General features: G+C 41.5%; 2 protein-coding genes across 4 annotated transcripts; both read right to left on the bottom strand.

Moving 5' to 3' along the window:
- Window positions 1–4,962: 4,962 nt before the first annotated feature.
- On the bottom strand, window positions 4,963–32,817 carry npm1b (nucleophosmin 1b). The gene is made up of 11 exons (XM_036551946.1): window positions 32,705–32,817; window positions 30,983–31,065; window positions 28,439–28,558; window positions 24,049–24,142; window positions 22,304–22,407; window positions 20,865–20,929; window positions 20,265–20,358; window positions 17,888–17,983; window positions 11,346–11,450; window positions 8,425–8,499; window positions 4,963–6,629 (listed from the first exon to the last, which is right to left on the bottom strand). Exons 1-11 carry the CDS (start codon window positions 32,742–32,744, stop codon window positions 6,576–6,578), a joined length of 930 nt encoding a protein of 309 aa, XP_036407839.1. The 5' UTR covers window positions 32,745–32,817; the 3' UTR covers window positions 4,963–6,575.
- A 13,285-nt stretch (window positions 32,818–46,102) lies between these two features.
- On the bottom strand, window positions 46,103–64,705 carry tlx2 (T cell leukemia homeobox 2). Of its 3 annotated transcripts, XM_036551320.1 has the most exons (5): window positions 63,639–64,705; window positions 52,544–52,759; window positions 51,040–51,277; window positions 47,517–47,697; window positions 46,103–46,805 (listed from the first exon to the last, which is right to left on the bottom strand). In XM_036551320.1, exons 1-5 carry the CDS (start codon window positions 64,129–64,131, stop codon window positions 46,794–46,796), a joined length of 1,140 nt encoding a protein of 379 aa, XP_036407213.1. In that variant the 5' UTR covers window positions 64,132–64,705; the 3' UTR covers window positions 46,103–46,793. The 3 variants fall into 3 exon arrangements, with proteins under 3 accessions (XP_036407213.1, XP_036407212.1, XP_036407214.1); XM_036551319.1 differs by lacking the exon at window positions 46,103–46,805 and having other exon boundaries at window positions 47,299–47,697; XM_036551321.1 differs by lacking the exons at window positions 46,103–46,805; window positions 52,544–52,759 and having other exon boundaries at window positions 47,299–47,697.
- Between the last annotated feature and the right edge of the window lie 7,384 nt (window positions 64,706–72,089).

Consider the following 72,089-nt stretch of genomic DNA (forward strand, 5'->3'; position numbering starts at 1 on the left):
TGCCTCAAGATGCTATTAAACAGATTCCGTCTCTCTCTCTCTTCGCCCAGACACACACACACACCCACACACACACAAACAGGCACACACACACAGACATACACAGGCATATGAACACACACACATATACACACTCTGACCTTGGAAACTGTGACTTATTTGAGCAGGCTTCCTTAAAGAGCATTTGTAATTACCTTGTACTTTGTGAACTGAATCTGAAACAGGCTTAAAATCTTGAGGAATTTTTTTTTTAAGAAAAGGTAACGTGTGTTACCTGCGAAACATTTCCCAACAGTGACATGTTGCCTTCCTCCGTGTATAATATAAACATACCAGCATGATCACTTTCTTCCCCCTCAGGCAAACTCATTGTTCCAGATCCATTTTGTAAGCTTTCCGCAAAATGCTTGAAATGTTTCCTCGATTTTTGGGATTTGGCTGTAGCTAGGCGATGCGCTTTTGTGTCTCTGGAACATTGTATGGCATTTATCCCGCTGTCAATCATCTCTTCCCACACTGACTGACTGATAAACTGCCTCTTGTTTTCCAGCAGCGAGAGACAGATTTAAACAGCACTGATGGTGGTTCTGTGCATTGAGGAAAAAATCCAGTTAAAGTTTTGATTGGACATCTGTGAAGCTGCATTTGTAAGTGCCTCTGACGTGCCATGTGCTCAAGATGTCCAACTAAACACTTTCCCTTGGGGGGCTTTTTCAAGTACCTCTATAGAAAACTTCAAGTGAATTATAAGATCAGATTTGTGTGTGTCAAACCATAATTGGTAAGTAAGCTCTCCAGAGTGCTTCAATGTAGCGTCCTTTCAGGGCAGACCTGCTGTACAGCAGCTACTGAGAGCACTATTATGGCAACATTGTGCAGATAGCTTCAAATGTCGTTCACCAGAGTGAAATGCCAAGCAGTTGGCAGCACTGCTGACGGTGGCAACACCCAACACACCCAAGGCAGCCAACACACAATGTCCTCTCCACATCGCCTTAACGTTGTGGCATGGTTGCCGCGGATGTTGCATGAGTATTGCTTGAGAATTCTCACATATTGAGTAAGCTGTACGGTGTACCGTTCCTGCCAAACTGTAGCTCTGTTCAGGTGGAGGGAAATGTTGCATAACCCCCCGCCCCCCGAGTGGAAAAAAAAGAATATCTAAAGTATGTGGCTAATATAGTGATTACATTTTCAAGGGGATAGGATTGGAATTTATGGGGAACAAAGACAGGAGTTCCACGAGGGAACGAGGAGTCGTAAGTATTTTCAAGATGTGTCCTGCTGAGATACCAGAGGCCTGCGCGATGTTCTCTCCCATGGGGGTGGGGTGGGCGCAAAGTGAGCAAAGCTGACAGAAATACAGCTGAGGACTGTCTGTTATAAATCTCTTGTCAGGAATACGTCTGAAATATCCAGACATATTTTTGACATCTTAAAAGAGTGTGAGTGTGAATGGTTGCAATAATATAATATTTCTTTTATAATGTAATTTCTTGTTGCCAGATTTAGAGAGTGTGCCATTCATTATGATTTTTACACATAAAAGGTGCATGCTTTTGTATTTCTTTAGAAAAAAAAACTAACACACACATTTTATGTATTATGTGTACTAAGGGAGAAAAAGGTGGAAATGAAACCTTTTAGTAGAATTTGAAGTCTCTCTTCACCTGAACTATCACAGGGACCTAACATGTTGCAGCAGGGAGATGCCACTGGGTAACAACAAACCAGTATGAACAAAATGTGACAAAAGTACATGAAAATGGTGGCTGAAATTAACTGGTCAGCGTGGTCCCCTCTCAGTTCCGTGACAACCCAGGATGGTGACGGAGCAAGACGACCAGTTACACAAAATGTCTCCATGCAGTAAAAATGAGCCAGTTCTGCTGAGGATGTAGCCGTGTAGCAGTCTGCTGAGGGGGTCTCTCTGCTGTACCCTTGGACAAGGTGCTTAACCCACAATTGCCTCAGTAAATACCCAGCTGTATAAATGGATAACAATGTAAAAGCCTGTAATTGATGTAAGTCGCTCTGGATAAGAGCGTCTGCTAAATGGCAATAATGTAATGTAATGTATGAAGATGCAACTCAAAGCTCTTACTACAGCAGCTATACCAAGCCCCTGGAGCAAAGCTGGGGCCCTCTGGCCCCCAAACACAACGGTCAAAACTCTTCCCTGGATAAGGCAATTTGTCCTGTAATTATTGTCAGCAATTACAATTACTGTCAGTAATTATATACTGAGTCATGGTTCGCTTCCAGGTGGAGGATATATGCACACCACACACAGTCATATTTCTATTTGTCTGAGTATGATGCCTTGTTCATCACAAGCAATTAATTCATAATAAGCCAGTGTAGATTTCCTTTACATAAGTGTTGGCCATTACTGCCACCATGTGGTGACAGCATGTACTCTAGGCCAGCTTGAAAAAAAACAATCCTTACATTGAAGAATTTCCATGCTCAGTCCGTCAATAATACACTTTGTTTTACTCCCACACCACAAATCAGCTGGGACATCACTTCAATTAAATAATAGGCAACTGTCACCTGTTCCTGTTTGTATATATTTTCTAACTGTTAAGACCATTTTGAATCATACATTTTGCATGATAAGTCTACATTTCACGAAAGGACGTTGGCGTCATATTTGAACAACACACCATCGTGATTGAATCTATTTTTGTTCGTCTGCCTCCTTCTCTCTACCTCTACAAGTACCCCTCGGCTCTACTCTGGGTCTGCTCATTTTCTTGCTGCACCTATCTGGGTTCACTCCTTGAACCCATTGTCTTGGAATTCAGCGTCTTCTCCGAAATCCCCCAACACATTCCCCCTTCGTAAAGGAAACCTTTCCACATCTCATCTCTTACATTTCCACGTTTTTCCAGTCCTGGTCTATTTGCTTGCCAGTCTCTTTAGTCTTGCTTTAAACTCATTTAATGTTTATTTACCCACAATGGAGAACAAGCCTTCATTTAGTATCTCATATCCACTGAGCCTTTTGGGTCACCTGACTCCAGACTACTTCTTGAAAGACATTTCCTTTTTGAAACAAATATCCGCTGACTCAACCTTGCAGCTGCCTCTTAAATATTCCTAATCTTTTGCACTAATAACTAGTTACTATGAGAAAGTCATGTAAACACTTAAGTATTACTCTGACAAATCACTGTTAAACTGTCACCTTACTAGGTTTTCTTTTTTGACAATGTTCTTTTTGCTACTCGGATATGCAAAATTCACTCTGGACTACAATGTATGCCAAATAAAGAAGTGCTACACTGCCTACATTCTCTCCTCATTGCTTTTCTCATGCTACTGTGCTAGCTGTTCTCTACCTCATCGACAGTCAGATACATCCTTCAGTGTCTTTCTTCATTCCTTCAGCTGTAAACCTTCTTCCTCTTCAACATCCACAGTGGTGGACAGCCAACAGCAGAATTACAACTTCATATTAGCATATTACTAAATGCCACCACAGAATCTCCCCTGCTTGTCCCACTCACACCTCATTCAGTGGCCCTATGTTACCTGCCTCCATAACTCTGATAACCATGCAGTTTTTTGCCCAAGCTGCCACTCATTTTGAGCACTTGCTTATTTCCTACCTCTAACTGAATGCGTTTGTCTGAAACTGCATTTGGTAAACAACTACTAATTGTGCCAATACTGAGTGAGAAACTGTATCTGGAATCATGGAACTCAACTGCATCTTAAAATAGTTACAAGTTACAAACTAAAATATGGGGATTCTGATCAAACATCAAAAACACATTTCATTCTCCTGTGAATGGATGGCGAGTCCCACTGTTGCCATCAGCTCAACAAACACATACATACATGCATATAATGGTGATATATGGTACAACAGAGGCGGTTATAGGTCAAGTAAAGGAATATGAGTTATGACTAAAGTACACACACAAAATTAAACTGCCAAGGTGTGAATACTTGCATCAGATTTTTTTTGTATGTGTAACTCATAATTGCTTTATATAATTTATGGCCATAATCTTGGCCTCCATTAGGATCCATCATACTGTAGCCTGAAAGAAGCTTTTCTGAGCAAATGGAGGTGCTTGATGAGTGAAAAAGGTGCCAAAGCGGCATGAGTGTTACGTGCGAGTGCCGTGCTTTTTGAGGTGTCACATTTCTCGATGTGAGCTGCCGCTTTGTCCGCGATGCACGGTTGTAAGAGGGGGAAATGATGCAACAGCTGGAAAATAAAATGACAAATGCACTCAGGTTTGATTCAGGTTCTTTTAATCAGAGAACCAGGAAAGGAAACAAAATCAGGACGGAAATGTTCAACCTAAACACCCGGATTCAGTCAACCATGTATGTCAGTGAACAAGTAAGAAAGGGAACCAGTGCCATCAAGGGAGTCTTCAAGCCTCCCCATGGATAACGGTGTGTTTTTTTTCAAAGTAGAGCTGGAACCAGGCTGGCTCATTAAACCCCAGTGGAAAACAGTGGAAAACAGGTCACAGGGGAAGGCTTATGCGGTTCACAGTCTGATTCACACTAGTCAGGCCCTCAAAGATCCCACGGATTCAACTTATACCTAGTGGTACCTTGCTTCTGTAAGTGTGTGAAGAGACCTGGAGGGAATAAGGTTCCCTCTCATGGACCATGACAGCTTTGATGTCACATTTATTTTATAGGCCTTACCTGAGCTGATTCGACCATCAATTACATTTCTGGTAAGCTCTTAAGCCATGTTAGTGTATTACATGCGCATTTGCTACCACTGATGTGAATGCGCATAATACAGGGAATGACAGTCCTAATCACAGTGATGCCCTTCCCTTTCCAGTTCTACACTTGCAATAAAGTGAAACATAAATCTGTGCAAAGCAAGGTCTGAATGCATGCTGCCCAAAGTTATGACTGCATCTGACCAATCAGGCAAAGACAGGAAAGAATCAGTAGTTTTTAAAGGAACAATTTCTATTTTTTTTTTTTTAAGTAAAAGCAACAAAATATGAGCTACCTTTTGCATGTCCACAAGGTGCACAACACTGAAGTTACTTTTCCCATTACAATTTTGCACAAACAAAAATATTAACACAGAAAAGAAGTAAAAAAGTTAAAATAAATGAGGAACATAACTGTAACATAATGAAGCAAAAGTTTAAAACAAAGACCATGGTTTTGGCTTCTCTGAGTGGCAAAGCAAACTGGAGATCAATTACTCTCAGATCACACTGATTAATACACACATCTCTTCAACTTAAAGTCAAAGGACACCTCTCAGACTCAACAAAATTACTTTCGATCCACTGATATGTAGCCCAGTGCTTATCCATTTAATATTCAAGGACATGTTTGATTTTGGTGTGTTTCTTTTGAAATGAACTGTCACACGTCCCCTAGGTAAATGGTGATCAAAGCTTCAAGGGCCACAGTTTCAGTTTTAACGTGAACATCTGCCACCGTGCTGTCATCAGAAAAGAATTACTTTCAAACCACCACGACAAGCCTCGGGCAATGGACAAATATCTACACTCATCCCTGTTTCAGTGTTAAAGCTGCCATTGCAGAACACACAGTACCTCACAGACTAGATACAACCAAGCCTACACGTGCCGACAAATGACACAGGCAGACGTCACTGAAGCAGTGGCTGAAAGGACTGACAGCAGCGATGATTCAGACCTGCTCAGGGCTGGCAAGGACTGATCACTGTGGCCATTGATGTTTCAATCAAAACCATAGCAAAATAAACTGCTGCCTGCTGTGACTGATTATGGTGCTGTAGTATTTTATGACATCAGTTTAGGGTAGGGTGCCACTGGCAATCAATTTAGAGTTTTTCAACATGAACACAAATTAAATTATTTGCATTTTTAAAGAATTACTGAATTCATGTCATGAATGATCAGCTGACTTAATAAGCAAGTAAAGGTCATGATTCAGACGGACTTCCAGAAGTACACTGCGCAATATTAACACAGGAGCTATACTATGCATCCTCCCCTGGGTTGTAATTATCCTTGCATTTTTCTATGGCTATGTCACAAAGTAACATGCCCATTATCACTGTGCATTACAGTTACATCAGCTATGCCCTGGACTTGAACTCAAACCTTAAATCTAAAAATCTCAAACTAGATTCCTACCTGATTTCCACTGCGTTTTAAAATCTTTTAAACAGTATAAAATAACTGGAACCAACAGTGGCTATGTTTCGCCAACATGAACCATTGGTGAAGGTATGGAAAAGAATATTCTCTCCTTACAAATCAACTAACTTCTCTCAGTGTGTAGAATTTATGAAGACTTGAACATGAACTAGACCCATTTCTTTTAAATTGGTCAAACATCTTTTTCTCCTCACATCGACTCTAAACAGTCGTCTCTAGCGCCTGACGGAAACACAGCCAAAGGAGGACTCAAGGGGAAAACCAACACAAGAATCATTAACGGTGTTCATCCAGAACCTAGCAAGGCTGGATCCAATCTTCCATCATCGTACATCTCAGAGGGACGTAGCAGAGCGCACATACAGAATAAAAAATGAAAAAGAGATAAAACGATCTCTCCACTGTAAGCATAGCAGCATGTTACTTCTTCTCCGATTTCAATGTCTGTACAAAGGTCCAAAGTTCTTTGATTACCTGAAAGAGAGGGGTGGAGAGGAGAAGAGAGAGAAGAGAGCCGTTTTGCAGCTATGAAACATTATTTGAGGGGTTTATAGCAGGGCATCCCCCCACGCTGCCAGAGGAGCTGCAGACAGGCTCGGGGCGCGGGCTCGGAGCGCATGACTAGCGCCGCACCTCATCAGGGGTCTGATGTGCACCTGATGTGTGTCCCTGCACCCCCACTGGCAGCGCGATTGTACCCTACACCTGCATTCTCACTAGATGACTACATGCGATGACATCACCTGTCATAGCGCACACTCGGTGAGATACGGGTTAAAGGCAGAGGCATCTGTTTGGGCTTTTCTTTGTTAAATCCTCTGCCCACTTCAGAATTACACTCATTAACTAAAGTACATATTAATTACCACAGAAAGGCTCAGCTGTAGCTTGTCAATATACTAGTTTATAAAGGGTCCCTTGGCTAAGGCCATGATTTCTTTGCAAATACAGGTGGAATATAGCCATATATAGGGTCTATTTTTTTCCCCTTCAATCAGTGATTGTGCAAAAGTCACTGAAACCACCCTGTTTTATAGGAGGGAACGTAACTTCCTCAACACAGAACTACATTTCTTTAAGGTCCAAGCCTGGAGTTCACAGCAACATAGCTCCTTTCAACAGATTTGCCTGGTGTCAACCCCTCTGTGTAAATAATGCATAGCTATTCTCAAAGCAAGGGTGTTTTGCATCATTATTATGATGTAATTCAGGGAAATCTTATCTGGCTTTGACACTCATCTCATTATAGTGGCTGAGAGGTTCCAGCGCAGTAGCAGCGCTTTCTATCGTGTCAGCCTTCCCTTCAACCTTCAGAAACCCCGTCCAACTGGCACATGACCTTGAACCCGCGAGAGGGAGCCTGGTACGGTCCACATACCACCAGTCGCTTCATTAGGCTGCAGAAGACATGCCTGCCAGTAAATCAGCGAGGAAGAGTTTGCCTTGGCAGCCTCACTCCCATTCCAGCCACGGAGGGAACCCAGGACCCTGAAATCCTTCTTATTTCACAGGAAATTTGACCCTTCACTTCGGCAGACCTTTCATAAGAGCGAGCAGCGGCCTTCTCATGACAAATCAGGTGTAATACTGGGACTGCGATCCGGGCAAGGGACCAATTAGGAAACTGCCCCCATTCCACGCCCTTACCCCGACTCACTTGGGAAGCGCATGTTTTATATATCTTCCATGTATACATGTGGGTATTTCCTCCAGGGATTTAAATACTTTGCTTAAGGGTATAGCAGAAATGCCCTGCCCTGTCAAACTAGCAAACTTCAGGTTGCAAGCCCAGTTTCAAAATCACTAAGACACACTGTGGTTGTACTTCTGCAGAGCTCCGCCCACTTCCCTGCAAATGAGAGTCTAAGCTGTCTCTGACTGACCCTGAGCTACATCCCCCCCTCCCCCCCTTATAAACAGGTGTGAGCGAGGTCAAAGTAAATTTCAGTGTTGTGAAAATATTGTAGCAGAAGAACTGATCGTACAAACAGGGGCCGAATGTAAAGAAAGCGATCTACCCCAGCCTTTCATTTGGCCTTCTTCGTCAAACAACAAACATTTATTTTGGCCAGCTGCTTTGTAAATATTTGCTCTGAGCGCGAACTCGTGCTGGCATCTGCGGGGTAAAATGGTGCTCTGCTGGAAACAGCACGCAGAGACAAGCGGACACAGTCTGCCTCTCCGCGGAGCGCCCACGCGGTGAATTGCTCCCGAGCGCAGTCCGCGAGATGCGCCGCCAACGCCGAGGAGCGCGCTGGCCAATACTTACGTTTTTGTCCGTGATCCTGAAAGAATTCCTGGCAAAGTTCTCAAACTTCTGCTCGGTTTTTGGAAGAGGTGCTCTCTAGGGGGAGAGAGGAGAATCAGGCAGTTATAAGTCGAGGTTCCCTCTGACACTGACAGCTAATGCACATGGTCACTTTGAGTAGGCAAAAATATGCCGTTGGTTCCTTTTATTTGCTTGACACTTAAATGTAGCATACTGGGCTCTGAGGAAGCTGGGGGGAAAAAAAACGACTGGACCACTTCAGGCAAAACTCATCTCCATTGTTATAGACACACTGTTGATCATTTGAAGAGGATATAGAAATGTAAATCATATTCACACTGAAATAATAATACCTTTCCAATGCCTTCCTCCAGGAAGCTTTTGTGACGGCCTTTAGTCTTTAAGCACACTGAACGGGAGGCCAGCAATAAACCACAATCCAGCCAAATAGATGTTCTGACAATGTTGCTATAGCAACAAAGCCAAAACAAATGACTCTGGTCACAAATGCGTGCACCTCAATCCACATGACATCAGAATCACTAAGCCACTGAGAGATTTCAAGAGATGGATCCACTTGGGTGAGCCTGTAGACCTTTCTGTAGTTGTCCATCATGCGTCTATCATTATGGTTTCTTCCGAGACTCACATTAGATAAGAGTATTCCTAAAGGTCAGCTCATTACCTGCATTTTCAAAGACAAGCTGTGTAAATGATCAGGCGGTAATGTACTATGGCATCCACGGCACTAGTTATCAGGTAATTGTTTAATGTCAAATTCAAATAGATAGAGAAACAAGATTTGCACTGGGGAAAATGCCCATAGGCATGTTTTGGCCTATTTAAGTATTAAGGGTCATTTCAAAAGCAAACCTTTACATCCCTGAAGCCTACTGTACCTGTGTGTTTTGAATGACACAATCACACATTTGCTTAAGAGATGGCTTTATCCAGTGAAACGTACACATCTTTTAATTTAAATATATTATCTACTTACAGCTGGATATTTACTGAAGCAACTGGGTTTAAGTATCTTGCCCAACGGTACAACAGCAGTGAGCTACCCATGAATGGCACCATTTGGATTATGAGCCCTGCTCGTTCCCACTACACCACCCTGTTTCCTACCACAATTGCACTGCTACAGCTAGGCTGATTGCGCTGTGGTTCCCCTCAAAAGCCGCGCATGGTTTGCTTTTGAATGCAATACTTCCCAGGCCCGCTGAACAGGAAAGCTATCAGTTACAGTTACAGTTATTCATTTAGCAGATGCTTCTATCCAAAGCGACTTACAGTACATTGGAGGTGTACATTTCGTTATTATGTGTGTTCCCTGGGAATCAAACCCACAACCTTGGCGTCTCTAGTGCCATGCTCTACCAACTGAGCCACAGGAACGCGTACCAATCAGTGGTCTCACATGGCGCCACAGCCGCCTGGTCCCCCCAGGACTGCGCTCACTGCGTTTGGCCTAGCGGTGAGGGAAATCTCAAGCGAGATATTATTGACAATCCGTCCCACCTCTTCTGCCGTCCGGAAGCACTGTCTCTCTTGCTTTCAGAGTAACATATACACGTAACAACTAAACGATAACTACGCACTACGAGTCCTGCTAGTTGTCCAGCTGAGTGCGGATACACGCCTACTGTGTGCTGATTGAGCGGGGGAGCGGCCCGTTGCTTCCGATTGCTCAATCTTTATGCTTTATGCATTATCTCAGTTCAGTTGTCACTATGTATTGTCCAGAGCTGATGGGTGAAGCTACGGGACAGGCTGGCAGAACACAGGTCACTGACTGATCGTACTGCACTAAATCACCTCAGGCAGACATTCCTAAACTGGCACTGCACCCTATACTTGCTAAGAGTATCCTTTCCATCTTTCGGTAGGTCAGATTGCTGTACTGTACTTTACTGGTCATTCATTCTAAATAAGACTCTGCGAGTTGGGGAAAATATGACATCCTATGTCCTGTCTTCACCCTTCAGATTTGACAGATGTCCAAGGAAGAGAACGATAACCCACTCAAGGTCTGCAAAATTAAAGTAGAGGCAGAACTGGGTGTGTTTGCCAAAACTGGCGATTACCACTGGGCATGCTGCCCTTCCCTCATTCAGGACAACAATTAAGCTTCTCCAAGAAGAGTGAACTGGCAGGAGACCAGCAGACACTTGACACAAAGTTGAGGACCTTGCAGGTCCTCCAGTGGAACTGACTGCTGGAACAGGTCTATGCAGGTCGTTTGGTGAAGCTGACTGGTGGAACAGCATGGGCGTGGCCTGTCAGCATGTTCCTAAAAGTTTGGTGCTGACTGAGTTGATGTCCAGACAAAGTCTCTCTAGTGGCGCCAAAAATATTGGCATGTACGTTTGTCATTGTTACTTAATCGTGACCAAATCACTGTTGGATCAGAGGTGCAACCTTTCCAGCGTTCCTTGGTGTACCGCCACCTGGCTTGGGGAAAAAAAAACTAAGAAAAATGACTGCTGAGTTTCTAAAGGACTTATCATCCATCTCAAGACTACTGCCAGAAAATTTAGGTAAATGGTGGCCTTCAAGACACCAGTAACTAAAAAATTTAAAACAAAATACTTTTTTCAAAGCCAAGCGCTTGCAGTTGTTAGTTAGTCTAGAGGGTGACATGTGTCCTTTGTAAACTCATTGTTGGTTATGTAACAGAAACCACAGAAAATTAAGACATTTTTTAGGTCTATTGGGGGGGGGCTAACACAAATGAAAGAGGCCCAATCATTGCATTACCATAATACACTTCTGATGCGTATTTCACACAGCCAAAACACTATGAAAGCATTCTGTGAGCGCATTGGCAAAAGCCAATTTTGGTTGCTCCAGGGCTTTTCCTTTAGGGCATGGGGTTTTTCCCACTATGGTGGCAGTCGATGACACGTTTGGTTCCTCACCTCTTTGGCAACTGTTGATAGTTTACTCTTGACCTCAGCCACTGAGAATGTTTTGGGGGACGTACCAGCTCCAGACTTGTCTTTGCCTCCTCCTGGTGTCTGTGTCTGCAAACATCCCAAAAAACAAACAAACAAAAAAAACATTTATATGCAGCCACTACATGAGCTCATACAACATGGCTTTCACTGAACGGGAAGGAAGTGAAGAAGGAAAAGAAGGATGGTGATTGCTAAAATGGTAAAGATGAGTGCACAGGCACTAGAACATCACACTTCAGCTTGTGAGTAAATCTTTGCATTCCAGTTTAGACCGCAGCCAAGTACATGGTCAAACCACCAATTTGCTGTTCAAAGCATGACATTTCACAAATAAATCAAAGGCATTACAGAGTGGTTATACTATAAAAAACCTCCAGGAATTCAGAAACGTATTCTATTTCTATTCACTGATCTAACCATGGCAATTTCAAGTGCAACTATACTTATTTAAATAATCATCAGTAATTTATTCAGTCATTTAAAATGAGTATGTAATTGGGATATGAATAAAAAATATGTTGTTTAGGGCAAAATTTCAGAATTTACCCCAAGTGCAGTGTTTATTCAGATGTACCAAGCACACATAAAGCTGGTGGTCTTTGCAGCCCTGATATGTAAATGTATAGTGCACCCCCCCCCCCCCCCCCACCACCACCCACAACCCTTGAGCAGTCTTGGTGTTCTTATAATGGAGAATTCCTGGACTGAAAGAGGCAGATGTACATGTTGGCTTCATCTGGTCAGACCTTATAGAACTATAGAGTCTTCCAGTGATGTCAGGTGAACAGTGATCTGGCTATATGCATATTGGGGGATATTTCCCATCACCATCTGAAGCTGGCCCAGGAAACAACCGCCACATTCGCACTGACCTACTTCGTGCAAACGTTCCAACTGGCCGGGTCTGAGCAGTGGACTGAAGGGGGATAAAAGCCGGGGACACCAATTACTCTCCCACTCACTCCTCTTCTTCTTCACAAATGCGTCAGGGTACAAATTATCCTTTTACTGCTTCCAAGCAGGAGCGGGCAGGCCCTGGCTTAGCGCTGAGCGGAGGAGGGCAGGACTGCAGCCCCCGAGGCGAGAAAAGCTAACGCCTTACACAGCTCATGTCTGGGAGCGCAGCTACAGAATTTACAAAAGAGGACACCTCACCATAAATAAAGCAGCTGCCAATCTCACACGATCAGGACACGTAATTTGTAAACATCATAAACTAGGAGCTAATCATTTATCTTTCCTGCTCATTAACCTAACCCCCATCCACAAGTTCTTAACTAAAGGCTGCTGTAAAACCTGGTTTTATAACAACGTCACACACACAAACACACACAAGCTTGCACACACAAGAGCGCAGAGTAGCCTGTAACTCAGAAGGTGACCTGTTCCCACTCGCAGATGGGTTTGGAATCCACTGTGATTGCAGGGTTTCATCAGCGGCCCAAGCGGCTCTTTCAACTGGGAGATGGAGAATGAACTAAGAGACTTCAAAAAGCATTTCCCTCGAGACTTTTTAACCCCATAGAGCGAACCACACTTCAAAACATTCAGTCTGAGGCCCATGCTTACCTCACACACAACCATCCTCTTCCTACACAAGGAACACACATGCGCGCTTACACAGCCTTGCCCTATGTATGTCAGGAGCGCACACACATGAACACACACACCGTTCCTCTGCATACATGAGGAACGCACATGTAAACACGCACCCCTTCCTCTGTGACAAAGCTGTTCTATTCCTGTGCCCAGTTTGGAGAGGGTCAGCTGTGTTTGCTCCATCCAATTCCCTACAGGTAGGATTGGACTTTCCACCAAACGTGTCCAGACCTCAAAATATTTTGGCACCAAACAGTGAGCCATCAGATTAAATGCAAAAATAACCAACATAATTAAAGGCAAATAAATCAGGCTAATGAAGTGGTGAGAAGCGGAGCGAGTCGAGTCAGTTGTGGCTCCCTACAAAGAACTGTTTGACGCCTCTCACGTGGGAAGACAGGGACGGGGCGGAGTCAAATTTCAGACCAGAGAAATGAGGAGAGATGGACGAAATCTGGTGTTCCCTCAGGTTGACAGCTGGGGAGGTTCACAGGTTCAGTCGGGTACAGGTGCAGGCGTCAAGCAATTCAGAGGAAGAGAGACCTAATACTTAAAGCTGTGAGATTTATTGAATGGGGAACACAGAGGTGGTTATCAGCATTCTGGCTAATATCACTGCCTGCAAATTGCATACCCCTACGACAACACAGACAGCTTGTTTGTAATAAGTACCATCTCATTGGCACTGTGCAGTGGTAAGCCACCTTCACATGCTGCTGTGTAGCAGGGCAGCAGTGTAGCACAGCAGAAAGGAGCAGGACTCATAGCTCATCAAAAGGTTGCTGGTACGATTCCCCGCTGGGCACTGCTGCTGTACCCTTGGGCAAGGCGCCTAACTCAGAATTGCCTCAGTAAATATCCAGCTGTATAAACAGATAACATGTAAGAATGGTAACCTATGTAAGTCACTCTGGATAAGAGCATCTGTTCACTGACAATAATAAAATGCTGGTTCAGCCAATCAGAGGCGAACGAAAAACCTGAAAAGCAGAAGTGGAAAAGTAAAAAAAAAAAAACAGACTGCAAACAACTTCACTCCTGTGTTTTGTTCTCTGTTCTTTTTCTTCCCTGTACAGAATGCGAAAATCTTTTCTTTCCTCTTTAGAAACCAATGTTTGCCAGATCAAAAGGCATCAAATTAGAGGATGTGCGCACACACACGCTTCTACCAAGGGAAGAATGGAAGAGGAAAAAAAAAAAAAAAAAAAAAAAAACACAGACACAAGCCACTGGCCCCTTGCCAGAGATGTTCATCCTGCGTGTTTAGCACCACAGAGCGCCTTTTAGTCCAAACGGACAGCTGTGGAACCAAAACAGCCCAGAGACAGACACTGGGGAGAGTCTCCTTTTTAATCTGCGCCACATGCTGATTACAGATACCAAGCGACCTGTGACTCATTCACTAGCATGCTATCATTTAATGCAATTACCCGTGGAAGACAGTGCCACCTCCACTCGCCACTGTTTCTAACTGCAGGTAGGATCGATACACACCACTTATGTAACACACGAATCACCATGTCCAACTAGCTACGTATGATGTCAAAAACACTACTGCACAAACATGACACCAATAAAAAGTGGTCTGTATTCTGACGAACATACAGAAGAAATCATCACTTATACAAACAAGACTAAAACCTCCTGTAATGAGGATGTAACTTGACAAATATGGTTAGGAAGTCAAACCAGACTCGTCAGTAGTAATTACTAGTCACTTTCAAAATGACCGTGCTACCCTCATCAAAGTGTCGGTCGTTAAGTCCAACACAGATGTAATTGGACGGTAATTAATCAATTCTCATCAACTTCAAATTATGACACTGTAATGGACCCCAGGTGTGTCAGCAGCTGCATTTGATAGGTTTACAGCCTTGCCATCTCCCCTGTTGTGGAGGAGGTATCATTATGCCCTCCGCCTCCTGTCTCCCTCTTTCTGTTATTCAGCTGATCACTGTAGTCATCAAATGGAGTTTCCAGGGAAAACTATGGCGTTTCTCTGGGAAACTAGCGGAAGTTCACCTCAGAATGAGTTTTGCTTCTACGCGGCACACAGTGAGCAAGTGGACATGCCAAGGAAGATTAACAGACCCTTTTGTCCATCTGATCAAAAACTTTCCCTGGGGTTTTAATTGTCTCACAGGACCATTCTAAAAGCCTTTTAAAAATGTGCGACTTTGTGCTGCTCATACAAATTCCAACAGAGGTCTCCTTCCCACAGGGGAAATGGCACAGGAGGAATACCCATGTGCTCTAGGCTTCCCACAATGCCTTGCACTAAGGGTTCTCCTCTCAGCTTGAGCTTAGCATGTAACCTGTTCCTACAGCAAATGTGGAAATGCAGTAATGAGTGTGAATGTGATTGAGGTGAGTGAGATGTGCTGGTGGGGGTGGCGTCGGGCCTGGGCCTGTGGGAGGCTCAGCACTGAATGAGCCGTTAATCCCCGCCCCCACCCCCGGTGTTTGCAGCCCCGCGGTTACACCTCGGCACGGTCATTACAGAATCGGACGCCCTGAACACTGCCCCGAGGACCTCCTCTCCGTTCAATTAGCAGGCAAAAAAACCCTACTCTCGCTTTTAATGACGTGCTTTCTCACGCCACTAAATTAAGTCCTGTGAAGCGTCGCAACGTGGGGGCGTCGCCAGGTGATTAGCTGCTCCTGGGCGCAGAGGGGGAAGTCAGGGATTTTGAAGGGAACGCTGAGGCTATGTCACTATCAAAGGAGGCCTGTAATCCTAAAAGCCCGGAACAGTTATGGGGTGGGGTGGGGGGGGAGGGCCGTGGTGGTTCAAGCCAGGCCTAGAGGGAAAAGGGCACAGCGGTCAGATGTGTTTGTTTAGTTCAAGCCATGGGTTATTTCAGTGGCTACTGTCCAGCAGGTCTTCCTTCCACCCAGGTAGTTAACCACCGATTTAAGCTAATTGCTGCCAATTGAACCCCCCACACCCCCGCAGTTTTAACAGTGCTGCTCGAGTGCTGGTTGGTCGCTTGAGGAGAGCAAACCAGCTGGACCTCCAAAGACTGTTGTTAAGACAAGGCTGTTTGGGGAATGACTGCACTTTCCAGCATTTCCAGCACTCTCCGGTAAAGAAGAGAACAAAAACACTATGGGCAGTGTGGCGTAGCAGTAAGGAGCAGGGCTTGTAACCAAAAGGTTGCTGGTTCGATTCCCCACTGGGGCACAACTGTTGTGCCCTTGGGCAAGGCCCACAATTACGTCTGTAAACATCCAGCTGTATAAATGGATAAAATTGTAACCTAAGCTGGGTAGTTCTGGATAAGAGTGTCTGCTACATGAATGTAATGTCTCCTCACTCACAATTCATGTGTTAGGCAATATTAATGAGAAAATGCGTCAGTTAAATTAAATATCTTGCTGCCCTACATCTACCTCTGGCTAAGTGTAAGCTGGAGGCCAGGATGGTAACCCCCCCCCCCCCCCCCCCCCCTCTAACCCTGTGCACCCATCACAGCATGCCCATCATAAACCATTTTGTCCTGGAAAAATCCTGTTGTGGACAGCTAGGGAAAAGGCAGCCCACCACATTACAGCTGTGCACCAACATACAGCGCCGGCGTTCACAAATCAGAACTGCACAAACAAGCTATTTCCACAGAGCGCACAGCAACTCCACTTCAAACTGCCTGGCAGAGGACGCTTATTTCCAGAACAGTTTGTTCTGAAAGCCAGACACCCAATGAAATCCTCAAATTGGATGTTTGGGAATGTCAGACACTTTTACAGTCAGCTGGGCTCTGGCTCTTTTTAGGCATCATTGTATTTAAGTTTGTGTCCGTCAAGCAATTACTCAGTCATTAGCATACTTGTGCGTCAACCTGCCAAAGAAACCCAAAGGTATGTTTCTATTTGAGTGGCGTGTATCTAGTACATAATGAATCTGACCAAAATGGGTTCAAGTTACAGCTAGCGACTGATGCGATCAAAAAGTTACGGAGACAAACATGCTCAAGTTAAACCTATTCGGAGGAAAACAAACAAAACACACAAACAAACAAACAAACTAACAGTCAGCTGGTTATTTTTAGCGCAGCTCCTATAAAGAGTGGTGCAGGTTTCCAGAGCGCTAACAAGGTGATGATTGGGATTTATGAGCGAGGGTGCTGGAGTGACCCACGGTGACATCTGCGGGTTCTCTCCTCCGGCCCCCGCCGGGCCCCGCCGGGCCCCGCCAGGCCCCGCCGGCCGCTGCTTGTTGCTCTTACACAGTGTGGGAACAGGCGATGCGCTCTGGCCGCTGCAGCACCAACAAATTAAGATTCTTTGCTGAATTGTGAGTCCATTGCATTTTAATTCTGTTTTCTGGCTCATTTTCCCAGCCGCTGTGGAACGTGTCTGAATGAAAACCCATCACGATAAATTGACTTTGAGTCAGTAATTGATTCACTGCGTCGTTGCAAAGCAGTTGTGTTTTCTTAAACTGTGGGGTGTGTAAGTATTTTTTAAACATATAATAATGGTATATTTTAAACATATAATATTGGTATAAACAATAAAAGTCTAAACATCACATCGAAATCAAGATCCATGAAAGTTGAACACATAGGCTGACAGGCATTACCCCGTCATGACACTGATGTTACACTGACAGCTTCCCACAGTATCGTGTTGCCCATTGTAACTGAGCCAACACAACAGGCATCTATTTGGATAGAGCTAGCCTACACCAACATGCGAACACAGAAGGACAGGACTAGAACACCTCTGGTCACACCAAACATGCCTGCAATCGAATCTGTGGCACAAATGGGCAAGTGCCTCTAAGACAGACGACCAAAAGGTATTTCAGGGGAGAAGATGGAGCCACACACGTTCGGGAGGGACTATGCTGCACCAAATCCGGTCGCCTTCTTTTCTCCAAGGCCTGTGCCAAAAAGGCCTACCTTAGCCTGGGGCTTTCCTGCTGAGCCGCCCGATTTCCCCGGCGATCCATTCTGCCATGACGAGCTTTTGGGCTTCTTCCCCGGGGTCTCCACGCTCTGTGAGGGGAAACACAGGAAGCACACCATTGCGGTCACATGCAATCCTATATCACAAGCTCACTTAAGAATTACGTGACACAGCGGGTTTTAGAGGAGCAGTCTACAGCTTCTGCACTTCAGAATCCAGTTCAGTCACGCTCAGAGAACATGGCAATATGCACTGTATTCTGAAAAGATTTAAAAGTTCCTCTGGATGATAGCATCTACTAAATGGCTAAATTTAAATGTAATTCAGAATCCAAAACTCTAACTTTTTTTTGGTATATGAACTTGGATGGGAATCATAAGTACACTTTATATCTCATATTTTATCATTTTTATCATTTCACTGCCAGAGATTCACCTTCATCAGTATCATAGACATGATTTCCAAACCAAAAGTTACAAAGACAGGCAAGCAAACTGTGTGTGACATTTAGGATTAGAGTGAGACAGTAGCGTCAGATCTACGCATCCACACAGTGTTTTCTCTCATTGCCGAGACTGGGATACAGGGAGTGGGGCAATCTCTCAGAGGACTCGAATATTTCTGCTGTGCAGACTCCCTTTCATGGGGTGAAAAAAATTGTGTAAACATGTTTTCAAGTGGAAAAAGATGTTTGACGTGTCCTCTACGCCCCGTTTGGGTCTCTGGCGAAAACGGCTTGGAATTCGCCGAGGTGTCAAAAGGTATGGAGCTGGACCCAGCGGAGCAGACCCGAGCTCAGGTGAGGCACTGAGCACGCTCTGTGACCCGAGTCTGGCACCAGCAGCATTGCTTTTTGGAAGCAGAACCAGAACCAGTAGCAGGCTCCCGGTTTCTGTCAGACCTGGCACAAGCCCCTGGGCCTGTCACCCCACCCTCACCAACTCTACCCCACTCAGGACAATGGTGTGAGAATTAGGTGTGGGGGAGTACAGAATAATTCAACTTGTGACAGAAGCACTCAGCTGCTATTTCTCCCCAGAGCAAGAATCAACGCTCAAAAAAGCAGGTAAGCGAGTTAGCCTGCTTTGATCTCTAGCTGGCACAGGTCCACTAACACACACGTGAACACACACACATGCACACATGCTCACACAGGCACATGCACAGGAGATACAGGGGTGTACAAAAAATATTCAGGGAATGGCAGGGAAAGACAGAAAATGAAGAGAGGGGAGAGAGATAGAGAGAGCACACACAAGGGACAAAAAGAGAGAGTAGAGGGAAGCGGTAAGACAGAGAAAGGAGGAATGTAAGAAAAGAGAGGACTGGAAAAAAGAACCGAAAGACAAAGTGATGGTAGCGAGAGGAGAGAATGGGAATTTGTAGTCGTGTTTTTGAACACTGTGCGGCAGCTTTGCTAACGTGTTTCTCACTTTGCACAGGGCTGGTGAAACAGCCATCTTAGACGGAGATTACAAAGGAGAAGTCCCGTCATTACACTCCAACACCCTGTGTTTTAAACGCACCCAAACCAGATGCGTGAGCAGAGGAAAAAAATGAACGAGTCACACCATCCCAAATACACAACTCCACATTTAAGGCTACAGAATGAGACTGTACAGTTGGGTCAAACACCTAACACCTTGTTTGATCCTGTACTACCATCTTTGCATTGTGTCCTTTGTAATGGAAGACAAGTTAAAAAGAGAAAAGGCAGGCATTTCTGCAATTCAGGAGTTTCCATTCAATTCTGGGCATAATAAATTTGCTCATTAAAGAAGTGACCCCTGTGATCATCAGCTGACAGTTCAGTAACACTGACATCCTCATGTGGACATTTTAAGATTTGTATAGATTCAAAAGCTAATTCTTGACAACCATCTCCTCACAGACACCAGGAAAGAGTCACTGACTCAATCGGTCTCACGGGCATGTTGACCACATAATATCACTGATCAACAAAATGTAAAGACAGGCAATGTCAGTTACCGCATTCGACTCCTGTGCTTCACTCTGTACTGAACCCTGAACAGAAGTTCTCCCAACCAACCAATGACACCTACTGGACATTCTGTGTATCTCTCCCAAATAAACCACTCGCCCTAAATCCAGTTTAAGCCTAAACAACAGAAAAGCAATAACCATTTCCATACACTTAATTATTCGTAATAACTCTTTCAGCCACTGCTACCAAAAACAAAAACTCTCGGCCCAGTTCAACCTTAATTCTATCATCTTGTGATGTCTCTGATGCCATTATCTATCATACTACTGGCAACAACTACACAACAGCTCATTTCTAAAGTAATATATGTTGATATCAAACCAACCACTGAACGAGTCCAGCAAAGAGGCAGAAATGGAACTCACCTTTTTTGGAGTTTTCACTGTTGCGTTTTTTTGCGTCTTCCCAGCGTCTTCATCCTCGTCCTCATCCTCATCGTCATCGTCGTCATCATCATCGCTGAGAAAAGAGTAGAAAAGTCCTAGTAATTTAGGAAGCCTACCTTAAAAACACTGTGACACACAATAGTTTTGAGTGCAGGAGCAGCTGCTTCCCATTCCTTATCATTAAATGTAACTGTCTTCTTGGCCACTGCAGCTGACAGCGTGAGAGTTCTCTGCATGTCTACTGTCCTGCTCAGGCATCTCTACACTGCTGTGGCAGGAATCCAGCAGCATCTCATGGATCCCTCTGCAAACTGCATACGCAATTCTAGCATTGGAAGCCGTGTTAAACTCACAGTCGTAATAGTAACTGCAGCTGAACTGCTGCAGGAGACAAATTCCTACCCTCATAGGGCAGAAATCACTGAGGATACACTCACTAAGGCTGACAAATTCGTCACCTCTGACATCATGTTATGCATCATCCACTGCTACAGGCTGCCAATGATCATGTGATCATCTGATACAAATTTCATGAAGAGCTTAAGTGAGGAGGTAAAATGACAAAAAAAAAGCTCGTACTCGTCGTCGTCATCCTCGTCGTTATCGTCATCATCCTCATCCTCCGACTTCACCATTTTCAGTTTCTTCTGCACGAGGACAGAGACATGATTGAAAAGACAGCAGTAGAACATGTATAAAATTAAGTCCCTCCCTGTCCACCTCAGCTGATGTGTGAGCCTTCCGTTCCAAAATGGCCGCCCTGCAGAACCAAGCTGGGCGATACCTACTGGAGGTGGTGGAGGCGAGTCGCCCTAACTGCAACAACCTCCCACATCCATGAACGGTCCACACGGTCCTTAGCCTTTGTGATTACTACTAGCAATACTGCGGGCCTGTGGGAAATTAGATTGGACACCTAGAGGTCCTGGGTTCAAACTGAGTGTCCCAGTGCTTTTTTACCCCTTAGCAAGGAGCAGCAGTGACCATTAAGCACAGGCTGCCGATCAGATGTGCTAGTGAATAAGTGAGGAGAGAAGAAAGCTGGTCTTCACAAATAAGCTGGTAAAGAATACATTTTAAATGGGACTTCCACAGTGGCACAATTTCAGAATTTTACTTGTCTACAATTAGGCGACAGTGGCTCAGGAGGTAGAGCTGTCGACTGGGGATTGGAAGGTCCCTGGTTTGAATCTGGCTCATCCTGGCAGAGTGTCGAAGTGTCCTTGAGCAAGACACTGAACCCCCAACAGCTCCCAGTGGCCAGTTGGTAAGCCTGTATAGCAGCCTCTGCCAATGGTAGGTAGATGTGAGGCATATAACTGTAAAGTGCTTTGAGTACTCAAATGAGTAGAAAAGCGCTATATAAATGCAGTCCAATTACAATTTTACATACTATAATTCACAAGCGTATGGCTCCATTAACTAGATCTAAAAAATGCACTCCAACATTAAATCTGAGTATTAAATTTGAACCTTGTGTTTAAGCTTTGTGGGGTTTCTGTGGGGTGAACAAGGGTGCAGCAATCATCAAAATGGGAAAATGTAAGTAAAAAAATGAGCATGCAAAATAATCTGGTTAAAACTTTTACTGAAAATTCTCTGGGCTTAGATTGCATCTGGTCCCCACTACTACATAAAATATATAATAAATATGTTAACGCAATCAATTGCAGCATGTGTTTGTGTAATACTTGCTTTACCAACAGAATCCTACAACTGTTGCTTCACTTCTCACTCCTGATGAGCTGCGCCTCAACCACTGATCTGGGATCCAATAACCAAAACCCTAACCCATAACCAACCATTTTGAGCCAAAGGATGACACTGATTCAAGGTTAGTGTTTAGATGCACATTCTATGTGCACCATCAAAAAAGGTTTTAGACCAGGTTGGAAAGGTCCAGCATGGGATATGTGGGGGAACCACCAACCAACACCATCAGCGTGCTTTTACCCAGGATAGTGAGGGCAGCCACAAAACAGCTGACCCTGAATCAGGATGGAGAGCTCAGAACATACCAGTACGGGAGCCTTCCCTGCAGTGGAGTTTGACGGCCTCTTCACTGGAGACGTGTTGTTCTCTTCCTCCTCCTCCTCAGCCTCATCATCAGAGTCCTTCACGCCTGCAGACCCCGGAGAAGAGACGCTGCGTCATGCTCTAAGAGGAATGGGGTTGGGGGGAACCGCACCAGCCACATGTGGAACGCAGATGCTTGCCTCAGACCCCATGGCCAACCATCGCAAACTCCACACTTCAGCTACGCCTCGCTCACACACCCTTGAGGAAAAGTATCTGAAACCCCACAACCATGTTTTTGAACATTTCCAGAAAAATGTCTCTTTCATAGTGAGATACCTCTCTGTTGTTCTGTCCCATTCTGTGAAAACTGTTTTGGCACCCGATCAGCTCCAGACTGGGATCTGAATGAATTTATGGAGTGACTCAGGGATGTGAGTGTATTACTCGCTGCATAACCCATCAAGGGTTTTGAGCGGCCAAGCGTTACGCTGTTCTTATGCAAATGCCATTGATGCTCCCTCCGGCGCGTAACGCTGATGAAAACTGGCGCAACATGCTCACCCGGCTCCACTAATGAAACGGCCATGTGCCAGTACCACACCGTCCCTCAAGTAAGAATAAGAATGCAGCAAGCAACATTTACAGGTGAATCTGGCACATGATCACTTAAATGTCTGGCACAGTCGTACCTAGAAATGAATATGTGAAATGAAAAAACCCCCCCCCCCCCTCCCAAACTTCCATGGTGCATGATGCCAAAGTTAGCCACAGTTTCGGTGGTGGGGTGTGAACAGATACATATCTTACCATACAGACACAAACACAGAGACGCACAGAGTCACAGGCACACACACAGACTGGAAGTAGCAGGCACAAAACCAACAGTGGCGCAGGGTGGTGGGGTGAGGTGCACCATCTGCACAGGTGTCCTTCCCCCCCCCAACGGTCTCCCAGATTTACAACCCCGCTATGACGTCAGTGAAGAGGCCCAAGTTGGGAACGAGAAGCCAAACTGTAACTCTGCCATGATCCGAAAACTTTTTTGCCAAGAGGTGATGAGAAACAACTCCACCGGGCAGCTACCCAGACTCTTCACAGAAACCACTTCAATCGCCCCCTCGTGGTGCCTGAGGGTACTGCACCGCAAAAGAGAACCTTCAGCTTTCTGCCAAAACTGTTCAATTGTCATTTTGTTAAAATGTTTACTGATTGTTGTTTCTCCATGTCCAACTTTGTTAAAAACTGAGCTCTTTCATCAAATGCTTCCATACAGGTTAACTGTTTAATTGTTCATTGTAATTGTCGTGTGAGTCAGCCTATTGGTTCATCAGCCACACCTGCCGAATTAAAGGCATATTAAATACAAGTGTGTGGCTGGAGAGCAGGAGGCTCATTTTTCAGCTGACTGTGTGCTCCTTTTGTTTGTTGGTTTTTAAAATAGGTCTTTCTTTAATGTTTGCTCTTTCTCTCATTTTTGTGAGAAGTGTCAGCCAGCTTCTCCATGTGCACACTGGAACACATAACCAACACTTACAAAAGGGACTTACATGCAGCTACTCATTTCCCCCACAATGCCAAAATTAAATTTTGAAAATTTCTAGAAAATTAATTCATTTTGTGTCCAAATGAGGTGTGTTTTTTCTATGATGACTAAGGTAGTCTACTGTTTGTTGTTTTTTTTTTTTTTTTAATTGCCCAAGATCTGTGTGTGTGTGCGCGCCCACGCTCGCTGGGTTTCACTTACGGACAAAATGTTGGCCGCTGATGAAAACCGGACCGGATCCAGACTTGAGGCGGAACGTGATGGGGGGTGTGATCTCAAACCCTCCCAAACTCATCTGTGAAAGAACAGGGGCAAGGGAGCTGAGTAAGAATACTCCTTCAGCTGAACAAATCCTATAAAGTACTGCAGTGTGGGATGTCCATTTTGGTCAATCTAACATTCAAATTTCTCATTCATTGGGCTCCCAGAGCAGAGGCAGAAAATAATTAATTCATATAGTTCTAATGTATGAAGACTTTTTGGCTTACAATGAACATGACTAGATTTACACATACTTTTCATTGACAAGCATTTCAATACTGATCCAAAAAAAAAATGTAAAATTATGGGAAATGTAGTGCTAAATGTGTACGGTGAATGAAGCGGTCAGTCAAACACACTGCCCTCTGCAAGGGGCATACAACAAACAGCTGGTCATTTCTGGGGGAACCACATATCTCATACGCCATGGGATTGAGAAACAAGGGTACTGCAGATATGTTCCTCCTGCCACTGAATTTACTGGGGCGTAACTGCTAATTTTGGACAAGTTAGCTTGGGGTCCTTAGCTGATTCTAGTTCTGATGTCAGTGATAATGCTGTAATGTGTGCCAGCTCTTACAACAGTAACACTCAAGGGGCTCAGGAGTACCTCAGTAGCTAAGGCACTTGTTTTGAGTGCAAGCACAGCACTAACGATCGGGTTCAGTCCCAGCCATGTCTGCAGCTGACGATGACTGCAGGCCCACAGTGATGGGGGTGACTGGCTTTGTTTTTCGCTGAGAATAGGGCTAAAAAAAAGCACTAAAAAATAAACTGTATCACCCAGCTGCACTGCCAAAGAGTGTGAGTGTGTTCATCTAACAATAATTTATCGAATGGACAGTAGGGCTGGGCGATATGGACCAAAAATCATATATCGGTATTTTTAAGCTGAATGGTGATACACAATATATATCTCAGTATTTTCTACGAAGTGGGTTAAATGTTCAGTTGTAAGTCAAAGCCACATGTGAGAGGTCAAAAGGACTTTTATTAAAACAGACTGTGATCAAAATAAAATGCAAACACAGGGCTTCCTTCACTGTTTGAAAATATACAACTGCAAAACATGTAAATGAAAAATTATATAAAATAAATTGCCTATATTAGATAAATTGTGTTTTATGCATGTTTGTAATCCCGAGGGGTTTGGTTTAACGATGTCCTATTCATGCACTTTTCGTGACATAACAACAGCTTGTGACAATTTTTCTTATCATGGATAAATTACAGACCTACATAAATGCTCATAACAATAGGCTCCAAATCCTAGACAATGCCTGCCCTGTGAAACAGAAACAGCATACCAGCTCCAACAAATTTAAGATTTCAGATTTATAAGATTTATATTTATTTAAAATTTATTTACTATCATTTCTCAGCACTTGCATACATTGAAACAAAATTTGTCCTCCGCATTTAACCCATCCTATACACTCATCGCGGCATCGCCCTCGCTGCTTATGGAGCCGCGGTATTTAAAAATGGTCTCATGCCCTACTGGAAGCAGAGAGAAGAACGGCATCGCTGCAGCTAGCATCCTTCCAGGGTGACAAATTTAGCTAGGTGTCGGTCGAAACAATTAGACGCTCCACTCGAGTCCCAAAGCACGAGCTCGGCGATCAGCGGCTACTTTTCATTTCCCATCACCGTGACGTTCACTGCTGAGTGAGATTTCAGGTGCCCAAGCTTAGACGGTATATATTTCCACATTTTAACAGTGCAATTAAAAAGTATAAATATAGTACAAGAATGTGCTGAAAAAATGTATTTTGCAGTTCGCCTTTATTGACAGCCTACATTTAGCAAAAAAAAAAAAAAGAAGAATATCCGAATCCCAAAATTGAAAATCGAATACCTACCCAACGAGCAAATATCCAAATAGTCGAATATTCGGGTCCAGCTCTAATCAATACAAACGGTATTGTCTCAACCTATATCTCGTTTGAAAATACAATATATGGACAAAAGTATTTGGCGACACCTGTTTTTCAGGGTTTGGGCTAGGCCCCTTATATCCAGTGAAGGGCAATCTTAATGCTTCAGCATACCAAGACATTTTGGACAATGCTATGCTTCCAACTTTGTGGCAACAGTTTGGGGAAGGCCCTTTTCTGTTCCAAAATGACTGTGCCCCAGTGCACAAAGCAAGGACTATAAAGACATGGTTTGATGAGTTTGGTGTGGAAGAACTTGACTGGCCCGCACAGAGCCCTGACCTCAACCCCATCGAGTACCTTTGGGATGAACTGTAATGGAGATTGCGAGCCAGGCCTTGTCGTCCAACATCAGTGCCTGACCTCACAAATGCTCTACAGAAACACTCCAAAATCTTGTGGAAAGCCTTCCAAGAAGAGTGGAAGCTGTTATAGCTGCAAAAGGGGGACCAACTCCATATTAAAGTATATGTATTTGAATACAATGTCATTACTATGTAATGGTCAGGAGTCCGAATACTTTTGTCCGTATAGTGTATATCGACATTCCTTAAAAAGTCAATATATCGCCCAGCCCTAATGGACAGGTAATGGCTCTTACAGTGACCAAAGCCAATCAAATCAGGACAAGGTGGACCCAGAGTCTGATGAAAATAGTTTTCTGCTTAAGAAGTGTAGTTCAACTGGTGGTTTGTGACAGCCTTGCTGCTCTTCACTTTCTGCTAGACTGGACAGAGACATTTTATTTTGGAGGAGCCATAACTCTTCATCCAGCGCATTCCCTCTGAGTGTTTCAGACAGCTTTGAATGAGGGCTCTGTGACTCACAGATGGTTTACATCCATGAGACACCTCCTGTACCTTCAGTACTGAGACACCAGAGCCTGCCTGCATGTAAGGAGACAGGAATCTGCATGCAAGCTTAAAACCTTATGCAAGCCCTTTAACAGCTTGACCACCCACAGCCAAGTCAGTGGCAACACAGCCCTTCCCACCTTAGCGACACAGCACCTCCGAGAAGCCGACACTTCCATTACATTACATTATTGGCATTCAGGAGACACTCTTATCCAAAGCGACTTACATCGATTACAGTGTTTAAGAATGACATCCGTTTATACAGCTGGATATTTACTGAGGTAACTGTGGGTTAAGTACCTTGCCCAAGGGTACAGCATCAGTGTCCCAGCAGGGAATCGAACCGGCAACCTTTTCAGTTATGACTCCTACTCCGTAAACCACTATGCCACACTGCTACTACACTTCCACTTCAAGAGGCAGACAGTCTGCGCAGTTTCGGATGGACTGAATTGGACACATTTTCCACACAGACAGGGGAAACTGAATCTGTTCGAACTGCATCATGTTCAGGGCATTGTGCCTTTCTGACGCCCTCAATACTGAGCATGCTGGGGAAGACAAGGTTATTTTGCAAGTGACACTCATCAAGCACCATAAAATGCTGAGTTTCCAGAATCCTTCACGGTCTCCACAGGAATAACTATTTCGATAGCCAGTAGTAGGACAGCTCAGGATGACAACTCAATGTTGATGTATGTGGGTCGGATACATCAAGTGTTGACATAAGAAGGATCTACAAAAAAGGACTGTTGACAGCATTTCTACTTCACTGATGAACATTAAAAGTAGTTATCTCTATTAATCCTAGACAGACTGGTTCAATTTACACCTATGCTGCTACCCACGCTTTCTGTGCAAGGCAAACTCAGCATAACCATCAACAGCCATAACAAACCTTTACTGCTAAAGAGGAATTGGCGAACAACAACCATTTGACAAAAAAAGACATGCTGCAGGGCCATTCAGATGAGCATGCACATTTTTGCTAGCCCAACCAACAGCTAAACTTTTGAAAAGAACATAGAGCAACTCCCTGAGTTCGGCTTCATTAAAAACTCCACATCTGAATTTAAGTTATATATGTGCAACATCAAAATTTCTATTTCTAGCATTAAAACTGGGGAATGTTTTTTTCCTGAAACTTGTAAATTGTCTACAATTTACAGGAGAGACATGAAATGTCAGAATTTCCCATTGTACTACCAAGTACTAGGTATGTGCATTTGAAATAATCTATTCGACTATTCTAATTGCATTAGCAAATATTTCAATAATGGAACCTTGGCCCCTTGCAAGTCCCCCACCTATTGTAAAACGGAACATCTGACACTCCTGTGTGAATACCTCACTGCAAAGAGATTCACTCACTCCCACTTTCAGACAGAAACATGAAAAACTATTCCATTTCCATCTGGCAATACTGAAAAAGAAGTCTGGAAAAATCAAGAGTTTGACAGAATCCAAATGTGTCATGGCCCTCCACGCAGTGCAGCTGGGAGCGCCAGTGGTCACTGGGATGGGGCAAACACTCACAGAGGGGAGGACGGATGGCTTCAGCACTGCCAGCTGCACTTTGGTCATCTTGCCGTCGTATGTCATGCCCTCTATCTCCACCGTGTGAAACTTGTCCTCGGCCTCAGCCCCCAGGCACACCTGTGGAAGACAGATGACCATCGAAAAAAAGTGGACCCGCCCCTTGCAGTACTTTCAAACCCTCCCTCCACAATTCAGACCCATTTTGATCAATGCTTTCCATTATCAACTATCAACACCATGTTTACTGTCTGTAACTATGAGAGTGTTGCTTTTCTCCTTTGCACTCAGCGCACGCTCATCCGATTGGGCTACACTACCCACATGACCTGCATCACCCAATCACAGACGAAAGCGCACTGGATGCAGAGAAAATCAACATGCTTGCCATGCGCTGGTTTTGCGGAAGGCAAGAGCATGAAAAGGAGTTGCTCTTGTGACATCACCGCCTTGTTTTCAATGTTGAGCCATGCTGTGAAAACTGGGGAAATGAGACCTTTAACTACAAAGGAAAAACCCCAAAACAACTGCCACAGCCATAACCTTAGCCTTTGCCAGCACTGGCGCTGCTTTTTCTGTGGGAGGGCATTATGCACGGGCGCCTGCAGCTGTACAGCTGTACGCACAGTTCGTACCATGAGATTCCCGATTTTTGAGTGCTCCATGAGAGAGAGTATGTGTATGTGTATATTTGTCATGCCAATAAAGCTCTTTGGGTTTGAAATTTGAAACTGAAAAAGAGAGAGAGAGGTGTGTCAGAGACATTAAAAAGGAGGAGACAGATCACTCGTTGAAATATGAATAGCACTGGCCGTAACGCTCAATGCAGCGGTTGCATTAAGGGAAGTCCTGCCTTTCCACCAAACGGCCAATCACTTTGTTGGTACAGGCATAACCTGGAAAAAGACACGCCTATCATATTCTTAAGGCGCAAAATGAATGCCCACAGCCCACTCTACAGTCACAATTATATCTACGCAGCATACAAACGGGGCAAATCTACACAACGAGTAATATTAGGTACCAAGCTAACATCCTATATAATGTCTCTGATGGAGATTGGCACATTATTGCGTCAGCTTTTCCGCCAAATATTACATGTAAAAGACGACACAATTGTGTCTGACAGAATTAAAGTATAGACCATTCTTGGATCGTATGATCGTAATAGCGTGAGCATTAATTAACATTTGCCATTTATTGTGCTTTTTTCAATTTCTATCAAAGCAGAAATTAGCTTGCTAACTAGGTGTGTCAATTAGCTAACTAGCTTGCAAGCTAAAGTTAGCTTGCTAGTCACCTGCAGCTAGCTCTCAGCACACTGAGGAAAGTACCTACAAAACAAACAACAAACTGTGATACACTGACTTTATTAAGTACCGGGCATGACATGGTGACCACCTCTGAGTGTCAACTGATATTCACAGATCATGTGCAAGTCCACTTCATATTTTTCCTCCGGCTACACGCTCTTTAATTATTCACTAATCAGTCAGTGGCGTTCCTCTCTCTCAGCTCTCTCTCGTGCGTGTGTGTGCACACGTGCGCGGTCAGGTGTCTGTGCGTACCCTAAGATTAAACCATGAAGGTGCCCCTGGCAATATGAACTGATGACAGTTTGCTCACTTTCACCATCACAATGTTAGAATAGAATAGATCTTTATTGTCCACCAGGGTGGAAATTTGTCTTCGGCTCACCAAAACACAAGAACAACAGCATAAGAAACAAACAGGCAGTTAATAAAACAAACATGTAGACAAGGTCACATTGCACATTACAATTAATAAATAAATAAATAAATAAAGTTCTTATCAGTGTCTGTGGCTTGAATCTTATCAGTCACTTGCAGAGTTAAGAACATTGATGGCACTTGGGATGAAGGACTTCTTAAATACATTTTTATTTGCCACAGGGACTCTATAGCGCCTCCCGGATTTCAAAGGCTCGAACTGGCTGAGGAGAGGATGGGAGCTATCTGCCAGGATACTCCTAGCCTTCTGCCTCATCCTTTCTCTAAAAAGTTGAGTTAAGGGCTTCTGGGGTTTGCCAACTATTTTGCTTGCCACTGACACAATTCTAGAAAGTTTATTGTTAAATCTACAATTAAGGTGACTGCACCAGGCAGGGAGATGAAAAGTTAAAACACTCTCAACAATAGTTTTGTACACTGGTTCTAAGATCTGCTGACTAACACCGGGGCCGCTGAGTTTTCTAAGAAGATAGAGTCACTGCGAGCATCTCTTGAAAATACACTCTGTATTTTCAGAGAAGCTAACCTGGGAGTCCAGAATAACAAAAAATGGTGAGCACAGGGTCAGTAGCAGAGCCACACCTCTGGAAGTCACTATAGTGGCGCACCACCTGACAAAGGGCAAAATGTTAAAGGGCAGTCCCCTTAAGGTGAGGGGTTAAATGTCCTTTAAAATCAATAAGATCAATAAGCACAGCTATGGGCTAAAATTGGCCAGGTGGAGATGGGCCTATCCACAGGGGTGCCCACGCACGCAGAACCACATTCCAGCACTGCGTCAAGTTGCTCTTACCGCTTTGAGTGACAGCTGGTGCTCTGCCTCATCATCGTCCACATCCACTCTGTACTCCTTTTTGTCTGGCTTAAGCTCACAGCCTGAGGGAAATGGCACCAACTCAATGTTAGTCAATGGCAGGTGGGCTTCTAGGTGTAAAAGTCTATCCAGTTCATCAACAATGAAATGCAATGGACACCCCTAATTAATAAAGGAAACCCATGTTCATTCTTCAGTTAGCTACTTATATCTCCCACTATCAGAGGTTTATGCACTCACTTAATTGCAAACACTGGCTTTACTCTGGCAGAACTGAATGAATGACGTAGTGATGAGAGTGAGGATTCGTGATATTATAACAGAGCAACATAAATCAGTTATATGACCCAATCAAGACTGCGATTTGGTTCATAATGCCTGACACTCCAATCATCAGTGCGTATGCTGAACCAAAACATGAAATATTTCCATTTCTTATTCAAGTTTAAACATCGTGGGGTCAGGGACAAGCAAGTTTTGATTTACATAGCAGCTGCTAGTTGAGTCTCCACCGGAATATGTTAAGCGCTACAAGAATTTTCTATTGAACATCAACGGTTTTTAGCTGGTTTGTCTGACTTCTAGTTGCGTAGCGTTAGCGATGCGGCACTGCACGTATCGGTGATCGGCATTTGGAAATGCTGGCCTCAAAAACTAAGATCAAAAGTTTTGGATGCTATAGCACAAAGATACTGAATATGCATTTCATCGCGATGAGATGAGCGACACAGCTGTAATCAGCATGAGAATTTTAGCTACCAAGCTATTGAGGCAGGTAAACCAACCAGAGGTTGATCATTTAGACTGGCTAACTTGAGTAGCTAGCTAAGATTCCAGGTCCACTTTGGTAAATAGGTTTGTGCTTTACTTGCAGTTTACTACAGTCATTAAACTAGACTAATATGCTTGAAAAGCCTGTATTTCTGTAGGCAGTTCAGTGGACACCCTCACATACCTAGTTAACGTTTTTTTCCCCAGAACTCCTCAGTTAATCACGGTTGGACTGTTAATTCTAAACAGCATTTGCTTCCTTTGACTAAAATTGATATCACTCTGAAACGCATTTTGTCGGATTTACCGCACACGTGTGGCTAGCTGTAGCTGGCCATATTAATATAAATTAATATAAACGTTAGCTAGGCAACGTATGTACTGCGTGAACAACAATTTGCTAAGTTACTCCCAATTTCTGTGCATGATGCTAGCACCCCCAGAATCACAGTAACGTGAAGACAAGAGTTAGACTGTAATCCAGTGTTCACGTTCGCTAACTAACGTTTGTAAGGACTATTAGTAGACATCTTGTAAGCTTGCGTTAACGTTTTTAACTTAGCTACATGCAGTGAAGCCAGGACAACTGGACCACACATACACATGACGCTTCTGTGGCGATGGATACTGTGACTATATGTGCATCCTTTGCAAAGTTATGCATATATGAACCCATTTTAAGATTTAGATAAGTTGCATATTGATGCAGGATAAAAGATTGCTAACTAGCTGCAGTTTCCTTTGTTACTATGTTATATAGCTAGTTACGCTAGCTAACAGTTGTGCTGCACGCATACAATCACGTAGGCCAAGCAAGCTCGCTGACTGTCTGTCGCTATCACCACTGGAATCCACACTGAAGTTCAAAGGTAGCTACTAAATGAATTAAGTTATATGTGCAAGGTATATTAATCCAGCTAGCATGCTCACCAAATAAATACATCTGGGGTCTGCCGTCGTCCTCCGCCATTTTTGCGCTGGCTTTAGATAATTTTGAAGGTTTCTAGAAAGTGCAATTGGGGAAAAAGAACTATAGTGATGATTATTTGGGAAGAACAGGTGAAGTAACGAATCGAATAGTACAACGTCAACTGCGACTGTGCTATTGTCCAATAGTAATAAAGTATGGGCGGGAAGCTGAAGGGTCAGTGGGAACCGTCATTCATTGGTTTCTCAACCTTTTGTCCTCCAGAGGACGCCGTTGTCCAGCGCTCGTTCGTATGAAATAAACATTGCCATTCGTTTACTTAAACAAATTATTTTACTATTTTTATACCTTTCTAATGAAAAAGTAAACAAATTAAAATTAGGCAATTAATTCTGCATATAGCAAAACGTCGTATAGCAGAAACACATCTGTTGTAAAATACACAAAACAACAGATGCTGCATAAATCATATTGATTATTGAAAATAATAATAAAAAATTAAACATCTTTAAACTACTTGAAATTATACATTTTGTTTTGATAGTTTATTCATTTATGTAAAACCGGCAGCAAAACTGTCAAGCAACTGTAGCAGGCAAAACTATCAGTTTGAACATTCTTAATCACCCCCACACCTTCACCATATTCCTGTGATGTTTCTCATTACTATTCTGTGGCTCTCAGAGGAGACCCGTTACTGTAGCACTGCAGGAGGAGATTATATTAACATCTTGCAGCAGCTGCTATCTGTCGCACAGTTTTCTGTTTCTGAAGGATGTAATGAAAAACATACAGATCTGTTGGGCAGTCTCTACACACCACTTTGGGGTCAGGGGGACCCCACTGAGGCCAAAATGATGTCTGCTTTGACTGAACTGCCCCTACCAGTCCTCTGAATGATAACCACAGCAGAACTGTGGAAGCTATGGTAGTCTCAAAACCAGTACTAGTAAGTACCACGTACCCCGATAAAGGGGTACAAAGTGAAATGTCCCCCTGGCTAAACTGCAGAGGAAAATGTCCATCAAATAACTCAGGAGAGGTTGTGATTTAACTCTTAAATACTTAAGTGCCTTTAGGACTTCGGTTTGACTCCTGGTCCACACATGCAGAGGGTATACATTCTATTGATATAATTTTGGTGTAATTTCACTCTATTCACCACCACACGGGATAAGTGTCAACTTTTAACATGTAATCACTGGAGGTAAAAATAACCCTGCATATGGAACTGAAATAAATATCAATTCCATTCAAACAAATGATTATTTTTCAAAACACGCCACCCTTGCACTGAACTTGGAAAATTATTTTAAAATTACTGTGCATCCTGGTGTTACAGGAAAAAAGCTCAGCATTGAGTTCTGCTTCTTTTAAGAGCATTTTGCTTTTGCTTCTATTAAGAGCATTAATTTACAGTTCGGTAACACAGAAATGTTCATATTTTAACTCATAATGAGTTAATCAAGTCTCCTTTGATGAAGAGATGTTAATCTCATTGGAACTTCCAAAAGTTGTAAAGAACATCAGGATATGTCTTGTTTTTCCCTTTTTCCCCCATGTGTCTTACATCTCACTGTAACAGACAGGGTTAATTGGTTATTTTCACATCTGCCTTGTTTCCTTCTGATAGACTCGTTATTTGCGAACTTTAAGAGAACATATATGGTCTCTCACCATGTGCCTCTGGTAACCCTCACTAACACACAAGACTCTGAAAAACTGTAGAAATGGAAGGGCTCCGAAGCACATTTTTGTGACCTAAAACAACCTTTAAGTTGTGCAAGTAGATAGGATCACAATCATGCAATTTGGAGTTAATTATCTGAATTGAGAGAAAAGTTTGATTTTCAACAGACAATAAGGATAAAACGTTAAGAAAATTAAAATATCATCACTGTGATATTCACCATAAATAAAACCATGGAATATTTACCATTAGCACAATTTGACACAGAGGGAGAGAGAGAGAGAGAGAGAGAGAGAGAGAGAGAGAGAACGAGAAAACAAAATCCGTGTGGGAGAACTGTGATAAGCCATAGCCTACTGTCTGCAGTAAAACAATTTGTTCTGTTCTCAGCTTAGAATAGATAAAAGACTCAAAATTTAAAGATATAAATTCACTCATTATCGCGTCGTGTTTCCATCGACTCCGATTACTTCGGAGGCATTCATTCTTGTTATTGTGAGATTTCCCACTAGGTGGTGCCACCGAACTGAGTGTGCGTCATATTTTTATACGTTTTCAAACAAACTAGGAAGCAACGCTTCAATTCGTGTGAAATATAGGCCTAGCCTACATTGACATAGGACAAAACTATTACTTTTTTAGAATATTCTTCTAATCCTCAATTCTAACTATCAGAAATTTAAACTGCTTGTATTTAATCACCACGTTTAAAATAATAGACAGTAAGAGGTTGCTAAATATTGAAATTAATGTGGATGTCAAGTGTTAGACCTATTTGTCAATTTGCTTTTCAGTAGGAATGCTTTGATGCCTAAATGAAAGAAGGTCTTATGCCGGTACAGGCTACATCACAGACACGGTGGTCACTCTTTAGGCTAAGTGATTTACTATGTCATTGATCTAAGTTTTGAAAACACCAGTAACAGAAAAAGTGTAAATTGGAACTTTATTTAATCCATATTTAGACTATGTCTTTATATTACCTCACAAACTTTCCGTGCTCACCCCAGCAGCCTCTTGGTCACCTTTTACTTCTCCATTATATTATATAAGTTAAATGTTGCATGCGATTCTTATCAAAGAACTACAGTGGGCCTACTGGTAGCCTATAATGATCAAGCCTGACTTCAAATCAAAGTTGTATTGACTACAGTGATACACTGGACCACCCTGTACAACAAAGCAACATTTTAAATACTAAGATATCGTGGTGTTCACGGTTTAGTTACCATGAAAAGGTCTTTTCAGTCTCGTTACTATTATTTGGGTCAGAACGGTTGGGCGTGCAGGTTTTTTTTTTTTTTTGAGAACCCTGTGGTAAAGTACCCCTTTGTGTCCGGAGCTGCAGGGGTGATCATCGTTATGCAGGTCCGCGGAGAACATCTTCGGCCCGGAGACACAACAGAACATAAGTGGATAGCACTTAAAAGGCGAATGACCCGTATCAATTGTCGCGCTGAACGCATAGATATGCTGGTACCATGATCCAGCCAAAAGAGCGAATACGTTTCACGCTAGCATGGAGCTTTCTTGTTATTTTCCTGAGAACATACTGGTTTTGCCTTTCAGGTCTGCAGTAAAAGTAAACCTTCTGTGCTGTAGCACAGATTCAGTCAAATCACAATTTCCCTTTCCTTGTCTCCAGCTGTCGCTGTATTTCGTGATTCTGACGGGGAATCGATGCTGAGAAATTTGATGATTCATCGGTGTGAACTCATGAGTGTAACACTATCTATATAGGGTCATAAGCATCCCTCATAACCGTTATATGGATTTTCGAGCTTCATACAGGCAGTGGTATCACAAGCTCTGTCAAAACACCCATTTCAACCAGATTGCACCAAAATACTATCATTTCTTAACAGAGATCCATGATATCAGAGCTGAACTACTCCAAAGAAAACTGGGTGTGTCTGCAGTTTCTTAAAGCGTTTGAATTTTGGGGATGACGTCTTAAATTTGAAATAGGAAGGATCATCTGAACACTGAGGTAAATTATGTAATCTTTCACAAGATCATGCAAAGATGGTGGAAGATGAAGTTCAGGTCTCGTGTATAAACACTGTAAGGATTTCCTAATAAACTAAATCAAAGAGAAGAGCCATGTGGCTGACGCGTGTTCCTATGCGTGTCTGCTTATTCCAAGAATGATTACCTTTGCTACGTTTTGAACATTTATTTTAACTTGTTAACATTATTTTATTATTTTAACTTTATTTTAACTTTAAATTGTAGACATGAAACAAAATAATAAATTGCATCCAAGTAATGAATTGTATCCAAGTATCACCAAGTAAAATATATTTTTTCAACGTAGTCTAATTAACACTGTCAGAAAATCGAAAGACTCCACTCTTCCACTAAATATCCCAAAAATACACTCCCCGGTGCATGCTAACGCATTGAAACTATTTTTCTGTTCTTAAAGTGACAGGCACTATTAGGCTTACACACCACAATACAAATATAATGAAAGTATAAAGATACACAGAGTGTAACATCAACACTAAATATTCAAATTACTAAATATGAACTATTAGGAGACATTTGGCTCCTACAAACACTCTACAGTCTCTGATTATGGAGTATTTTATTATTTTAATAGTGACATATTTTAATTTGTTTATCATACACCCTTATCCAGGGTGGTTCACACAGCAGGTGCTTCCACACATTTAGCCGGACATGTCCCGTGGCAGTTCAGGTTAAGCGTGTCGCTCAAGCACACAACGCAACACACTGTCTGGGAACAAGCTTCATTTTCCAAACAGCCAATTCCAAAGAAACTGAATTCAACATCAACAATGTAATGCCAGCACATTTGCATTACCACGATAAATTCAGAGTAAGAACACACTCATAAATGCGTGTATTAATGCTTCACATTGGATATAAGTTTTTTATAAGGACAGTGGTAAAAAATCAAAAGGTCAGGTAATGTGTGTATCCTTTCTTCAAAGCAAGAAATGACAAGTAGCAGGACACCTTGCGTTTCCTCAACCACCATACTACTGCCCTAGGCTAAATACTGCTTAGTTTTAAAGCAATTTCACAGATCAATGTGGAGCCACGTTATTGCGATATTGTAGGCTTACCTTTTTAAAGCTATTTATCATTTAATGAATTAGCAAATAGATATCAGGGTTCAAATTAGGGGGGGGATTAGCGAATCTGATCCTCCTAATTAAGACTTGGACCCCCCTAAATGAGTTAAAAAAAAAAACAGTTTGGTGGGGGTTGAAATATTTATATATCCTTCTTCCTGATTTTATAAACATTACAATAGCCCATGTTTCCCATATTCATGCCTGGAAGAATCTTGTAATACAATTTCAGACACCCCTAAAGTGGACAATACCATTTCTTAATCCTGACATTAGTTGAACGTCTCATTGCAGGCCTCCTTCCTGTAATTGTAAATATTACAATATGTTTCCCATATTCATGCCTGGAAGAATCTTGTAATACGATTTCAGACACCCCTAAAGTGGACAATACCACTTCTTAACCTTGATGTTAGTTGAACGTCTCGTCTGCCTGTTTCATTCCCATCATTGCAGTGGCTCACGTCCTGATTAAAGTCTATGCTCCCGTGCATCACGCAAGCCAATGAAGACACTGTAGGTTAATGTAAGATAGCTATCTAGCTTATTTAATACACTTTACATTCTTACCTTCAGAGTTTCTGAGTTTGATTGTGTCAAAGTTACGGATGAACACTAACGTTAGCTAGTTTCTAACTTTTGCCTTAAGTTACAGTTTAGCTTACTAACATTGGCATGCTAAAGCTAACGTTTGCCTTACCTAACGTTAGCTAACTAATGTTACCTAGCTGATAGGGCGCCCTTTCATTTTCAGTGTTGGCATGGCATTTCATTACCAATATGAAATGTCATATATTATCTAATGTTAGCTCAAACTGGTGCTCAGTCATGAGCAGAGTAAAAAGAGTAAGTTGAAACTTGTAAGAATTAGGACTTAGAGATGATAATGCAGCCTGTATTTTCTGTGCTTGTCATGCGGCCTTAATGCTGAGCAGGATATTATGGATAATGGTGTTACATTTATGTGCTGGTGTATGAACGAAGCAGGGGGAGGTGAGAATGACACTTAGCAGGCAGGAAGAGGTCAGGAGGACAGTGAGCAGGCAGGACCTAGTAGTAAAGAGGTGAGTTAGAAAGGAGACTGCACTGAAAGATGTATGTCATCATACGTTCAGGCAAATAGTACTTTCAGAAACTGATGGGATGCACAACAATCACACCCTACTGTTCTCAACTAATGTGCTAGGACTTTTAATAAAGTGTTGGCCACTGATAGTAAAGAAAGCATTACACCATCACGGTTCGTCGTATCCTCATGTGTGTCATTAGGATAAGACAACCACGACACCATTGTGTGGGTCTGCGTTTGAGCGGAAATGAGGGTCTGCTGTTGTTTTGTGTGTGTGGTTCTGACTTGCTGGCAGCTTTGCTCTAGAATACTTTATTGGTGACCCCTGGCTACAAAAGTTGTTGTGTGGTACTTGCTCCATGAGTTGGTGTAATGGATTTGATTTATCATCATCTACAGACTGCAGACATTACGTTAAGCAAGATACTGTAAGGATTGTAAGATTTCGGTACACGGAAGTACACACCTGCGCTACACTGGGTTCCCTTCACACCCTGGAGAAACAGTTGACCCCCCCCGATTGTATAATTCGCACTCTGGGAAATATTATTTAATATAGTATAGAATGTTGTTATTGGGGAAATTAATTCAGAAACCCAAGGGGCAGTGGTACCCAGCGCTGTTAAAATGGTGTTAAGCATAACAAGTGTGAAGTCTGATGGTGCCAAACAAGAACTCGACGAGAAACTTGTTTTGGCGCCAAAATGTGGATATGGAACATCACAGTCCAGTTTAATCCTCTTTTAACGACCCCTGTGTTACCATGGACCTGAGGCTGTCAGGTGGTTTTAAAGAGAGCGCTTTATCAGCAATTTGATAAAATACTCTGTTATTTGGAATAGAATTAAGAAATATTCCAAAGCAAATGTACTTCCCTTTAACAGAGTGGAAGCGTAATTCATCACACCCTTAGTCCAACAGAACGTGTGTGTTTCTGTGTGTGTGTGTGTGTCGGGAGAGAAACAACAAAGATCACAATCTCCATTCGGTCCTACAGATTCAGACTGATCGAGAGCGCATCTCTCGACACAGCAGACGTATTTTGTTTATCGCCTCCTCATCATGTTGACATTTTTCCTGTCAGTAAATCTCAACATTGACGCCGCGCGGTTTGTTTCGTTTGTAGCCGCCTGCCTCCGGGCACAGCCGAATCATCCCACCGGTCAGGGCGGGCTGTATACGAATCAAACTGCCTTCTGTTCATACACTTTTCTCCCCGGAAGAGATATCACATAGGCTAAGGCTCAAAACTCCATTCGAGATACACAGTGAATCCAACCAATCAATCTGTCACAGTGCAGTACAAAGAAAAGATAAAATATTAAAAATGGTAGGCAAACATTAAGATCGAAAAGCAGCTTGCTAAAACAAAACAGAATTGGTTAGATGTAATTAGTTAAGCAGGGCATGGGGAAAATAGCTTAATATTTTCTGACAGTAAAAAGAAAACCATTTTAATAGCAAAGCTTAGAAGGGTATAGAGTACATGATAAAAAAACAGCAGTAACACGACATAAGATAAGGATTATTATTAGTCCATGTCAGACGCCCACATTCAAGGGGCCTTTCACCATTGCAAATGTGTAAGCAAATGCTACCCAATACAGAAAGCATTGAGCAGCTGCTTAATCAACATGAAGTCAATGCAAACTCATTCCTATCATCACACAAAACATTTAAACAGATCTTTGCTTTCTTTTTTGCACCTGTTCCTTAGTACATTATAGCTTTGTACTAGTGGAAAAATAGCTGACATTTGGATATACATGGGAACTGGGACTACATCATCAATGTTGTAGTTTAGTTTTCTGCATCAGAGCCCAACAGCTAGCACAAGCCTTGTAGCATATAGCTATCACATTACAGGCTGAATGTCTCAACCAGCACCAGAATGTAGCACTAAACAGGGTGGTGTATGGCAGCCATTTTGTGCCAGAACACTCACCACACATAATCTAAGGCAGGAAGGAAGGGACTTATTTAACCCATCAACCTGGGGAATTATTAGATATCCAGATTAAAAGGGTGTTCTCGGAAATTTGGTCTGAGCAGTGGGGGGAACTTCACATGCTAGATGTTATACTGAAGCAGCTTGGGCTAATTCTGACAAACTCAAAGCTAATTTCAAGGTCTATCCTCATACATTCAGTGCCATTCACTATTCACTAGCACATAAAAACTTTTCTTAAAACTCACCTTTCCGTTCTTTATTTCTTGCCATACAGGGTATTGTTTTAGGCTTTCACTCTCTTTCTGTTTTAAATGGCTTTAATCCCTGTTTGTCTGTATCATTTTTGTTATACTGTTTTGGGTTTTCTCTAACTCTTTTTTTCCTTTCTGTGTATTGTGTATTCTTTTTTCTTGAGCTTATTATCATACTTGCATTTTTTAAAAAATGCCTTTACCAACCATTGCAGTTTTTGTTGTCTTGCACAGCATTACAGTTGTAAACAAATGGACTTACTGAAGGTCTCAATGGTACTGCTTCAGTCTCACCATTTCAAGGAAGAAGAATTGGTTTGCGGCATGCAGATACTGACTATAATATCCTGGACACACTTAAAGCTGAAAACACTTAAGTAAGGATACAAGTATGGATGGGGGGTAGAGCCCTAGCAAATGAAAATGCCTTTCATATTGCATTCTTTTCATGCAAACATTCATGATAATCAGCCAGTTTATAACAATGAAATGCAACACACAGTACTCTCTGACCACTGACGTTGAACATGGGAGGCAAGAACTTGTGAGGCAAAAAGGAGATCAAAAAGTCAGCAAGAGGACTTGACACAATGCTAAGAGGGCTAGTTTGAAAATCGCCATATTTAGTATAAGCACCAGCGCATTCCCATAAGGTTAGCTCATTAATGCCCCAGGCATTTTTTTGTTATCCGTTTTGAGAGAACATGTACTGGCCGTGACAGACAGTCCTGGTAAGAGCAGAAGTCATACATTGAGGTTTACATGTCAGATCTGTCTCAGCGGTTGTTATGATGAAGACTTCTCACGTTAAGTCAAGGGAGGCAAACAAACAGCCAGAGCTGTGGGGGTGGGGGGAGGGAGGAGGGGGCAATGGAGCTGAGGCCGATATCTGCAGGGGAACAGAAATCGCCCACAGTAAACAGGAGGGCCCGCTCCATATCAGAGTATGATAGGAAGTCTGATATACTTTGAATCTCTGGGTCTTGTTCTTCTTGGGCGGTGACACATTGCTGTATAAGGATGAGGCTCTAAACAAACACTTTTTAAAAAGTCTTTAAGCACCTGTACCAAAACACAATGCGCGGTTATGAAAACACAATTAACGAGGAATTTCGTCAGAGCAGGCCAAGTCACGTCTACACTGAGGCTGAGAGAAAGAGAGTCTGAGGTGTGCCAAAGGAAATGAGGGCTGAGGAGGGTGCCTTGGAGCACCGCCTGTCGCTGACAAGATTCCATCCATCCTTGACACTCTCACAACTGAAAAAACACTGCGTCACTGAGTTTGTGTGTCTGTGTGTGTGTGTGTGTGTGTGTGTATGTGTAGGGCCAGTTGGGGCAGGGGGGAGTGCAGACAGGCGACCTAACCAGGTCTTCAACACTCCTCAGCATGATTCCACTGATACCACACACAAAAACCTTACTCAGAATGGCAGCACAACACCCTGGGTGTTTTTTGGGAAGGAAATCACAGAACCACATCTGCAGTTTTTGGGAAAAGTGTACATGCCATGCATGCCACAAAAATCCCATCACAAATGAGATCTTAAAATCAATAAAAAGCTCACTTTACACACTCACGCAAAAGAACAATTTCATGACTGAAGTGACAAGTACTACTTGTTTTACTTTCAGTCTCTAATGTTGTTTTATGTGCCAGTTCATTGAGCTCAGTACTTAGTGCATGCCTTAAAAAGGCAGTCGCAAATACTGGTCTCAGATCCATGCATGAAATGCATTATTCATTTAGCATACCAAATTCGAACTAGCCACTGTGAAGAATCAGACTGGAGGTAATTCGACTCATGTGCCAGCATAGTATTGTATGAGAAGTAAGACATGATTGCCTTTACTATGCCATTGAAGGCTTTATCTTCAATGGCATAGTAAAGGCAGTACTTTTGCTGTATAAAAAGACTAATGTGTGCAATTTCAGTTTAATTAAAGGGTGCTAGAGGCACAGCTTCTTTTTAACAAAAAAAAAAAAACAGACAAGTTTTCCATTGGGAGTTTAGGTTATTAAACACGTCTTTCCTTGTCTGACCTGAGTCCGACCCTGAACAGTGTATATAGATGAAAAGGCCTTTTTTTGGTGAATCGTGCGCTATCAGTTCAATAAAGACAATTACACAAGGAAGACAAGTTGTTTGGTTTTCAGCTCTTTCGAGTTATTATCCAATACACAATGTCATTAACACTCGGTACGCATTGTTTTGCCCTTAATGTTTAATTTAAAGCTTCAGCACACTTTAATTGATGTCACATTTTAATATGAATGCAAGGAGGGTTCTCATTTTCATACTACCTTAGCCAATTTAGACAGAAGTTAAGGAAGTTGTAAATATATTTACGTTATGCATATATTTTTTTCTGAAAGGATTAGAGTAAAAGAAAGAGTTGAGGGAGGTTCCAAACCACAAGAAGGTTTTCTGATGATTTTGAAAAAACAAATAAAAGAGGCATAACATTTTTTGTTACCTGTGTGTTTTTTGGCTGACTTCATAACCATCAAAATTCGCAGTCCTGCATAAGTGACAACAAAAAAATGACTTCAGGAAATACAGGTGACAAGATTGGAATCCAGGTCTCAGTCAGGTATATAGATACAGATGAAAGTATAACTGAAAATTACAAAGCTGATTTAGCACAGAGTCTTCATGCTAGTATGAACAGACTGAGACTGAGAAATTAACAGCAGAGCACAAGTTTCAGTCTGATTTTAACCTGAGAAAATGCTGTGCCCTCACTGTCAAACAGGAACTCTAGAACCTGACTGACACCTGTGTTCAGAAAATCTCAGAATCACCAGCAAAGTCAGATGCAGTCACATTCTTCCTCTATTAAAACATAGTGGTTGATGATGATGATGGTTAGAAATCGGCAAATATTGCATTTGTTAAAAAGTCTGATTGCTTATTTCCATATTCTTTCATGTGTAAATATACGCTTAGTTTCTCTCATTAGATTGTTTTCTTTACAAGGTACCTCATCATCAACACGGATGTTACTTTTTCCTCCAGCAATGATAATATTCAAATAGTATGTCCTATATTTTAATAACCCATTAAAATTGAAACATGTCATATCATAAGAGAGCTTGATTTGTAACACAGAATGAATGTTATTGAATGGATTTGACTTGTTAAAAGCTCTATATTGGTTTACAAGCTGCAATTTCTGTGCATGGCAAAGAGAATAGTTTTTACTTTAGTAGGTTGAATACTTCAGAGGTGAGTGCATATTATTGTGCAATTTCAGTGATCCTACATATATAGAGGTATGATCTGCACCTTGTCAGGGGGTTGTGTACTGTCTCTGATCATTCTGTGGCCCTCACCATACTGATTTATAGCACCAAAGTGAAGCACCATTTCAGGAGGGTAACATTTTGTTCTACATACACATAGCATTTTCTTTCTGTTGCTATCACTGAGTGTTTGAAAAAGAGTGTGTTTTTTTATTTGTAGTAATGCATCTATGGCCTCCAGAGTTGATTCTTTCCTCATAATAACAAGCTGAGCAGATGTGTTGGCCTCAGAGAATCCGTACAACCAACCAATTATCTTAACTGAACTATTGCCCAATACCTTAGACACACCCCCAAAATCAGTCAAGATTTGTCCTTAACTTTGGGCTACAAATAAATGTGTGCTGTGTTTTTCAATTCAAAGACACTTTTCTCTGTTAATTGTTAATTGCTGAACTTACCTACTGTTACTGAATAAAGAAAAGTGCATAAAATGAATGATTCTAAAGGATAAAAGCCCCGCATTAATATAATGCATGATTTGAACAGTGTGCAAACTCATCCCTCAGAGAGATACACATTTTCCTCACACATCTGCTTTATTTGTAGACAATTATGGCTTATGTCATCTCTCCTCTTTATTTGTACTACATTTGCATTACTAATCATATATGTAATGGTGTCAAAACAGCACTCGATTATACCCATGATGTTATGAGTTTTTTTCTTTTCTTTTTCAACTTAAATATCAAATGTAAAGAATCTGTGCTGAAGAAAATGAGTTTATTTCAGTGTCAGCCCCTATTTATTTCACATCGTTAACAGCCTGACTTGCTCACTATGTTTAGTCTCTTCTGACTGTGTTGTGGGAAGTTTATGGTCTGCTATCTACGTCATTTTGATAAAGCCTCCACGTGTGTGCCATTCTCAGTCAGGGGAATGTTTGGGTAGCAACCAAAGTAGATAATGTGCAGTCAAGGGAAGCTCCACATTAAGCTGGCAAAGTGAAAATAACACAACAGTCACTGAAAATCTGCCATCTGAAAAAAAAAACTCCCAGAAAAAAAATAATATGCTTATATAAATTAATACTTTTTCTCAGTTCAAGAGTAGTTGCTGTTCACTTTAGAAACTGTGAAAGTTAGAGCTAGGGAATTACTGTAGGCTATAATCAACATACAATACTCTCATTGGGCCATAGAATATGTATGGGGAAAAAAACTTTAAAAACTGATACATTTGTGACACAATGAGTGAATTGAAACGGTTCAATAAATTAAGCTTTATTTGAAAGTGAATAAATATTTTTAAATGCGAAAGATCCATGAAAATCGGAAATGCAAAACATGAGCTGGAAAACATGGTAAATGATTGCTAACCATCAGCCAAAGTGGAAAATGTCCAGTGCCTAACATTGAAATTGTCTGAAATAAAGTCTGAGAGACTTCGGTCTGGGAAGTGGGCGAGAAGGGGGCATTATTTAATCTCTAAAAAATTGATTCATTTCAAACACTAAATTTAATGTCTTGCACATGGGACTAAAATAAATGCTGTTCTTCAAATGCTGTCATGACAATTCTGCTATTTTCAGGTAAAAGTGTGTATTTCAGATGCACCTGTATATTGCGGAGAGCGTGACTCACTCCTTGCTGAGCCCGAGCAGATGTTCTTCTCCTCCGCTGTACAGCTTGTTTTCAGGTCTGCAGGTCTGCAGTAAACTGAGGTAATCTGTCCGTAGGAAGCGTAATTTAGGAGGTAATGAACTGTGTGATCCAAACCCACTTCCCCTCCACTGAATTATCCACCCAGATCTTGCTGCGTCAGGGCATCAGGAATGAATATCTCTGTTTTCTACTGAATTTCAGGGTTACTGTGTGTACTTTGAGAGTGATTGCATCTTTTTCCTGGTGTTTGTGTGTGTGCTCTGTACAGCTGTGTCATGCAGGACTCTGGCAATAGGGGATGTGGAAGTTATCCCTGGGATTGGTTTATAGGTGCCTCCTGCTATGAGAAGCAGCGGATGATGTACATTTTCATCAGTGAGGACGGAGGCCATGTTTTGCTGTGGAAACACGCTGGAAACACGAGTTATCAAGGTGCAGTTCCTTGCAGACCTGTTCACTCCCTTGCTTGTGCTGATGCGTCTCTATGAGTGGCAATACAGTGACCTGTCTCAAAATAACAGAGTTTGATGGGTCCATGCTGGGGTTTCTAACCAAGCCTTAAATTCAATTTACAGCTGCATTGACATCGTTCAGTATGCAAGCAAGGTTGGAGCACACAATCTTCTGAGTCTGTGGCAGTACTTCTGAGGAACTGGCAAAGCCAAAACAAGGCCTCCATCTGGCAATGTCACAATGACGTTCAACACAAAGCACATTGGTGGGATTGATGCAGTAAAAATGTCACAACTACCTCCACCTCACAGAGTGAGTGACTCAAAAGTGCACATACAGACACATATGGAACCTGTGTGACATATGTCCATGAAATCCAAGGGGGAAGTGAGAGGGGGTAACCTGCAGGCCAGCCTTGAGTGAGTCAGGCTTGAGGATAGAATCTGTCAAATGTTTCAGATTAGTTCCCCCCCAGATTAGTTCTACCCTCTGTGGGACACACATTTGAAGATGAGCTCCGTCCAGGTGGACACACATTTGAAGATGAGCTCTGCCCTCTGTTGGACAGACATTTGAAGATTAGCTCAGCCCTCTGTTAGATGGATGGTTGAAGATTAGCTCCGCCTTCCGTTAGACGGATGGTTGAAGATTAGCTCCGCCCTCTGTTAGACGGACAGCTGAAGGGAAAGCGAAAACCTTGTGTGAGGTAAGCAATACTGGACAGATCCAGGTAGGAAAAAAATCATGGCGGATTAAAATACAGATGTCACAAAGAGTTTGTCTGCTTCGTCCATTTTAATGGAACTCAAACACCACATAATTTTTCATGCCCGTATTTTGGTGCACACACATACAAAAAATGGATTACTTGGCATTCTAAGATATACACATTAGTAGGTATATCAATAAAGGTCCCCTCATTGTGTTGCTATGACAATGTTGTTGCCATCCTTTACAATGAGGAATGAACAGCTGCATGAATATACAAAATAAAATACTGAATTGTTTCCAGTCAATTACATCTCTTCAGTAATGAGAAAAATTCACACACAATCAACCACCCACACAGAAATGTATACACACATGTGAAAACATGCACACTCACACACGCTCATACAAACACACACACACACACACACACACCTGCCCTCACAGGTCAGGTACCCCCTTCTCAGTTTTAATGTCACACATCCAATGCAAATCATGGCACAGGGAAGGAGTTTTGCTGTCTGCATGGCTCTGAGGGGCACATCCTCCAACATCCTGTCCATGTCCTCACACAGACTCCTCCCGCCCGTAAGTGCTGTCTGCTACAGAATGCCCCACCCCCTCCCCTTCCCCGGCTGCTCGTGTCAGACCACAGAAGCGACAGAGGTGACGGAGGCCACCTTATTGTCCTCGGCCCAGGGCTGCAGGTTCTGCAGGGCGTAGAGGGAGGAGTTGTGCAGGCACAGTGGGTCCTGCTGCAGGGGCTGGTTCAGGGTCTTCTGAAAGGCCTCTTGCTGCAGCTGCAGCATCAGCCGGTTGGCCTGCTGCCTCTCTGCCTCCCGCTCCTCTGCAGTCTGCCTCCTGGTGGCCAGAGGGGGGATAAGGGTTACAAGGGTTATTCTCCCTCTGCCTCAAAGACATTGGTTTTGGCCCCTAATGACTGTCCACACACTAAGTGGTTCATTAACAACATTTTACCACTAGAGGTCCAGGATAAAACAAACGGGGAAAGGATACAATCTGTTCTTCTGGTTTTCTCTTTGTAGTTTAGTGCACTACACATCATCACATCCTGCCATTTTTGCCCTTCCACTACCATTTTCACCAAGCCATGAAGTGCTTCCTGGTTAAGAAAACCGTCCTGGTTACAGCTGAATTAGGTACAGTTAATGAATATGGTCTTGTGTTTGACAAGTATGAACAAACAACCCTTTGACAGTATTAAACAGGAGTAAGGACTGATGATGGACCATACATAAAATATAAAAACATCTGAAAAGAGTGTTTGAATGTATCATATCATTATATCACTATTTTTATATTTGTTTTTATTCCTACATTCACATTGTAGTTGTAAGATGATACATAGGCACAGTAGATATCTTAACCTATGACATAATACATCAGCCCACACGCCCAGTTGTTATGGCACAGAGGAACAGGATGTGTTCACTGGAAGCCACAGCTACTTTGACAGGAATCCCACTGAACCATGCATGGTGAGCCTTTTCAGTGTGACTAGCTTTCCATGGCTGATCTGTTTCATTTGTACAACTAGCATCTCTCACCACAGATGAGGGCTTCTATAAAGCATTTTTCATTTGAACCTATAGCAGCAGATAATTACACCATTATACTTCTGGGAAGCTAAGAAGGCCACACCTCAGGAGCCAGGACTGATGCCAGGTCATTCTCTCATTTGTCCTATTCTTTTGTTCTTTCTTTCTTTTTTCTTTTTACAAAACAGTGTTTTTTTTTTTTGAAGTTGCAAAAAACATTATCTTTAGTGATAAATATTCACAAATCTTTCTGGATGCTATACCAAGTCATTTGTTAACAAGAAATGAAAGATTAGATAAGTAATAAAATTATTAATATTTATAATTGGCACAGCGCAACTGGGAAAAAAAATTAGATATACTATCACCAGGATTATCTTATTTAATTATCGATTATCTATCTGATTATCTATCTGATTATTTTCTTTAATTTCTAAAGCTATCAGCCCATCCACTTAAAATCAAAAGTGAGAAACATTAATACCTGTGTACACAACAAATAATATGTAATATAGCTGGGAGGTCTTGTAATAACTGTAGGCTACAGTTTAATAAGAAACAGTGTTTGTAGAGAACCCATAAGTGTATGACTTAAGTCATAAGCAGGATGACTTAGCTTTGGTAACCATGTCTATCAATATTATTTTTATTAACCATTAAAGACATTTATAAAAACATAATTAACACCTATTGAAGTCCCTGTCCTGAAATACACATCACTCTCAACCTACAAAGGACTTCACACTTTGCACTGCAAACCAATCAACTCATACTCATTGCATGAAATGTGTATGAGAAACATCCATAAACTGTCAGTGATCTATAAGCACCGCTACACCGTGGGCTTTGTCTCCACCCTCCTTGGTCTCATTCTGGAAGTACCCATCCAACACATGTTTTGCCCTCTTCAGTTTGGCGATTTCAGAATTCTCTGGAGAGCTACCTAAAACTAAAGAACGCCCACCCCAGTGTTGAGCGGACACAGGGGTAGCCGTATTGATGTGTGGTGTCTGATGCACACAACAGTAATATTTTATTGAGAGCCCAAGAGCGAGGATGCACTCAGACAAAATGAGTTTAGTTCTATTACTTTCCCAGCAGGAACCTGCTGGTAAGATCTTTGTTTTGTTTGCTGTAGGTCTGGTTAGCGTGCCCTCGCCTTGGCAAATCCCAGCTAACTTCCAGCCCCTTTCCCTCCCAAAGCCTGTTTATAAAACCAAAGGTATAAAAGCCTCGTTCTAATTCAATTGTGCACTGCTTTATTTTTAAAGGGGCGTATGATAGGTTGAGTGAATTAGGATAGTGTTACTTTGGTGAACAATGTTTTCCATTATTCAGACCACTAAGTCAATATTGCTTTGGACAGCAATGCCTGGACTGCCTTTTAGAAGCAATGGCCTGTTTCTTGGGAGGTTTTTTTGCTTTGTCAAAGGTATTTGTTCCCTCCCAAAAAAATGCTTTTTAAAAAAGTAGGCGATCTAAGCAAAGGTATGCTAATGTTTTTGTTAGCGGGTGGGGGGGCTCAGTGAATATTTGAGGGGAATAATCTTGTCTGGCTGCTGGTCTTGTAATCAGCTGTTGGGAGTTTTCTGTCTGTAAATATGCCAGCTGGCCTCCCCTGGTCTTGAAAGAGGAAAAATGTCTGAAGGATGAAGGATCTGTCTTTATCCTGTCTGAGAAAAGGCAGGGTTGCCCCTCTGCTGGCCACTGTGTGTGTGTGTGTCTGTGTGTGTGTGTGTGTGGGGGGGGGTTACATTCCAGGTTCTACTGCTCTCTCTGAATGTCTGAAAATCTCTGGGCTGAGAGGCCTGACTGTTTCAATATGACAGTAACACAGAGCCTACTCACGCCACTGGAAAGCAACCATGTGTTTTATAGTTAGAGAGACATTTACTGTATTTCAACTAAACTGAATGTGCCTGTGTTGACATTTTTAAACTTACATTATTTCAAACTGTATTTTTGCTTTTTATATATACAATTTAGCAAGTGGGTTATTTCACCACTACCAAATTGTCACAACAAAAGACTTTTTGGAAATTACTATGGATAAGAAAAACTACCATTGTAATAGAGATGATAAAGTTATGATTTAGCATGCGTGTTCATACAAGAATTATGTTTAAGAACATCTGTCCTGCATCTTGTATAGATGAATAAATTGCATAAATAAATCAAATACTGTTGAGTGCAAGTAGAGCCCTAAGACCCAGGTTAGAAACTGACTGTTTCATCTGCTGGCAGTGACCAAGATCCCACAGCAGTGGAGTGAATTGGCCTTATTCCACAGGGGAGAGAAGCGGCCTTATTCCACAGGGGAGAGAAGTGGGTGGGTTGGCAGGGGTTTCCTTGTGTCACTGCTCTCAGGCACCCCGCTACTTGTCAGGCACCTACAAGTTGCTTTGATGATATCAGGGGTGTAGTGCCCATCCTTCAATTGTTGCCCACTTAAGAGTGGTGCACTGTGTGACTTTGGCTGTGTGTGAGTGTATCAGCGGATTGCTGATTGGTTCAGTGCTGCTGTGTGAGTGCAGAGGTTACTGTGGTGAGGTGAGCGAAATGCACAACTAGATATTCCAAACAGATCTGTATAGAGGGGAAATAAGCAGACAAGCTTTGAATGACTGATTAAAGGCAGGCCTACCTCCACTTCGTCCTCCTGTTCTGAAACCAAGTCTTGACCTGTGCGTCGGTCATCTTCAGGTTCTTGGCCAGCGTGGCGCGCTCGGCTGACGCTAAGTACTTCTGCCGGTGGAATCGCTTCTCCAGCTCACAGATCTGCACGCGACTGAAGGAGGTCCGCGGCTTTTTCCTCTTGGGCGGCGTCCGGTTCTGATAGGGGTGCCCGATCCGACGGGTGACAGAGAATGGCGACAGGGCCGCTGTCAGGAGGACGGGACAAACACATGTCTGTCGGTGTCAAAGCCAGATGTTTCCACTGTTTCCCTTGACAAGTCTAGATGTTCTATAGACAAGCCACATGACTGAGCCAGATGTTCTAATCATGTGTCACCTGTATCAACATATCATTAATTTAGACATTATGCAAAAACACGTTTACTGTAGCGTGTATATCCAGAGATGTGTAAAAAATGAGTATAGTTACTGAGTAAAACAACACTGTTGTTTTTATCCTGAGTTTAAAATGAGTGACACCCATTTTTATTGAAAATGTATTACAAGCCAGTTCCAAGATGCCACTAGGCCACTGTTTCTATGCCATACTTTTTTTATTTTGAAAACAGAATTGAAATGTTCAGATAATTTTTTTTTTTGTTTTCTGAGGGCCCATTTTTAAAGGTACAGAAATCTGACTAAGCACAAATTGTTACTCTTTGGAAAAAAAGAAATGCTGTAATATTCTTCAGCACCTATTTTACCTGTGCTAAGAGTCTGTGATTCTTGTGCATATAGATTGTGTGCATATAATCTACTATGAATGTGATTTATTTAATTTATTTTGATTTATTTTTTTTAAATTGTATGGTAAAGATGCCACCCAGATATGTTGGTAGGGAATGTCCTCAAATCACTAGATATGTCACACTCAGTTATGACCAAAGAATGAAGAGATATGGTACACACATTGACATAGTATGTGCATTATATGGACAGCTAATGAACCTGAGATAGTGAGAGATGGGGAGAATACAGTGCATTTCTGTGGATGTGAAAATTACAATACTTTAAAGTACTGTGGAAGTCAGATTGGAGGTAATCGTGTCAGATTCCTTAACAGACAGCATTCTGCATTTACAAAAAAAAGAAAGACTCACAGACCTTTTAAATATTTTCCCTCTTTACACAAAAAAAAAACATAAAGACTACTAATAGCACGTTCTTCATTTAGGTCCATTCACAGGATAACAACATTGTCACAACACAAAAACAGATAATAAATCACCAAATTTTTGAAAAACTGGCTTGCAGCAGATGCAACTTGCATGCGATAAGTAGCTTGTTCACATTTTGTCTGTATGTGAGTTAGACTTACAGAGGTTGGGCCACTGGACCAAAAAAATCCTTACAAAGCGTCTTTGTGGGGAAGGCTGTTCAGACGAAATGAGGGGGCAGGGACAGGGCGGGGCGGAGGGATGGTTGGTGAAGGGGGGGAAACAAAGGACCGCGGGTCCTCGGGGGTCACTCACCTGGGCATGCGCCCTTGAGAAAGGGGTAGTCCAGGAGGGGACTAGCATCTCGCAGCAGAGCGAGATCAGGGTAACAGTGTTTGGCTAACGCTTCCATGGAGCTCCAGACGGGGGCCCCGCTCAGCTCCCCCTCGGAAACAGGGCGGAGGCCGGCCAGGGATGGGGGCCCCGCCCTGCTGCACGGGCCTCCCACCGGTGCATCCGCTGCCTGCTCCGCTACAGAACAACAGAGGGAGACAGAGTCAGGGTCCCCGTGCAGGGTCTGATGGGAATTTGGAGGAGGGGGCCAATAATAATATTTGGCTGTTATTTTTAGGATAATATTCAATGAAGGAAACTCCACATACAGCCATGGCTGCTTCTGACAGGCTGCTGTGTTGTGCTTTTCTTACAATAACTGCCGTTATTCTTTGCTTTCTGTAATTATCCCCCCACCCCCACCCCCTTTTTTCCTTTGTTCAGCTTTGCTTTCATTTCATTTATTGCTTCTCATTTTTATTCATTTCTGTGTTTTTTTAATTCATGTTAATGCTCTGTAATTTACTCCAGTGCTGTATGGGGACCTAGATGAAGAACGTCATTGAGATGATACTCAAACAGCCAACATTTCAAAGTGATAAATTGTTGCTTAATTGTTGGATCATTTGCACTGATTGAATACAAAAAAATACAATAATCCATTTATTTAGTAGTAAAATACAATGGTACCATAATTATATGTTTTCATTTATGTTAAGCGGCTAATTTCCGTATGTAAAATTGAACCATTTCACTTTTCTGTTGGCCTACCTTTGCTGCTTAGAGAGTGTCTTTCAGTGGTTAGTAGTGCTTTAGTTTAATTTGGTCAACACAGTCTATTCGTATGGCAATTTTTCTCAGGCACATCACATAGTGGTTGTTTGTATTTAAATTCAAAGGAGCAAAAAACGAACATGCCCTTACATAACGTTTGTAGACTTAAGATGACGCCACCAATTCAGTCTGTGAGGAGTCTTCGCAAGGAAACCCCAGACGGACAACCACACTTTACAATTGTAGCCTACTTGTGTCCTTTTTTCTTTGAAGCTTTAAAAACGTTTTAAATGGAACAATGTAATTTCAGGATGGATATCTGTATTTTTACCTGTAAGTCGCTACACACGCACATCGTTTCACATCGTCATTAGTAACTGTGGGATTTTAAGATTTTTAAGAGTTTTCCCCTCTTGACCCATTTGCAACCAAAAGTACACACTCGGCACTCGTCTGGGAGCCCAAATGCCGCTCGGAGAAAAGACGAGCGATCTCACTATATCCCTGGCAGGTGATTGTATTGTCGGATAAACAATGTATTTTTCGCTGTCAGAGAGAGCACCAGGAGCCACAACGCATATGAAAACATCTGCGATCACGTCCCACAGGAGCGGCGGCGCTGCGCAGGGAGATTGATGATCCGCATTCAGTGAGAGCAATCAAAATTCATCCGCACTAAAGACGCTTTAGGGGTTGATGGGAAGTAAGCCTGCTCCGTTGGCACTTAGATGAACAGCGTTTGAAGTGATCCCTGACACCAGGATATTAATCTCCTGTGACCAGCGCCAAAATGATGTGCCAAAATTAGCCATTAATTAAAAACAAGGAGGAAAAATAGCCTTAATAACGAAGGTAAAGTGACATTTTCACAACAACTGATGCCTGGATGGTGCAATATGATACAGGCCATTGTCAGGTTTCAGAACCTTGAAATGTTTGCATTTTGAAGTAATAGATCTACGGTCCCTGGAAGTGTAGCCCGAGAGAGAGAGCAAAAGCGAAAAAAAAAACAGAAGGTGGACTAGCCTTAAGAATTTAATGGAGGATTTGCTGTTGTTAGCCCAACCATAAAAGTGGATGGGTCAACAGTTCAGGTTCAGAAACACAGAGAATGCATTATGTGGGGTTTCAACCCAGGAATAGATTGCAACATGCTGCAGATTTAAGAAAGGAGTATAAGGTCAAGAAACAGGCCTACACAGACACGTTCACATGCAATCGAAGTCAAATATCATGCTCAAAGCAGCAATGTGGCCATCAGCACACAAGGGAGCTAGGGCCTGGTCATGATATGTCACTATTTTTATCTGTGTTAAGTCAGGTGGAGGAAGGTCTCCAACACATCTGTATTGCTTCATTTGCAGTGATTACTGTTACAATAAAGCCAAATAAACAACAAATAATTGAAAAAAGACCAATTTTTCAGTATTGTCTCACATACAATTGTTTGTTTGTGTGTGTGTGTGTGTGTGTGTGTGTGTGTGTGTGTGTGTGTGTGCAAACTGAAAATGCCAAGCACAGTTCTTTATGATTGAACTTGGCCTTTGTAAGAGTGACTCCTGGTTTTTGTAAAATAAAACACAAACTGGCAAGTGGAAACATGGGTACTGAAAGCACAGGAAAGCAAGCCTTCTATGCTGCCACACACTCACACATAATGGCTCTGGTCTGGGATAAGCATGTCCCCTCCAGAACTGGGGCCCAAACAATCTGAAAAGCATCCGATTGTCACACTAAGGTATCTGAGTGCTACAGCAAACAATTCATCCACTGATGCCACTGGTCACAAACCTGTCTGTTCATCCAAAGATCTCCGCGGCTTCCCAAGCCAAACTGCAAACAAAATCAATTTTTCTTAAATTGCAGGTAAGTAAATTGTTTGTCACCATCCATCAAGGTGAGTATTATTTGAACCATCAGAGAACATTGTTGAGTATTTCCAAAGGGGATTAACCAATTAAATCTTTCTTTGCCTTTGTAGCTTGATGTAATAACCCTAAACTGCTCGACAGATCGGAATTGGCATTAAAAATGATAAACTCATTGGGAACTTAATTTTGGGATGATTAAGATCTCATTTGCCAAATAACAACTTAATATTTCCCTTTTGTACGTGTGATTGATTTCAAACATGTCGTACACCAAATCCAGATCTTATTTTAACATCGTATTTTAGGTTGGTTTATATTTCTTTCAGCAATACTTTTAACGCCAGTGTTTCTGTCCGCCTAAACATCACACAGCTAAATTTTGCGTTCTGTAAAAGAGCAGGAAATCTGCTCCGTGGCTGTATTGCTGCGTAGTGCATGCCTTTTGTTTAAAGCATTAATACGTAATATTAAAAAGCACTTTATACTGTGCTGATTTTTTTTCCTTTCAAAATGTTTACCATAAATTTCCATTATTTGTTTTCTTAAAAGATATTTACTCGGCATGTAACGCCTTTTTACTCATGCAAATCGAAAAATAGACGTAATTGCTTTTTGACCTACGCAATAAAGATTCTGGGGCCTGAGACGTTTTCCCCCTTCGACATCATTTCACTTGAAATCTGTTTAATTTTGAGATGACCATGGCATTCGAGTCCCGCAGCTCAGCAGGGGTTAGCGATACTCACTTGAAGATAAATCTCTCATTAGCACGTCATTATCTCTAGCCCGAACTATCATTAACACTACAGAACCGCGTTTAACAGGAAATAAAGCTCCTCTTTCCAAATCACTCAGGGGCTTTGCCGAGAGAATACTAAATGATCTGTGCGAGTAATAAAATTTACTATCAGCATATCAAAGAATAAATGCTGCCGTAGAGAAATTGCGGCCCATAACAGAATCATTTCTACTTAATAACACTTTCTTGCGACAAGGCCCCCCTTTCCCATTGCGAATATTACCTTTGTTGCAATCTAATAAATATATCTGTAAAAGATTCAAAGGGGGATATTGAAATATACCAGCAACATCTATTGCTATTTATTAAACGGCTGGGCGAAGCACAGTTTTATGCCGCTGTCATTACATTTTGCCTTTAGACTGGGAATTGAACCACCAAAGAGCTCTTTGGAAAATAAACAGCCTCAGCGACAACCAGTAAATCGTCTTTACTTTGCAGAAGCCAGGGAAGGTTATCTTTCCCCGACGTCAGTGTCATTGCCACCGTCATCACATGCATTCTGGCCCACATAAATTTGTATTTATTTGTAGGAGAAGCCATTACCGATCCTTTAAGATGCGGGGGGCCCACCCCCAACTACATAGAGAATTCTCAATCTCCCCAAAAACACTCTCTCGTGGGTCCCCTGTGGCAACGCACCTACAAACATGCGGGTAACGGCACCTCTGAGCAGCGGCCGTTGGCTTTTGAACCAAATTAAGCGTCGCAATCCGTGTATTACCCCCGCTTCTGCACAGACTGCTCAGCCGCAGGCGAATGGCCGCGGCCTACTTGTCCTCTCTCTCACGTTCTCTCTGGCAAGGTCTTTCGCCTTCCGTTAATGGACAGGGCAGAGAGAAGCAATCTCCGGTGCGCCTGAGTCAACATCATCTCTGCCAGCACAAGAGAAAAAGTGCACACTCTGCAAAGGCTTCTTATCTTCTCAACATTTGATGTAGGTTTGTTCAGTAATTATTTCAACAGCTTTTACACTTAACGCTGTAGCAAAATGTGTCATAAATTGGACCTTTTGCACCTATACGAGATTCACACTAAATTGATAGGTCTTACTACAAAAAGTTAGTAACGTCAGAATATTTTGTGTTAGGCCTACTACATTAATATCCTTCACATTTTGATTACCTTAAGGTTATTCATTACACAATATTACTATTGATGCAATTTTACAACGTTTTTTCAAATTCTAACAAAAATCTGGGACAATGAAATGAACTGTAAGATTAAAATATCCACATAATTTATTTTAAACACGAAAACGACTGAACTTACCACTTCCTAATATAAGCATTTTCACGCAGGCATATTGCAGGTGTCTACTATAAATATTTATGGATTTTCCCTGTCCATTTGCCTAGTGAACACAAATATGTTGCCAATCGTGTTACAAAACAGCTCTGCGCTCTTTTCTTAAACTTTTTTTTAAATGAACTATTATAAGCAGGCATTACTAATATACATAACTGCAAGTCTTATATGTCTTATGCATACGCAAAATATAATACATAAAAGAGAATTATTAGTCCTGCATTTTTTATTTTCCTGGACTAGCCAACATTTCCACGAGAATGGCGAGTAAAAATGTTCAGCAGTAAAATTCTTGTGTCAGGTACAGTACATATTTATCCACACAATTTTCTGCGCCTTAGAAGGTGCTACTGAAACCAGCTGTGTTTGTTGACTTAAAAGGACAAGCCTGTTTAAGCACTCAACTTCATAAACTGCCAAGAAGTCTCCCCTACAAAAAACACCCAAAGTGTATCGTTTCAGCGCATCTCCAACCCGCCAGACATGTCCGGTCTGTGACGAATATCAAATCGCTGCCTCGTGCCAGGCCTGTGGGCCGTTATATCTGTGCTGTGACACTTGCGGTGAGCTCTGGCGTTGCAATTTAATATCAACGGGAAAGCATTTGAAAATGAGATGACTTCTCTAGCTTCTCTAGGAAAAAGAATCGTTTAGCTATACAGACCTTCTCCTTTTCTGAAACTACCACCAAACAATGGAGTTGAAAGAAGTTTATTTTAATGCAGTTATGGTGGCGTGTTCAATCATCCATGTTCTTTGCGGTACACATTCACTCTCTGTGAGAAATTTCAGAACCATTACTATTCCAACAAAAATACTTAATTTTTTGCCATTATCAATCTTATTTTCCCTGGGACAACTCAGGTATGAAATACGGAAAATTCTATGGACTGAAAATTCCATGGCTTTTATTTTGGGGAAATACAATAATATGAATCTACCTGATCATTTATTGTTCAGATCACATGAAAGCATATGGTCAAAAAACACAATGAAGTGAAGCACGTGGAGAATTCATTCCTTCGTGTGCTGCTGGATACGCCGAGGCTCTCAAAAATTAACTGAAGATGAACCCCATTAAACGAATGGCCCTCTGTGACTATGAATAGAGCAGATAAGAATATTTACATCAGAGCTTTTTCAGTTGACATATCAATCCCTGTCCTGAATAATTAATGAGGAAAGCCCAGCTTTGTGAATATTTAATGCGCAGAAATCCATATTCTTCCTCATTTTCATCGGTGTAAATATGTCCGACGTCAGAACAGAGGCTAACTCGCATTGCTCGGGCTGAAAGAAAGTAAATATAATTCCGAAGAGGGAAACAAACACTATTCAGTTCCAAGGGGACATGCGACGCGACATTGTGTCTCAACGAACTTTTCACACTGGTCAGTCAGGATTTCGTGTTAAACAAACGTTTATTAAAGAAAGTAATGAATGCCAAAAAGCGTGCGCTAGAACAACATTTAAATCTTCTCTTTTGAAAGTGTCCAGGTTTCAAGATGTAATAAGATGTTGGTATATCAGCGCACTACATAAAGTTTGACTCTCAAACAGGTACCGCAGTGTCAATGCAAAGATACAGGATCTATTGGTACAGGATATCATTTTTTACGTGCCGACAAAACGTGGCACGCGCGTGAGACCACAATTCAGTGTTCTTAGAAACCTACGGCGTGCACGTTTTTTTTTTTTTTGTTACAGTAGGTCTACCTGCATACCATGAATGCAAAAGAGAGCCATGAACCCTGTCTTAATTTAAACAGACTCTTCAGACTACAGTCTTACTCGTATATGCTTGAAAAGGGGAAATACGTGATTTCAGAAATAGCTTCAGCAGGGCTATATAATTTATTTTATTTCGCCAGTAAATTTCATTTGAAATATTCAGCTAATTTGCGTAGTTTATAAAAACTCCAAATATACACAGATAGACACGCATAATAAAATGTATCCATAAAGTATGCGATCATATCAACTCTGCAAATACATTCGATACACAAATATTACAGGGCAGTGATATGAGGTTTACATGCCCCTGTCCCAGTTTACTTTCGAAAGGGGTATTGCTTTAAATAGAGGGACAACATGCCCTGAGAAAACATAACAAGAGAATATATTCTGAGGCGCAAAGGGACATCTGAACGGATTGACAAAAAATCTGTGAAATCTGTAATAGCTACACCCTTGTGATAAGGGGAAGAGTTGGGGTGAATTCTTTATGTTGTTTTCGAGAGAATCTGAAACGGAAGATAAATATTTGGAAATCATTTTTGCATGGCAAACAAACCCACATGTCATTTCTGTTTCTGATCGTTTTTTGCATTTCAGGATATTGTTGTTACATTACAGTTGGGGCTGTTTTGTTAAATATGCCTTTCGTAACAATTCGCAACATCACCCACTACCGCTAGGTTTCGGCGGTTTTGTGGCTTGCGCTCTAATGAGGAAGGCCGTCTTTTTATTCTCACTCCGTCCGATCGACTTAATTCACATTTGATATGATTTCTGGTTTTATGTCTTCATTCCTTTGGATTTGCAGACCTTATATCAACATTCATAATTTTGGAGAACTGCTGTGATTCGTTTTTATGCTGTCAACAAAAACGGTTTTATTTTTTAAAGACCATCCATATGCATGTATATATAGCTGTATGGCAGTATGATACAATCTGTAAATACGACAGTGGGAACAACTGAATTTAGTCAGTGCCCACTGACAAAAATACAAGTAACTCAAATAAATATAAGGAAGTGTGCAGCAGAACTGCCAAAGCACGAGATGTTCTCATTAGATCTACATCAAAGAACTCTGAAGGCATTAATTAGCACTTTTGATTCATTCATATACGTGCAACCATCAAGGTGAAAGCGAGATCTCAGAAATTCCAGCGATTCATTCACCAACGCCGAATCAATGCCGCCACTGTTGTTCCCGATGACGCAAGTTACCAGTCAGTCCGTGTCGAACGCAATCGGATCATTAATATTCTCACTGAATGAACACGTACGGCGAATCCTGATTACCATTACCGCGTCCTCCGCGGGGTGGGGAAATAACTGACAGGTTATGCGCAAGGCTAGCAGTTCAACGCCATTTATTTTTAGACGACGAAAAGCGCGAGTGGCGTCATTGTCGTCCACAGAAATTGGAGGAGAAGCAGTAGCTGGTGTCTGTTTATGCTGACAGAATATGTCCCAGGGCCCAGATTACATCCCACCCTCTGCCAATAACACATTACATTGCTCGATGGCAGATGTCTGTTTATTTATTTATTTATTTATTTGCTACAGGCCGTACGCCTCTACTTGACTCGGGAGCCTTGGCAGAGCACTAGGCTGATCATCCTTAGATCTTAGGCCAGTCTTTTGTTTGACAGCTTTGCTCTCCGTGTAACCAATCTTTTTTTCATTGTTTTGGCGTGGCTTCAAATGAAAAGCGCACGTGGACCATTTTGAACTCAGACCATTAGTGCACTAACACTTCCATGACCAGCCAGGGCCCCAAACAGCAAAACTGGATTCACACACACAGCTTTGTGTATATTTTGCACTTACATGCCATCTGAGCCTTCATAATATTTGAGAGGTTTTTTTGATGGAACCGTAGTCAACACAAAACTATCTTTTGATGAAGTTGTTGTTGAGGGAAACTGTGAAAGTCTGAGCTTACAGTTTACAGTTTTGAGTCTGTCATTGCGTATGGGATTTCCTTTAACCCTACAGTAATATATAATGTTCTAAAAATTTTATCTACGAATGACTGTCGTACAGTATATCCTGTACTGTTTAAGTGGGTATAAATTGGAAAGATTTCAAATTGGCGTTTTTTACTTCTAATTGTCGCAAAAGACAAACTTGTTGTTATTATAAGAATGATGATGATGATTATTATTATTATTGTTATTATTATTGTTGTTGTTGTTGTGTGCAACAACGTCTGAAATGAAAGCATCACCATTTTAAGGAACACACAGAAATGGTTCTTCATTGTGTGTTGTAACGAAACAAAAACGCTCTTGGAGCATGGACAATTCTTTATCATTATAAAATATTCAAAAATATTGAAAATAGACCACTAAAGCCAAAATATTTACAAATAACACCAAGATAACGGTGTAAATGCGATCGTCTGCGTTCCTGGGCAGCCATAGCGGTGCAGTGCTGTTTGGATTTAGTAGGCCTACGTGGGTTGAAAATGAAACTCCGCGCTCGGCTTAATCACAGCAATTAATTTGTATTAATTCATTTAGTTGGTTAAATATGTTCAAATCACATCCGAAGCAGGTGTCTGTCTCTCCCTCCCTTTATTGGGCGCCATCACCCTTGTCATTTCCTATAATTACTGCAGAAAGCAACTTTACCACAGGCGCACCGGCAAAATGAGGAAACATACCTGCCACTTGTGATCATTGCAGACGCTAAAATATCGAGATCCTTGTAACAAAACGAGGCCTAAATAGAGTCCGTGTCTACAAATAGGCCTACATCTTTCCAGGTTTATCGTCCTAAAGGAATTATTCACAGTTGCTCGTTTACGTAGCTGTAAATATCAATAGCCTGCAAGTTGAAACCCTCTTTTAAAACTTTGACTTCATATCTCGGTGAAATGACATACCGGCAACGACTGTGTTTTTATGATTGCGGTTGTTGGTGCACGGTTACTAGGGCCGTTTTCACACGCAGTATTTCACTTGGTGTGTTTAACAAGGATATACTGTACATTTACGATAACTCCATCTGAGCTGGAAATGGAAATCACCGTGATATGGAAAAGATGTTCTGAGTAAAACAAAGATACAAGTTACATCGGTCCTTTCACACATTCGCCACACGACGGCTTAGTTGCATTGATATTCGTCATATTAATAGGCTACCGTATAACTATTGGCCACCTTAATTAGAAACCTCGACATTATTAGTCATCACAAATGCACATTCTCATATTTCATATGCACCGTAAGTCAATGCAAAGAGGGTAGAAATTACAAACAGGATATTAACTAGACTTTTCTAAAGCCTGATACACGAGGCATCCGTCCTTTCAACTTTAAGCACATTTTAAAAAGTACAACACTTAATGAATATCCATAGCCCCAGAGTAAAAGTGTCTTTATCGTAATATTTTGGGTTACAGCATTGTTCAGGTAACATTACTGGTAACATATTAAACCGCAATAATATCAAAACTACAAAGTGGCTCAGAATTGTTTTGGCAATAATGTTACCGTACACTTATAAATAATAATTTCTACACTTACAAAAGCCCCCCCCAAAAAAAAAACAAGAACTCATGACTTGCCTCTATTTAATAATCCCGTGTTTTAAATATCAGAAATGTTTGAAGCCGATAAGCATCACGAACTTCTAAAAATATCATTGCAAACATGTATATTTTCTCTCAAATGCTAAATGTAAAACCATCAGAACAACAGCCGGGCAGCAAATACAATTAAGCTGAGTGTGTCATATATAATTCATTCTAATAATAATTTTGGAATGCCCAATGTATCTTAATAGGACATGCATGACCCTCAACCGTCCATTCCAAAATTCAAATGAATATTAACGTTATCTATAAATCTGTGAGCATGTAGAGTACATGCTATCTAACATAACAAAATGTTAAAGAGCGCAATTGAAAAAAAAATGACGAGCAGTTTCTGAGTAGTATTTGCCAATATGTATTTTCATACTCGGAAATAACTGAATTCCAACAATCATTTTGCCCGCTTTAGATGAATGAGGGTGAATGGGGTTAATAGATAACGTTATTCATTCATTTTAAGGTAAATTTATTTTCAATTCCTTTCGTTCAAAAACAGGAATTTGTCAATATAGGAATACCATTTAATCTTGTAACACCAAAGGAAGAATCTGATGGGTGAATGATGTAGTTTATTATTGGTCTTCAGCAAAAGTGCCTTACACCACCGTTAAAAACAGCACATAGTTTTATCTGTAGGCTCTTCACATTTTTTGATTTGGCAGCAAAAGTTATTTTTCTCTGATCCCTACAATTCACGCAAAAGTATGCACGTTTGTTGTGTACTCATTTACATGGCTTCTTGTTTATTACACCGAATCCTGCCACGTTTTCGTTTATTTGATATTTACCTTCAGATAGGCTACTAAGACGTCGTTTTGGTAAAAATAACGTTACCGTTTTTCGTCCTCGCAAAGTGTAGTATGAATTCCAGCACACTGCGGGTTTTGTGTTCTACAACACTTACATGCAGAAATATATTTTTTAAAAACGAAAGCAAAAATAATGCGTTTTTTTTTAGTCCAGCTGGCGAAAAGTAAGCAAGTCAAACCTTACCTGTCAATCTGTCTTTCGCAAACCGTCTACTGCTTTCCATCCAAGGAAACGTAAAGTTCGCCACGTTTCCCATGGTAGACACTGTTGGCACGGTGGGCATGCCGGCCGAGATACCCGCCGGATGAGTTGGGGGCGGTGGGTGGGGCGTTGGCGGCATCGGCCTGTGGGCCGGAACCCGAATCACCCCGCCAGCATTACCCGAGTTTACGTTAACGTTCATGTTCATGCTCACGTTCATGTTCATGTTGACATTGTAAGAACCCGCGAGTCCCGCGGCCATGGAGCAGGCCGGGTTATACACGCTGTTGTAGCCATTGCCGTAGACGTTGGAGGCCAGCGGGTAATCCGCGTCGCTGGTCCGGTTCGGCAACATGCAGCTGCTGGGCTGGTCCGTGCTGTTGAGGATCTGGTCGATCCCGAAACTGATAGGCTCATGTTGTTGGTGAGTCTGGTTGACTTCTTCAACCCCAGTATGTTCCATTGTTGTATTCATGTTCGCGTGTCAAATGACCTCACAAACGTTAAGAATATGATAAAATTTCTCGGTGCGCAATATACCAGAAGATTTCCTAAACACTCCGTAAAAGAATGCAATATAACGCTATATGTTTGTCTTCCCGTAAAACGTGAGCGACCAAATTACCTCTTGTGCTGCCATGAGACGTCCAGTAAAAAAACAGTTATTAAGAAACTCACAGTAAATAATCCATCTCGATAAATTCGGGAGTTGTGGACAGAAAGCGCAAATATCCATTATCTGCATGCATATCAGTAGATTCGGTTTGGTCACTTCGATGAGAGAACCAGCGTGGTTTCGCGCAAAACAGTGAGATACAGTACACGCTCGAACACAGCGTTCTTGAAACAAATCCGAAAAGTGAAGTTGCCAGATTGACGTGTAAATGTCTGTTCTCTGCTGCAGTGTTTGCAACAATTACAAGAGTTCTAGTTCCTGCCAAAGAGGGCATTTGCCGTGCATCTCTATCAAATCATACGATTACACCATATAAACAACTAATTGTACACTTGAATATTAATTGAGAAAGCGGAGGCTGCCGTACGTTAGTGCTTCCCGACGTGATTTTGAGCAGGTGAGACGCTGCTTCAGCCAAAACCCAGAGATTCGCCCTTCGATTGGCTGTACTATGTGAACCCCCCCCCCCCCCCACAGTTCTTAAAGCCACAGTTTCATTTATTCCACTTTTAATGCTCGATCTTTTCCGGATAGGAAAACATATCCCACGTGTGAATATAAACGTTGCAATTAAAGTGACGGTATTCTGTAAACCTATGAAAAAACTGCTCTCAATACAAACGTGCTTGTAAATTTCCTCTTGACACTACTGTGAATAAAGTAACAGCGTCATAGCAGCAGATGTTTGCTTCTCCATCACCCATCATTTGGACTCACGCACTAAAATTACCAGTGTTATACTATCACGCATATTTTGTGTAACATTTCTCACGTGATTAACAAAAGATTTGTCTTGAATTATTTGATCAAATTATTTTCGATTACGCATGTTCTTAAACAACACGTCGGGCCTAAACGCCTGTGCTTGAGTTACATTTCTACGAAGATATCAAGATCACACTGACTGTTTATGTATTCATATATCTAGTTACCTATGGAGTTAAATGTCCATCCTCTTACTGATATATTTTGCCTTTAGTGTAGACAATCTTTCGGCTAATATTGACACAGAGAATGCAACATGCAACATGCAAACAAGCCAAAAAAGTCCATCTACAACAATCCTGCAATTACTAGTAGTACTATTACTAATACCATCGTTACTATTACTGCTACGAACAGTCATTCTACAATTACCAATAACAAGAACAACAAAACAACAACAACAACATTAATAATAATAATTTCAAAAGTGAGCAATTATTTTGCAAGCCTGGTTCATGGAGTATTGGGCAGGAATGTCGAAAATTTGGAAGATCTAATCACTTATATTTTGGTTTACACATATTTAATATTAGCATAAGAGCGCAGCGGATTATAAGGGTGCTTCTATGGTATTTCATCTGTTTAATTGGATATTGTCACTAAATCGAATGAAGGGAACACAGAATTTCACCTGTGGCACCAATAAAGCTCCGTTTAGAAAGCCTGTGAAATTAAACTGCGTTAGTTTGTTATTTCAACATGTTCCTGAATAACTTAATTGTGAGTAAAGTTACAGACCAAACAGCTAAGATAATTTATCTTGTTGTTAGTATGGGTGGAAAATTAAATCAATACGCCAATCCACGATATTCGTAGGCCTAACTGTGATGACCCAGAATAGAAAAAAAAAACCTATTTCAGTTTGGTTTAAATCTTTAACAACAAAATTGGGAATGAAAGAGAGGGGAAAAAACTTTGACTGCTTCGGTGAACGGCTAACAGCGATGCTGATTGGCGCAAATAATTTAACCTTTCTCCGCCTGGAGCTAGACGAAGAATGGCTGGGTTTCAATTCAATAAAAATGAAAAATGGCTTATAATAAAACCGCAACACGGGGAAAACGAATTTAATATATCATCGTTTTATTACACACTTATTTCAGCTTTCGCGCGAATGAAAATATTTCTCAGGCGCTCAAGGTGGCTAGGGGGAAGAATAAAAATCAATTGTGTGTATTCGAATCTATATTAATAATGAACGTTGATACATATTTCAGACGGGATCGGAATGAGGCGAGGGTGCAGTGTTTCCAAAATAAGTGTCGGCTCTTAAACGTGATCGAATATAAGGAACGCTTACGCTGGGTTTTCAGGAAAAAATAACGCCTCTGTGCAGTTTAACCCAGTTGCTTTGAGAAAAGGCGAGCTTCTCCTGTTTGAAATTGGCTTACAATTAATGCATGTCGTTAGGTTGGATGGACTGATATTTACTGAAAATGATTGACATCTGTGCAGTATCAAAAGGCAGCAGAGTGTTTCGACGGCCAGGCAGTCGGCGCGCGTGTTTTACAGGTGGACGCGTGAACATTACATGACTTGTAACGTTTTCTCTCACTTGAAATTTACTCGCCTCTCTTTCCAGTGGTGCTCAGTGTTCAAGACGACAGCGATGATGCTCTCCTCTACAGGCTAGCAAGCGTGTGCAGAGGAACCGATCATGGTCATGCAGAATAAAAAATCGTGCATGCATGTACGCATATGAACCCCTGAATAAACATGAACGAGAGAGAAATAGGAAAGTGAAAAGACTGGTATTGTCTAGAGACACTCTTAAGACTTTCCCCACCACCATTTTGTTTATCTTATCTTAAAAATTTTAAATCTGATTTGGTGTTATTCCTTGTAATTTCACACTTTTCATTTTATCTTCTCTATTATTTTCCGTTTCTCTCTTTTTTTGCATAATGCAATAATGACTTTTATGATAAATGACGTGTCCAGTTCATGACGAGGAATCTGGATCTGATGCAGCCGTCCTTAATTGTATTTTTCTTGGGCTCAGATATTGGCCTCTATTAAATTAAATTTCAAAAGAGCAAACGATCCTTCACTGTGCTTTCTGACATTTCGGCGTCTAACGAGTTATTTTCGTCAACAGCGAATGCAAACACTAATCCGAGTCAACCACGAGGCAAAATGTTATATACTAATTAGTTTATATTTTAATTATTTCGAGTACTAAGAGGGAGTATGGTAATTGCACCTGGCAGCTCGCACCTACCTAACCCGTGTTTCATTTAATTACATGCGTTTAACCGTCCCTGCTAAAATTAAACTAATTAATATAAAGTCAAAGCATAGTTATAAACTATTGTAATGCAGCATCTTCAACAATGGTTCGCTCAAGGGAATGAAGTTGCTTTATTAGTGCCATCATTTTAATAATTCGTAATAATGTAGGACCGAGAAGGCAATACTTCACTATAGCTTTCTGTCCCATATACTTTACCGATGAATTATAATCAAGAGAACATCAGGCACCCAAAACGAAAAGGAAAATAAGCCAGACCCTAATAGTTGTTTTTACCGCAGCCCTATCGTTTAAAACATACGCTGCTCGCCTATAAATAAATGTATGTCCTTCATAGAATTGTTTGGCTTCAAAATGTATTTTATACCCACAATTCAATATTTACATCAACATCAAGCGCTTCAAAAACATGTTACCGCTTTTTATGTCCTACTCTGACAAGATCTGCACGCCAATGAAGATTTACAAGTGTTTCATTTATTTTCCTTTACCATAAATTTGAGCAGCTCTTCGCAAGCTGTTCCCGTCCTCAATCGCTCTTGTTAATTCGTAATATGAAAGCCTTCAGCGGGTTGCCCGGAGGCGCTGTCTAGGTTGGGTTCCAGCATGTATCGAAGCCCATGATGAATCGGTACCTTCGGGCGGTGCTGCTCTTCTGGGTAATAAAGTACGACCAAAGCAGAGACAATAGGAATTTGTCACAGTTTTTCCCAAAGTTATTTCCGACCTGCCGCCCTCACGAGTGTTCACTGTTGTGGGATTAGAAAACAACCGGCATATATTTGCACAAAAAGAGCAATAAAGTTGCATCCAAAGCGCAGTCATTCCCTGTCACATTTTTAGAGTAAAGTCGATTTCTACACTACTTAAAAGGGGCGATGAGCCAGCTTTGCATAACGTTTTCTAACACACGACCTCTCCTTTCGATACTATTACTGTTATTGTTGTTTAAATCATATGTACAACGTTTTTACAAAACCGCTGATCGAGCAAAAAGAAAGCCAAAATATGCGACCATATTGTGTGAAGTGCTGTAATATCTATTGTAACTTGAATGTTTCTTGAATTCATCTCAAAATCAAGAACATAACGCTATGCGGAGGTTGAATATCACCATAATGGTAAACATAGTAAACATACAGGAATAAATAAAAAAACAAATCATTATTTCATTAAAACATGTATCAGATTTGTCAGTAATTGGCTATATGCTCTTATGGAATAGATCAAATATGTATATCTTTAAATATATATATATATATATATATATATATATATATATATATATATATATATATATATATATATATATATATATATATATATATATATATATATATATATATATATATGTGTGTGTGTGTGTGTGTGTGTGTGTGTGTGTGTGTGTGTGTGTGTGCTTTTGAAATTTTTAAAGCTGCTTTATGCATTATTAAACGTCAATGACTAAAGCTGACTAAATAAATAATAAAAAATAAATTAAATTTCAGTATAATAGCTTGCTTTTGGTTGGTGATGCTTTAGTGTTTGCAGTTCCTTCATCATGCAAAGTTTTCCAGTTATTTCATCCAAAATAAGAGTGGACTAGTCAATTGCTATGTGAACATAGTTACATCTTTCTCAAACAATAAATAGCGTGCTATATATGCAAGTAGACCAATGAAATTAAGTAACATTAATAAAAACATTAAAACTGAATATCAAGACAATGCACTATTAACAATGAGAGACAACATCTAGCCTATTATTATGATTATTGTGAATAATATTATCAGTCGTGGTGGCGGTAGTAGTATCAAGTGGCATTAACAGCCATCATTACCAATAATTACTGGTAATATTGTCGTTGAGGCGTTATTATTATTTAATTGAGTAATTTTTAGTTGACCTCACATTTTACATCGATGTATGTACTTGAAACTGTTTTAATTACCCCACATATAAAGATTGTTTGCCAAATCACGCAAGACCCACTGATATTTTGGTTCTATTTCCTTCTCAAAGCTTCTCACACACATTTGTCCCATATTCTCTGTACATTTCAACCTAAATCATTCTGTATATTAATAACATTCCGTTTCTCTGCATCCTCCTGTATTGGATTAAAACCTTTCCCAGGGTCTTGAAAGGGGTTAAGTACTGGAAAATATCGAAGATATTCAGCGATGTTAAAAAAAGAAGAGGGAAGGGAAGGAAAGCGCGAGGATTGACATAAATCACTCCGCCTCGCGCCTGTGGTGCGACTGCGCTGGAGGAAGCCTCCCACTCCAGGATGTGGCGGTTACACTGACGAGCCTGTCATTCCTGCCCAGTTTCATTCACAAGCCGCTCTGCCTGTTGTTCTTTCTGCTGTAATTAGGTTGAATTCGGCCCAGATAGAATTACATTATTCTGCATTTCGAGCTGCAGTCCTTGACTTCCCCGCTCCCCGGGGATAACCTGGCGCCTCCTGCCTCTATCAGACGACTTAAACTGAAGGAAGTACTGGGAAAACGCCGAGCAGCACACCCGCGAGCCTCGAGACGTCATTTGGGATTAAAAGAGTGGGTTTTGATGACTATGAAGTGCATAGGAGATAATATGTTAACTGCATTCCCCTCTTGCAACATCTATCTATCTATCTATCTATCTATCTATCTATCTATCTATCTATCTACATTACTAGCCGTGTTTCAGTTTGTCCCGCATCCATCTTTTTGTCTCAATGTATACGTTTTGGTGTGCAAAAGATACGTGTTCAAAAATATGACTGCATGGTACCACAATTCAAACTTTTCCTTTCTCATCCTCAGCTGATGCATAGGTCATGTAGTACACCTATATATTTCATACATCCCACCAAATGTATGTTTTGGTTAATTGCATGAGCTATGTAGTTTAAGTTTTGTATAGTCATCACTTCTATGGCTACCATTTTGCAGTGATAGTAAATTCATGTAACGTTGGCTAAAATATTTCTGGAGTTTATGTGTATTTGGGCACAATGCATGTGCTCCCACAAAATAAGATTCAAAGACCAGGAGGTGGGTTTCATTTTTAATAGTTTATATGAAATCTTTTTTCTGCTTAGTAGCAGTAATCATAGTAGTAGTTGTAGTAGTCTTGTTGGGCGACTGACAATAAAATACATTTTAAAAATTATTTTTAAATATAAGATTAATATTACAGAGGACTAAGTGGATGTTACAGCATTGTCTTATCTTTTTGTTTAGTATTCGCAAATAAAATGCCATTGTCACAATAAACCAATTTCATTATGAGATGGGACAACACTTCAGTAAAATTACATTTCTTTTCCACCCTCTTTAGAAATATCCATGAAAAGTCATGCCGTCAAAAAAAAATCTTGACGTAAAACATGTTTCATGTGACAGAACCATGACTTCAAAAATTGAACAAATTCAAGAAAGTGGTTTTTTCTTGTTTCTCACACAACATCCATCCAGCATACATTATTAAAAAAGACATTTTTATAATTACTTTTAAACTCAGGTTCTCTACAATCAAATAAGAATATCACACTCAGAATTGTGTCATTATTTGATGACTGAAGCAAGGAGACATTCAATTTGATAATAATCACAGTGTTCCATCACTTTCATCAAGCATTGTGGTTAATTTGTTTACTTTTTTATTTTCAAATGCAGAAAGTTTACTGATTTATCAGAAAGCTGAATGTTAAAGTCAAATGGGTGGTAATTTGTATGTACACCATGCATTTTGACAATTTACACAGTCGCTTAAGTCAGTTTGAGGGAGTAGCTACCTGCTTTATGTTTCTGAGCAATGGCCCAAAAGGTTTCCCTTACAAGAAAAACACCCTCAATCTGTTAAAAGTCTGTTTCTGAATGTTTCGCTTACCTACATTTCAGCAACAGCAACAGTTTATATCCATGCTAACCTTATTGGGAAATGTTGTTCTGTAGTCCAGCTGGCCTGGCATAAGGCTCACAACTGTCGATCAAAATGGCAGTCTATACCCTGTATTGCTTATCATGAAAACTGAACCCCATTGAGCATTTACAGTCCCTGAATGAAAGTCACCTACTGACCTGATAGTTGGCAAGCAGATGCAGGAAGACAATCTGTGTAAATAATGTCAGATAGTAATCTCTATTCAAATAAAAAGTGGAATACACTTTTGTCAACAAGGACACTTTCAAAATTTAGAGTACTACCTCAGCTCTTATGGAAATGATCTGCCTGATCTTGCTGTGTGTGAAGATCCAATTGACATGAGGACACCTAAAATCAGCTTCCAAAGCTTTGGAGGCAGCTGCAGGCCTGACATTTAGTGTGTACCTTAGCTTCCTCAACCCCCCCCCCCCCCCCCCCCCCCACACACACACACACACACAATAATATCTATCCTCAGAACATGAGCACATTTGGGATAAACCCCCCTCTGGGATTGATCAGAGGTAACTATTTACTTCTCTCTCTAACAAGGATTATTGTAACATAGCAAATGACAGCTGATTTTCCCTTGTTGGCTGTACACAATAAAAGGAACATTACCTTTGTAAAAGAAAACTTTGAAATCTACATTTTTTTTTGTCTTATGTCAAAGATGTCCCCCACACCACAAATTTATGTGAGGCGGATTCATTTCATGCCAGGTACAGCAATGGGAACCCAAGTATGCTGAACCAGCCAGGCACACGTACAGTGGGGCTCACCCCAACATGGTTCCATCAGTGGAAAAGGGGTGTTATTGAAGTATATTGGGAGGCTGGAGGTG

The sequence above is a fragment of the Megalops cyprinoides genome, chromosome 18 (assembly GCF_013368585.1).
Source record: "Megalops cyprinoides isolate fMegCyp1 chromosome 18, fMegCyp1.pri, whole genome shotgun sequence".
Lineage (NCBI taxonomy): Eukaryota > Metazoa > Chordata > Actinopteri > Elopiformes > Megalopidae > Megalops > Megalops cyprinoides.

Coding starts and splice junctions, on each gene's coding strand:
- tlx2 (XM_036551319.1), bottom strand. CDS start 64,131: ATGAATACAACAATGGAACATACTGGGGTTGAAGAAGTCAACCAGACT. Junction 52,760..63,638: donor TGCGAAAGACAGATTGACAG/GTAAGGTTTGAC, acceptor GTTGTTCTGTAG/CGGAGCAGGCAGCGGATGCA. Junction 51,278..52,543: donor TCTCAAGGGCGCATGCCCAG/GTGAGTGACCCC, acceptor TCCTCCTGACAG/CGGCCCTGTCGCCATTCTCT.
- npm1b (XM_036551946.1), bottom strand. CDS start 32,744: ATGGCGGAGGACGACGGCAGACCCCAGATGTATTTATTTG. Junction 31,066..32,704: donor ACCCCAGATGTATTTATTTG/GTGAGCATGCTA, acceptor CATTTCCCTCAG/GCTGTGAGCTTAAGCCAGAC. Junction 20,359..20,864: donor GACGAGGATGACGACGACGA/GTACGAGCTTTT, acceptor CTCTTTTCTCAG/CGATGATGATGACGACGATG.